Here is a 72,089-nt window from a genome sequence, read left to right on the forward strand (position 1 = left end):
ACAAAGGGCAGTACGAACAAAAGAGTGCAAAGGAAAAAAGTGGAAAGGAAATGAGCCCAAGGTTAGAGTAAAAAGGAAATGGGTTCAAAGGAAAGGAGTACAAGGGAAATGAGTTCAAAGTGACCACAAAGGAAATGGGCCCAAAGTAAAGTACTACAAAGGAAATGAGTCCAGAGTGATGGAGTACAAAGGATCAGTCGAAAGAATAGGAGTGCAGTACAAAGGAAATGGGCATAAAACAAGGAAGTACAAGAGAAATGGGAGAAAAGCGTGAGACTTTTTAGTACTGTACTTTGGAGGCCATTTCTTAGATGTTATGAAGTCCATTAAAATAAAAGCAAAGCAGAAAGTCATTTCGGAGAGAGAGAGAGAGAGAGAGAGAGAGAGAGAGAGAGAGAGAGAGAGAGAGGCCACCCTACCCTGCCCCGACCAAACCGGCCTTACCTTAACCTAGCCTGACCTAACTAAACCAAAATCAAACCAGCCCAAGCCAAAATTAACCTCGCTTTACCTGACCTAACCCCAAACTATATTCAACCCAATCTAACCAAACGAAACCAAAATTGACCTTCCCTGGCTTCACCTAACCAACCCATAAAAACCTAACCAAACCAAATTTAAACCTATCCAAACCTAACCTAGGCTTACCAAAGGTACCTTAACCAAGTCCAACCTAACCCAATCCAACGCAATGAGACGTTACCCAATCACGTCTAACTTAACCCAACTAAACCTAACCTAAACTAACCATGTCTAACGTTACCTTACGTTGCCAAACCAAACCTAAACTCAACTACCCCAACCTAACCTACCCTAACCTACCTCAACCATCATGGCCTGCACTGATGTGAACGCTGAAGCGAATTTTTGGTGTTGAGAGAGACTGGGAACAAAGAGAGGCAAGTGAAAAATCGAAAGAGAGAGAGAGAGAGAGAGAGAGAGAGAGAGGAAGTACAATATTAAAGAAGTAACTCAAGGTACCGCTCTCTCTCTCTCTCTCTCACTCTCTCTCTCTCTCCGAAATGATAGTAAAGCTGAGAAAGAGAAACCAGGAGGATTAAAGAGGGAAAGTAAACCAGGGTACAGTACCGTACTCTCTCTCTCTCTCTCTCTCTCTCTCTCTCTCTCTCTCTCTCTCTCTCTTTTCAATAAGCCAATAATCAACAAAGGAAGAAGTACCAGGGCAATCAGCGACCTTGCAAGTTGACCCGAGAGAGAGAGAGAAAGAGAGAGAGAGAAACTGGAAGTAGAGAACTAAAACAAAAACAACACACGCAGACTCGACTTAACTGTCTCCCTCTCAAAGGAGATGAAAGGAAATGTCTAATCTCTCTCTCTCTCTCTCTCCCTCTCTCTCTCTCTCTCTCTCTCGGCACTGAGCCAATCTCACTCACTACGCAACACCAATGCCTGTGTCGCATGACTAGAAGGCTACTTGTGGTAGTTGTGGTGGCTGTGGTAGGTGTGGTGTGGTGGTGGTTGTTGTGGTGGCTTGGTGATAGTGTGGTGCATACACTGATAAGAAGACACACTGAGAATACCACAGACATAGACAGACAAATGTAGACAGTGTGTGTGTGTGTGTGTGTGTGTGTGTGTGTGTGTGTGTGTGTGTGTGTGTGTGTGTGTGTGTGTGAGAGAGAGAGAGAGAGAGAGGGAGTCACGGTAAGTCAACCACCACTCCTACCACAACTACCACCATCACACAACCACCACAAGGTGAAAGTGAGCGAGTCGTGAGCGAGTGTGTGTAAGCAAACTCTACAAGGCTGACTTACAAAGATGCTGATAGGTAAATTGATATGGGAAGGCTAGTGAATATAGCTATCATACAGATCTTAGATGAACTGCAAAGAGAAACAGACAGAGACGGTAGATACATTGACTTCTAACATTCTTCTCTGTACGTTTTCTAGGGAATTTATATCCATTCTCTAGTACGAACACCAGAATTGCACGGAGTAGTCTAAATGTGGCCTTACTAATGTTAGATAAAATTGCAATATTACTTCAGATGTTCTAATGCTCACGCTTCGCGAAATAAATACTATGACCCTATTTGCTTTAGCTAATGCTCGCACTAATACGCTGTTGCCTTGGTCTGAGGTCTTTACTAACTGTAACTATTAGTTCTCTCTCGCATTCTGATTTAGCTACTAACTTCTTTGTTATATAAGTTGTATTCAGTTGGTGAATTAGTTTGCATAGATACACACAAACAACGATGGACAGATACATTGATAATTATATAGACAGGCAGACACTATAATAATCTGTTAGAGAGAGAGAGAGAGAGAGAGAGAGAGAGAGAGAGAGAGAGAGAGAGAGAGAGAGAGAGAGAGAGAGAGAGGCAACCGCATAAACCACACAGAAAACCTACCACACCACACTACCACACAGTCTTTGTACATAACACCACACGGCCAAAACACTATCATACCACCACACGAGTCTTCCTACCACACACCATACCACACCACCACACATCATCTCACACACACACACACACACACACACACACACACACACACACACACACACACACACGCCACCTACAACACCGTACACGACAATACGACAGAAGTGGGTCAGTTGGTTTTATTTGGAGTTACGCCAGAACTCAACTACGTGCTCTATTTCAAACACTTCCTTACTTTTACTTTTAATGTCCCTTCTCTATCTCTCTCTCTCTCTCTCTCTCTCTCTCTCTCACACACACACACACACACACACACACACACACACACACACACACACACACACACACACACACACACACACGACAGGACTCCACTTCATATATCTCAAAAACCCTTCCCTGTCTCATTTTTACCCTTCCATCCCCATTTCTTCTTTCCTCTCTCTTTCTCTCTCTCTCTCTCTCTCTCATAGGCTACAGCTGCGCACCTCCTACATGAGCTAAAACAGTCTCTTGCGTATCACACACACACACACACACACACACACACACACACACACACACACACACTTTAGAAACAATGATTGATTTACTGAGAGAGAGAGAGAGAGAGAGAGAGAGAGAGAGAGAGAGAGACAGAGACAGAGACAGACAGAGAGAGAGTGAGAGACAGAGAGAGAGTGAGAGACAGAGACAGACAGACAGACAGACAGACAGACAGACACAGACAGACAGACAATCAGAGGGGGGGAGGGGACTGGAGGATCGAGATACAGGGACAGGTATGGAGGGGAGCGTAAGAGAACGGGAGAAGGGTGGGGGAGAAGAGGGTGGACGGAGAGGGAAAGGAGGGGGGGGGGGTGAACAGGAGAGAGGAGAGAGTGGGAGTGGGGGAAGGGGGCGAGCGGGATGGGAAGAGGGAGGGTGGGAGTGGGGGAGGAAGAGGGGGGGGGAATTCCCAGACCGTGACGTCACAAAACAGCTGACAAGCGCCACGTGAGAGAGAAAGAGAGAGAGAGAGAGAGAGAGAGAAATTGTCTCCTCTCAAAAGGACTGCCGGTACTTTTCGAAGGGTTAAGGCCTTGCGTTCTGTGCTAGACTGATATAGATGGATACAGTTACCATCCCGGTATATAGTTAGAGAGAGAGAGAGAGAGAGAGGGAGAGAAACCTCCTCCCACCACCTTCTTCCTGCAGTCACCCTGCACACAACACTCACGTGGACCCCAACACACAACACACACGTGGACCCCAAGTGAGGTGTATTATTAGAAAACACAACCAACATCAACCACACACCAGGCTATTGTTTTTCCATCATTCATTGGTATTACTATTATTATTAATTTAGATACCGGCAACTATTAACATACTGTGCATAACTTATAAACGATGAAGCCTCCCTGGGACCCGCCCTGTTAGTCATGCCTAAGGATTTTCACATGCACGGTGCTTCACTCGAGGTGAAGGAGTTAGGCTAATGAAGGTTGTACCGGTATCAATCCCTTCCTGTTCGAAAAGACCCAGGAGAGTACGAGACACTGAATAAAATCGCCTGGATAAAGTCAGAACATCAGTCAGCATTGTATACGTTAATGGAGAGTGGTGGCCCAGTGGGCTAAGGCGCTCCAAGCAGGTGGGTCCATTGGGGTTTATTTTCAAGGGAAGATTGGGGCTTTAACTGTTCACATGACACAAGGAAGAACGAGGCTGAGGCGTGGTGGCCTTGTGGATTAAGGCCCTCCAAGTAGAAGGAATCCGTTGGGGTTTATTTTAAGGGAGCGACTATAGGGTTTAACTACTCACATAACATCACTTAAGGAAAGAGGCTGATCACTTTTGCCTTTAAGATCTGATGTAAACAGCCTAGCCTCTGGGCCTTACGCTCCAGATAGGGGCAAAAAAAAAAAAAAATGAGCAGAAAAAGAGATTAATGTCCAAAGGCAGCAAGAACAAAAAGCTGTGTCATGGTCCTGAACAAATTAAAGATAGCTCACAACGCAAATGCTTTCACACTACAAAGCCAGTGGACAATGAACTCTCCCTCCCCCCCCCTCTCTCTCTCTCGTGAATCAACAATGAATGAAAGCACCAGATTCTCTCTCTCTCTCTCTCTCTCTCTCTCTCTCTCTCTCTCTCTCTCTCTCTCTCTCTCTCACCTAGCGGCAATGACAACCACAATCCCTGACATCCTCTCAACCATCCAACATTCCTACCAACCCATTAACTGCAGCTACCATTTCCTACCCTACATACCAAAACTACCATCATCAACCACAACTAATATTCGATTAACCACTACTACCAACATTCAACTACCAACATTGATTAGCTAAATATATGACTACCAACCATTTCCTACCTACTAGCGTTCCATCAACCACAAATACCAACACCCTACAACAACTAGCTAAACCACCTAAACCACTACAACTTCTTTGCCACATCTATCACCATCCCTACCACCACAACTACCACCATCCCTAATACACCTACCACTATCACTACCACCACCATTACCACCATCTCGTGCAAAACCACCACCATGTATGCATATCCTCAAGCTTTCAATGTGATGTCTGATCGTTGTTAAATGTATGAAAGTCTCTCTCTCTCTCTCTCTCTCACACACACACACACAAACACGCAGATCCGACCCAGAGCTGACCCTGAACCGAGATGTCGAAGTTGGCCACTAAAACAATGCGCAAAGTGGCGTTCTCTCTCTCTCTCTCTCTCTCTCCTACCTTGTGACCCAGACTGACGCCATTGCTCCTACGTCCGCCATCCCTCACTCCCTCCCAATCCCCTGTCCTTTCAGGCAACATCTAAACTGTACTGTGTATAATAATAACAATAATGATAATAATAATAATAATAATAAAATAAAAAGTAAAATGACAATACCTAACGTTTGTGTGTGTGTGTGTGTGTAAAACGTCTGTGCACGTTGTGTACGTCTTGGAGAGAGAGAGAGAGAGAGAGAGAGAGAGAGAAATTCTGCTAATATTTATGTACATGTGCCTTATTTGTACAACTAAGCCTATCTTATCAACTACAGTACACAACATGAGGCTCTATCACTTTACAGTATGTTCGTGCTGCACAGAATACGGACCCCCCATCAAAGTGACTCAAGTTAACCCCACCAAACTTAACTAACCTAACTGATTTTATATATTTTACAGGAACGGTAAATTCTGTAGGACAATCTAATGTTTCATGCTATACCGGGACTCCTTTAAACTTGGTCCAAATTTTCCTCACTTCTTATTTAACGAAACACCGTGAAAAAAAAAAATACATTCTTTCCATAACACTTCCTAGTGACTACCATCAATTATAGTTAACTCCTCCTGGCATTTAAAAAAAAAAAAATCCTCCCTTCGCTGACGTCTTCATTTTGGCTCGTTAGACAAATATATTCAACTTGGGCTTCGTGGTGCAACAGTTAACCATTAAAAGAACCTAAAATACTCGCCTTAACCATAGCCTTGCCTGTAAATAACTAAACATACCTAGCAACAATTCTCTCTCTCTCTCTCTCTCTCTCTCTCTCTCTCTCTCTCTCTCTCTCTCTCTCTCTCTCTCTCTCATGCAACACAGGCTACGCCCCTCGATCCGCTACACGATGGTAACTAGTACTGAGAGAGAGAGAGAGAGAGAGAGAGAGAGAGAGAGAGAGAATTACTTGACAAACCGGAACCTCTAAAAATAGCTTCAGTTTCATTTGTTCACTTCCCGCGCTACGGTGGAAGTGACGTCATGAAGTTAAACCTACGCAACAGGGAATAGTAAAAGACGCCACATGTTCAACAAACACAACGGTGACCAAAAGACGTCAAGGAATCCAAGTCCACGGTGAATAAGTGACAAGTTCAACAGAGGCAACAGTGAGGAGACGTGACGTCGTGAAATTTAACAGAAGCTACCGTGACAAGTGACGTCACGAATTAAAAACACGCAATGATTAGGAGTAAGCGACGTCACAAATTTAAGACAACGGTGACAAGTGACATCACGAATTAAAAAGACACTACGGTGACCGGTAGCCTGTGACGTCACGAATTAAAGACGCAACAGGGACGAGTGACGTCATGTCATGATTTAAAAAACTGCAACGGCGACATCAATAAGTAGGCCTAGCTAAACGTCACAGATTACACAGCTTTCACACACACACACACACACACACACACACACACACACACACACACACACAGCAAAAGCAAATTAACTCGTAACATTTAGACTGCAGCTCTTCCAAGACCTATAATTTTCCATCGATCCATACCGAAAAGTTTGACGAAACGTTTGAAAGTGTTCTCAGGCAACGTTTCCTACAAAAACAAAAGTATTTTCCCAAAGTTTGACGAATACATAGATGAAAAATCGAACCATCTGAAATACACATTTGTAGAGATGTGATTTTCGACAGTTGTAAATTTTCTTCGGACAGAACTGGGAAGATAGATGTTTCTTTGAATGTTCGTATACCTCTCGTACGGTAAGTGGCTTCGGAAACTTAGTAATATCTCCTCCTTAGCGATTTGTTCTACCGGTACATTATTACACCTCAATATCCATTTATAAGTTACCCACGCAAATTATGTGGACAGCACAACGATATACCGTATCACAGAAGAGAATGTCAAGGAGTAATAGGCAAAACAAATCGCTAAAGAACAGGTATACCGAAGACTCCAATGCCATCTAGAATACTGGTCTATGCCTCGTATTCTAAACCTTTACCTCAGGGAGGCGACTTAACGGGGCAATCACATACTTTGACTAACAGCCGGAGGTGTTATAAACGAAATGGAATAACGAAGAAGCTTAAACTACTGGTAGCCTAATGAAATACGGTATGGTAAAGGTGCGGGCAAAAGACGCACTGGGTAATCTGACTGACGAAACATAGTGGGGAGAGCTGCATAATGGCATCAGGTGTTTGTGTACAAGCAATAATGAAGTCCTTTCGCCTCAATTTTACCGCTGGATTAATTGACAGACGTTTGTGACGTGGTGAACTCAGGTGCATATTATCATCGTTCATGTCTGAGCAATAATGTGTACCTTTGCCAACGACGTCTCTATCAAGCATCCATAAATTCAGCGATGGGAAAGAGGAAGGGGAAGAGGACGGGCTTTAGAATTTGAGGGCAAGATGCTACCACTTTTCCACCCGCCCCATTATAATTAGTCAGCCAGAAATGCCCTCGTTTTTGTGTGCCCAAACTAAGGCTGTGTGTGTGTGTGTGTGTGTGTGTGTGTGTGTGTGTGTGTGTGTGTGTGTGTGTGTGTGTGTGTGTGTGTGTGTGTGTGTGTGTGTGTGTGTGTGTGTGTGTGTGTGTGTGTGTGTGTGTGTGTGTGTGTGTGTGTGTGTGTGTGTGTGTGTGTGTGTGTGTAAATGACGTCACATAGTAAACAAGTATGAATCAAGCACTGGGCTGACATCCTATGTACTTCCCAATGATTCACTCACGAGGTCAACAGTGTCACACATGCGGACGTGAATCAACCTCTTACTCACTGATAAACGCTCTCTCTCTCTCTCTCTCTCTCTCTCTCTAAAGTTTCTTGACACTAAGTCGTATTCCAGATCACTTATGAAGATACCACTGCAAATATTTCCTAGCGACTTACCCTGCACATTACATTTCAGTATCTTCAACTACCGGGTATGTTACTGATTCAAACTGCAGGAACATCAATATTAATATGGTTAAAACAGCAGAGAGAAAATCACAATGGAATATGCAAGATAAATTCCAATGGAAGAGGTGCTATGAGGCCTTCTATGCGACTAACAATAAGGTCCACACACACACACACACACACACACACACACACACACACACACACACACACACACACAATAATGGCCCACGTATGAGTGACTCAATCTCTTACTCATGCCACACACTGATAAAAGACATCCACCTGGCTCTCACAAATATCACAGGATGGATTTCGAGATAAAGCTGGCTCTGTGGTTCCCCTTGAATTAAATAATCTAGTTTTTTCACCTAGGCTAAACTCGATGCAGATTTTCTTGCTACTGCACCTTATTTTCACATAGCTCAGAGGCAGAAAGAAACTTCTTCTAAACCAGCATCATATTCTAGTTTTAACCTATGCCTACAACTGGCCATTCAAAGTGAAGAGAGGTAATTTTAAGTGCACTGTAATTTAAAGTGAAAAAAGCAAAGTTTATTTGTGCCTGATTTTCGTGTGTGTTTTAGGCAACACCTAGGGGAGGTAACTGTGGTAATGTGGCCTTGCATCTCAGGGTAGTGGCACAATAACCCACCACACGTTCAGAGGCCTAAATAACAAGAGATGAGGACTACAGTCTGGCCATGTGGAGAGGATGGAAAATGAGAAATTGACTAGAAGAGTGTTGGTGAGTGAGGTGGCGGGAGGGAGGAGGAGTGGAAGACCAAGGATAAGATGAAAGGACGGAGTTAAGAGAGATATCTACGAGAGAGGGTGTGTGAGATGGAGTAATGGCAGTCAAATGGCAGAGGACACAGCGACCAGGAGGCAATTTGTCTGTGGCCACCCCTTATGGAATTAAGGCATCTGGCAATAAACAGATACATGGCACTACAGTTAAGTATCTTGTGACATTTGCCATCACCTTCAAGTCTATGAGGATCCCTAAAGCCATTCTTAATTCAACAATATATTTCTGCTTTCGCCTACGGCACATTAAATCTCCCTTGATCAGGACAACTCCAATCCATTCAGTAAAACCTACGAATAAGCATGTTAAAAAATAAATTGTGGATATTTTGAAAACAGAGGAGCATGAAATAATAATAACAATAATAATAATAATAAAAATAATAATAATATGAAGAACAATAATAGGCTAATAACAGCTGCAGTAGTAGTTCTAGTTGTGGTTGTAGTAGTAGTAGCAGTAATAGTAGTAGCCTAGGCTAGTGGGAGTAGTACAGTAGTAGTTGTATTCTAATTAATAATTACCATACCAGTAAAGATGGTGTGCAGTGCAAATGCCATACACAGGTGCAAACACACACACACACACACACACACACACACACACACACACACACACACAGTAAATACCTTACACATACGGTAAGTAAAACAAATTTTAAAAATATGCTAAAAAATAAACCTTCTACTGCAACAAACTACAGTACTAGGCTATGTTTGACCGGGATAGTCTTAACACCTAACATCATAATGACATACTGTATACAATTCCATTATCAAAAGAGACTGACTAGAAGTGCACGTGTGAAGTGGAGGAGGAGAGGAAATGGGGGAGACCAAGGATACAATGGGGGGATGGAGTGGAGATAAATGAGAGAGAAGGATGTGAGCTGGAGGGAAAGCATTCAAATGGCAGAGGACAGAATGACGTGGTGGCGATTTGTTTTTGGCCACCCCATACAGGAGGTGCCACGCAAATCATAGATACCGGTATACAAGTGAATGGTAATGTATAACAGCTAAATAAACTAATACGGTAAGGAAAATGTGCAATAAAGCCTCCTAAGCCACACTGGCTCGCTACTATCACATTACACACCACAATTCTTACAATCTTTACCTTTTGGTATGGACGACGATGATGATGATGTGTGACGTGGCTGCATGGGATGTCTATCTATCTCTATCTATAGCCCGACGCCCTAATCCCGCAAAGGGTGGCCGCAGACAAAACGCCTCCAAGTCACTCTTGTCACCCACCATTTGACTCCCCTCCCCCCAACTCACCCCCCCCTCCCTCATATACCTCTCAACTCCATCCCTCCACCTCATCCTCGGTCTACCCCTCCCTCTCCCTCCCTCCACCTCACCTACATACACCCTCTTAGTCAGTCTTATATTCTCCATTCTCTCCACATGTCCAAACCACCTCAGTGTATTTCTCCTAATCTTTTCAACCACATCCACATCTACCCCACAACGTTCCTTCACTTCTTCATTTGTTAACCTGTCCCTCCACGTCACTCCACATGCTCCTCTCAAGTAACTCATTTCCACTGCTCTCACTCTTGACTTGTTCCCCTCTTGCAAGGTCCACGCCTCGCTTCCATACGTCAGGGTATGGATCACAATACCATCATGCAGTGACTTCTTAACTTCCATACTCACCTCCCTATTTCTCATCACTGCTTTCAGTGTACCAACAACCTTTCTTCCCTGCTGTACCCTTTCACGTACTTCATCCCCCAAAGTTCCATCCTTACTCATCACACTACCCAAGTACTTGAATGCACTCACATTCTCCATATCCTCACCATCCAACCTCACTGCACACTCTGTGACTTCATTCCTCTCAAACACCATAACTTTACTTTTGTTTACATTAACTTTCAGCTTCCTCCTCCTACACACTGTCCCAAATTCATTCACCAAACCTTGCAACTCACATTCATCTTCACTCAACAATACTGTATCATCAGCAAACAGCAACACATGGGATGTGCTACCTATAATTCATTTATTCTAGCCTAATAAAGATTTGTAATGCCTTTCAGCTTCGTTAATGGCCAAGTGTTGTTAAACTGGAGAGTTATTTAACTAGTGCAGAAGAAACTTTATCAATACTTTATAATCACAGCAAACTGAATTTCATGTAACTGGGACTTAGCATTCTAGATGTCAGATTGGCCTACTTTTATCAAATAACAAATCAGCAAGTGTTTATTACAAGCAGGCCAAGGGAAAGGCACCCAGTGGTCTAGGTGGTATACCTGGATGCTTTTGGTCACCTTAGGACATGACTTAGATGCTGTCATTAATATATACCGTATACACAGTCACCCACTATGATCAGATAAGCTTACATTCATTACCACTCAAACAGCAGAAGGTTGTAGATCCAATAAGGAAAAGCTCAGAATTAGATAATGGTCACATAACTTTTTGACTTGCAGAGGCAAGGTAGGTCTGAACCCCACATAGATGAGGATCCATTAAGATAATATGTCTTTACAACCTTAGATAGGCTACCAGTATTCCCTACCACCTCCTCCCGATTCACCTTCCAAATTGTACACCTGCAGCTATATCCCATATATGTTATTCAAATCTTGCCATTTTTCAACACAATGTGTTTGAAAGTGCAATTAAAAATCAGTTTTACAGCATCAACTTAGTAAAAATGGCAAGACAATGGTAAATATCAATTTTAACATCTTTTCTAAGCCTATGGATGTTATTTCATTACTGAAAAATTCTCCAAAAAAGCTATACTTTAAGTAATGATATAATGCAAACAACAGAATGAGGAACTTTTACACCACAGGCCTGCACTTCAAGAATACAAAAGCCATGAATAACAAACAACTTTTCATAAGCCTAATGCATGATCCAAAATGATGCAATTTTCTTTACAAACCCGTCATATTTTTAATAATTCAAAATTGCAGAATTTGATATGAGACGGTTTTCAAGTTTCTCCACTAGCTCTAGGTCCAGAGATTTGAATATGAGGGAAAATATATATGAAACCGAGTTCCTGGTGTGGCCTTTCTTTCTTTTCTTACGAGGAAGTGGTAGACAAGGAGCCCTCATCAAAACCACAAAAATCTCGGCATCCTGGATAAATTTAAGCATTTGTGCTTTATTTCTTGCCATTCTGAATAGAAATATAGAAGCCTGGATGACTAGGGAGGGTCAGATGAGGGTGAAATAAGGCGAGCTTGAGTTGGCCTCAGCCTGGGCCACAAAACAGCTGATTCAGTCACCTAAAATGGCGTCCCTCTTCCAAACCTTCTCTCGCCTAACTACCCCATTTCTCACCCACTTGCAACCCATTTAAGCACCTCTAGACCTCCCCACAACCTTCCTACAGCTATTTCCATACTAAAAAATTGCTACTCACGGGATATAAGCGAGGAAATGTGGTAAATATCCCCGTGGTGGAGGTGTGGCGGGCGAGGAACTGATAACACAACACAACTGTGGTCACGTGACGCCGCTCAGCCCCGCCATTGGCCAACACCGCCATTTAAACCTTGACGACATACCTCCGTTTTCTCTCACGATAAAGAGGGGGAACATTTTTCTTGCTTGTACCGTGAACTAGCTTAAATAGACTCCAGATCATACATGGCAGGAATGCAACAATGTCGTCGCTACGGAAGGGTGGCGGAACTGGGAACCAGATCCCCTCATTAACTCTCATTTGTTTGGGGTTCCTAGCCTTTGGTTCCTTCTAACTCGCATTAAAAAAAAAAAAAAAAAATCAGACTGTTTTAAGTGTGCAGACTGTGATGTGAAAAGCACTTAGATATAAGGCCTAGTGTTCCACCCCACAAAATAAGGTTTCGCCCATCTTCCTTCCCTCATCTGTGGAGACCTGGTACGCCACTTAAATATAAGTGGACAAAAAAGTACCATCGCATCACTGCCAAATGCCAATCTTTGCTGAAACCTTTCTGCACTCTGCTTGTTCCTGGCTGTCCTACTGAACGCACCTTCTCTTGAGAGAGAGAGAGAGAGAGAGAGAGAGCACCCACACCACAACATAAATATATTTCAGCAGCACTTGGGTACAGGGGGCAATAAACTCATTGAACAATAGTGTGTGTGTGTGTGTGTGTGTGTGTGTGGAAGCAAATGATAACACAGCATAATATGTCAACAAAATATCCTATTACATTTTCCATGTCATATACTGTATGCAGAAACAGGTCAGTGATGGTGAAGGTGAAGGTGGAAACAAACGTCATGAGGCGCATAGCTATGGTGCTCATCGCCATAGTTTTGGCCTTTGAGCTGGTAATAATAATAATAATAATAATAATAATAATAATAATATCCTGGGATATAAGGCCACTACATCATGCAAGTTAGTGGATGCAAGGTCTAAAGAATAAAGAACTGTATTCTTTAGACCTTGGGTGGATGGACACCTGAGTCCTGTGACTTTGCTGGCCGCACTAGGATTTGAACCCTGACTCTAACGGGCAAGCAGCTTTATTGTCAGTGATGTTCCTATGTGCCACACATTATCACATGTCACCACTTGGGCACAAATCCCGAACATCAATGTTGAATGCTACAGTCATCTCACTCAGGACTGGTGTGATGGTTAACATGTCAATGTGTCTTGTGAACGACCAGTAAAGTCTGTTTTAATGAGATCTAAATCATCATATTCTTCTCTATCCCAGCCTAGGATTTAACTCATATCCTCTTGCAAATCACTTCCCTAACCACTTGGCCACCACCTACCCCAAAAGCATTGCTCCCGATCAGAGGGGTTTGTTGAAGCACCACTTTGTGACCATATGCATTTCCCATAAACAAAGGTTCTCAAGGGGTATCAAATGTGTGAACTTTCAACAGATGGCAGTCACTCTAACATGCAAGACTATATCAGCTGTAGAGAGAGAGACAGACAGAAAGAAATATCATCATCATCAGAAACCCCACCATTTCACCATCATGTCAATAAAACAGTCACTGAAGATGCCAGTACAATCTTTATTACTCAAAATTTCCAACATGAACATTTGATCAAGTTGCTTCCGTGACTGTGAGAACAAACACAAGGTGAAGACAAGACATTATAGGCAGTGAGGAAGTACAGAACACTGGTATAGTATGTATAATTTAACCTGACAATGATCTCTAACCCCTTTCACGTCAGTTGTGGTTGCATGCTGTCTGAATGGAGGGTTGATTTTACTATTAACCAAGGAGACTCATTCCTACATCATAATGAAAGCTTATGGAAATTCATACTAACCTGACAATGATCCCTAATCCCTTTAAAGTCGGTTGATGACCACATGTCAGACCATGTCAGACAGAGGAGTTGATTCAACTAGTAACCAAGGAGACTCATTCCCAGTTCTACCACGTGGAAACAAAACCATTACATTTCAGTATCAGGTGATTTTTATTCTAGACATAATGACTTGATTTTTTTTCTAACTTTTTTACTCCAAAAATAAAGAGCAATTTTTTTGCTAACTGACTTTTCTTCTAGACATGTTGAGCAATTCTCTTTTCTAACTTCACCTCTAATTATGGATCTGAAACAGTTTTAGCATATGACTGTCTTCACTTCCTGTTACATGTCCTCTCAGTGATGCTTAATGCATCTATCTATCTATCTATCTCAGCTCACACTTTTCCTATGATCTTAATCTCAACCAAGTTTAAGACTGCTTTTTTTTTATGCAAAGAAGAAGGAACCACAGGCAAGGAGCCTGCAAATTGTTCCCTCCAAGAAAAAACAAAAACAGATAACAGAGTGCCAAATTCAAGATCCGTTCATTTAGACAAGTATAATGTCAGAGTCCATGGCCAAGAATCTCAGCTCAATTTTCAGCACACACTTTTCCTATGATCCTATTCTCAACTGAGCTCAAAATCACATACAGATGAGCAGAATGTCCAAGATTACAGCCAAATTTTCTGTACTTCCTCCGCCCAAAACCCACTGAGCCTGGGGATGTCTTTTCATTTTATTCTTTCGATTTTCCAGTGAATATATTCAGCTCAAGATAGGCTTTTCAAGCACGAGAGGTTACACGTAGCCTTAATATACCCCTTTAACATAAGAGGTCGATTCTAAGCTGAAAGAAATTGTCTGGTAGCAAAACTAAATAACCGAACAAAAGACATTCCCAGATTCATGGGGATTAAATCACAAATAACTGTACACAGAGTCATGTAAAAAGGCATTCCTGATATTATAGTGTGAAGTGTGTCTTATTTCGCTGCTGGGATTACTCAGATCAATGAATGGTTGTATTATTAATGTGAAGAGCGCAATTTCTGATGATCATATAAAATGTCCTCTGCATCCACCTTGTCCTAATTTAACCTTCTTCATCAGTAATTAATTAATGTCAGCTCAAATAAATGTTAATGCAGTCATAACTGATGAATCAAAATCACCATCATCAGCAGAGAAGAAATTTGAATACAGTACAGTATACCAGTGATACTTAACCTTTATTAGTTTGAACCCCTTCAGTTGTCAGCATATCTTCTCACACCCCTTGTCAGAAATCAGTGTTACATATGCAGCTGAGAGAGCACAACAACACAGTAGCATCACACAGTGGTTTAACAGATTACAAAAATACAACCAACCATGGAGATACACTCATAAACTAAAAATTCTAAGTTAACAACTTTGTAACTGAACCACCACCCCAAAGAGTTCATGTATCCCCAGGTTAAGAACCACTACTGTATACAGTACTGATATGATTCACAGGAATACCTTGTTTCACAACTCTGTATGCAATACCTTTGAACAAGTGGGGTGATGGTTGTTGAGAAATTGGGTAAAAAAAAAAAATAAAAAAAAAAAAATAAATAAATAAAGTGCTACAAAAAATTGTTCACAGTACAACCTCACAGACTTTCTCTCTGATGTATCAACAAGTTCATTCAGCCCTTTGAAACTGGGTGAAACTCTTTTTTTGTTTACTGTTGCTGCTACCAGACTACATTAGGCTACTTGACTTAGGAAAGGCCTCTTGTACTGAAGAGGTTTCTTAGGGCTATATTTAACCCATCCAGTTCAAAGTCCATCCTAAGCTAACTACAAGTGTCAGGAGATAGCAATAATAAAATAAAAAAGTCAACCCCAGCCTCAGTGGGTTAACCCCTTCAGTACGATGATGTCTTTACTATTTCATTCTTGCTGCTGCTGGTTGATTTTATTCTGAAACCATTTCTAGAGAAGGGGCTGGTAGCAATATCCACTGACCCCTACAACAGAGACAACTGGAGGTTTATACTAAGCTTGGAAAAGACTACTCAACTGAAGGGGTTGTTAATACTTCACAATAACATCTTATTTTTTATTATTATTATTCTTGCTACGGCCAGATGATATTCAGCTTATGACATCAGTCGTAATGAATGGGGGAGAAACAATATCCCCTTCAGTATGTTGTAATGTCTTTTTATTATTCTTGCTAATGCGAGACTGTGGTTCATTTCTTAAGTGGCACAGACGGCTTCATAGCACTTCTTCCTTAGCATTTACTTTGCATATTACACGTCCCATTTATCCTGTACGTTATTTACTCTGTTTTGATAAACAAGTTTATCAGTCACATACATGAAGATAATAAGTTGGCTTTGTAGTGCTTCTTCCTCAGCAAGTAATCTGCATATTACACTTAACATTCTCCTATACATTACTTAAACTGTTTTAATATCAACATAGTTTGCATTGATAACATACATGAAGATAATAATGGGTAATGTGCAGAGTACACTGGTAAGGGTAAGGTTTGATTTATATTGCATATTACATGTAACAATCTCTTGCATGTCATTTATGTTCTTTTCATATCGTTATAGTCTTCATCAATAACATACAGGCAAATATTTAGGCATGATGTGCAGAATAAACCACTAAGAAAAAGTGGTACAAACTCTGAAAGCCACTAAGACTACAACCCTATTTTATTTAGCTGAAGAGACATGAAATAATAACTACTATACATAATAACATTTGCTCTGTACACGCGGGTCTAATGATCATAGCAACGAACTCTGGCAGTCATGACAGCTAGGGACCTCTGGTGCACAACTCTGATCAACTATGCAAATTTTATGAATAAATATAGACAGGTAGTTGTCATTTAAATATCTAAAATGCTTGCTGACTAATAATAAGCTACTTGTAAGTGAATGACTAACCAATGCACATACTGTTTCTTTTGTTCAAGAATGAAGGGTTTAAAAATAAAAAAAAAAGCATTTACCCATTCTGTGCTGTCATTACTGTATCGAGATAATTTAAGCCAAAGAAGAAGACTTGACATTCCTACATAACATATATTGTATTCACATAAATGATGCCATGCATCCTTGTAAGGAAATCCCATACTGAGGTTGGCCATGATACAGCTGAAGTTTTCAATGAACTGGAAACTACTGCTAACCAACGTAATCGAAAAAAACATCCACATGTGAATTCAAACCAACTGAGTAACAGAACTCAATAAAAAAAATATATATAAAATGAGAACTACCTGAATTAAAGGTCAAAGTGTCATCCACCGAGAGGTCCATAGCAGTGTGGATATGGATTTAAGAAGTTATGATATACTTCTACTAAGGGTTCCGTGATCACAATTGCCAGACGAAAGGTGATACGAGATGGGAGAAAGGCAAATCCAGTCATTTTGAGAGTCACTGCTTACAGATTACCACAGTCTTGTAACTGCTGATTTGGTTAGGTTAAGTGAGGTAATGGTAGACAAAATAAGATTCAGCAAGGTGAAGTACTGTATGTTTATGATAAAGCTATCACATTTGCTTACGTTAAATTACATTAGACAGGGTTAGGTTACTGTATGTTAGGTTGGGCATGGCTGAGTTATAATAAGGCAGGGCAAGAGGAATGGTAGGGTAGGGTATGGCTTGGTTAGCTTTGGTTAAATGAGGATGAGTATTTTAGGTCAGGATGGATCAGATAAGAAATACCCATGTCATGCTTGGCAGGGCTGGGTTAGAATGGATTACGTCAGAATTAATCATCACAAAACACCACTTGGTGCCTATTTTTGACACCTTAAAAAAAAAAAAATGTATAGACAACATTTGTAGTGGATAATGAGCCCGAATATCTCCTCATCTCGTACCATCGAGTGCCCAGCCTTCTCCCTCACTCTACATACAATAAAAAGGCACCTGGTAACGTAACTCCCCTCCCCTCCCACATACAGCTCTTTCCTGCTTTCATACTGCCCCCTCCCTCACACCCTGTCTCCCTCCCACCTTCACACTGCCTCCTCCATCACACTGCTTCCTCCCTCCCTCATATACTGCCTCCTTCCTTACACTGCACCCCCCCTCCCTCATTCTGATCCCTCCCTCATATTCTGTCTCCACCCTTACATTGTTCCTTCCCTTAATCATAACCCCTATCTCCCTCCATCACCCCCATCACTTCCTTCACCACACCCCTCCCTCCGTCCATCATATCCTTACCTCCCTCCAACAAATCTCCCTCCATCACACCCCTCCCTCCCTTCCTCCATCACACCCCTCCCTCCCTCCAGCACACCCTCCCTGCCTCCATCACACCTCTCCCTCCCTGCCTCCATCACATCCCTCCCTCCCTCCCTCCATCACACCCCTCCCTCCCTTAAGGCAAACAGGTCGGTCAGATTTCATTCTTCCTACCACTAGCCTTCAGTACAAAAGCACCTGCATCATACTCCTGACACCACCACATGACCATCCTCAGCTTAACCCCTTCAGTATGATAACTCCTTTCGTTAGTTTGTCCCATCAGACACATACGAGCTCGGGGCTAGGCAAAGCAGTCCCGACATTTAAGATGAAGGTGACCAGCATCACTTGCCACTAAGTAGCACTAGGTTAGTAATAATCTCCAACCACCACTAGAACATATACCCTTACAGGCTCAATCCACCTGGAGCTCCAAAACCCCCTAAACCACCAGAAATCATTTGGTAGTATGGTTACCACCCACAATAGTAAACGGTTCCCTGACTTACACGATTGCACATATTTTGTAATTAGGTACAGGGTCACCCAAAGACAGCACTACACTGAGTGAATGGATGGTTGATGCCAGAAGATTTTATTAAACTTGGGAGAGTCCTATTAGAGTGAGGGGGTTATGAAAGCTAGACTCAGTCCCTTAAAAGTGCCTTCTGTGGTATACAAATTGTCCAGTAGTGGCAAGAATAAAATTCAGAAAAGGCATCAACATACTGAAGGAGTTAATGAGTTCTCAGAGGATTAAATCTTCAGCATCTCTGTAAGACAACAGCTTTAAATGAGGAGTCCTGTATCACCTCCAACAACTTGCAATTCTCAAGCACAGACTCAGTAACAGTATTTTGAGAATCATGAGAATCACTTATTAACATCACATTTTGATCCTTCCTAAAACCACAGATATAAAAAACACACTCAGTTGTTATTCACAGATGACTGTATGCAATCTCTTCACTGATGTATTGCATTCTATATTACTCTGTCAAAACTTTCAACAATTTGAGGGAAGGCTGGTGAGTGATGCATACAAAAGCAACAATGAAAATTTTTTTGGTGAATATTAAGTTTCAGCCCGTATCTGGATTTTTTTTTTTTTAATGCTTTTTTACAATCTGAACAAAGTAGGGGAGGTTCTTCTCTGTAACTTTTTATTGAAAACATATTATAAATGTCACACCTTATTATGGGCTGGAATTTAGTAATACCAAATTTTTAAATACAGTATTTACAGTGTCTCAGGATGTGTGTTTTAAGTCTACTCTTGTGGCCTAGGTACCCATCATAAAAATCTGCAAAGCTGAAATCCATGATAAACAAAAATTTTGCCACTTAGGTGTCTGCAATGACCTGATCATATGCTTGTTAGTACAGCTCACTGGTCCCTTGTGTAGTGCATCATTCTCTTACACAGAAATGAATGGAACAACAAGCAAAACTGTGACACTTCCCACAGGTGACACCATCTGACTGTGACAAGAGGTTCGAGCCGAGCATGATGTCACTCCAGGTCGGTATAGTCAGTCTGTGTGTGTGTGTGTGTGTGTGTGTGTGTGTGTGTGTGTGTGTGTGTGTGTGTGTGTGTGTGTGTGTGTGTGTGTGTGTGTGTGTGTGTGCACTTTGGGTATGGTATGTTTTTTTAAGTGCATGTGTTTTGTGCATTGTGTCTGTAAATACAGTACTATTTTCTGGCATTTGTGTTAGGTATAGTATAAGGGAAAAGGCTGACTTTGATCATATGACCAGAAGCAATTACATCTTCATTGTGGTTTTTCAGTTCTTTAGGAGTGCATTTGTTGCAAGCTTACCTTTCAGTACCAGTTACTTGCACTAAACAAGGGATCACTGTAACTCTCACTCTTGGTGCAGTTTTAGACAATCACAAGGCAGCTGTACACTCACCATTATTACTTTCACCATTGTACAAAATACATACAATTCCATCACAGAGAAAGCACTGATTAATATCCCATTTTCCCACCACATAAAAAAAATAATACAGTCAATGATCACTTAATATCTAAGATGAGTGTAAGTATAATGTTACTCTAAGTTAAACAATTTTACCCCCTTCTATCTCAGTGACCTTCCATTTTAGCTTATCCTTGCTGCCACCACATGATATTACTTAACTCAGAAAAGACCTCTCTTGTTGAAGGGGTTTATTAACACTGTATCAGACCCCACCATCTCAAAAAGTCTATCCTAAGCTGAACAAAACCATCAGAAGGTGGGGAAAATAAAGTCACTCAATTCCATGGGTTAAGTACTGTAATACATATACTTCTGGTTCATTGTTGAGGGACTATAAGCATATTAAATTAAAAAAAAAAAATCCAGGAACTTCAACTGTTATCTATATCATTTATGAGATGGTATAAACAAAAGAACCTCCATGCATTTCTGTCCATACACAGTGATGATCCTCTTTCCATAACACACCGCCAGCCTTCATATGCTTTACACAACTTCAGTTCATCCACTTTAACTTGGCAGAGATTGTCATAATTTTGTAGTTTATTTCACATGGCTCAGAGGCAGAATAAATAATGCTATAGCTCTATGTATTTTCTTTTGCTGTCTACAGTACATGGCCTGCATCACATTCCAGATTATTCTATCATAACAGATCAGCAGCCAAGATGGAGGGAGGGCAATATTTAGGCCAAGTCAAAGTGGAGCGAATATAACTTGTTCTTCTCCTTGGTTCTCAGTTTACTTCTCCCAAACATTGAACCCTTTCAAAAACCCTCCCTCATATACTCTTCTACACTGCCCATCCCTTATGTTCTCAGGCTCATAAGTAGTATAGGACACTTTATAGCACCTCCTACTTAGCAATTTATTTTGCATAATATTCCTTAACACTGTGCTGTATGTTACTCTACTCTGACAAAGATTAATTCTGCATCAGTAACATACAAATGGATAATGAGGTGTAGTGTGCAGAATAAATACTACGAAAGAGGTATTATTTCCAAAGCCACATACAACACAACCCCTAAGTCTAACTTTAGTTCTCCCACCATATTTCCAAAGCCACATACAGCACAACCCCTCAGTCTAACTTTGATTCTCTCACCTCTATACTTGTTTCTCTTGCTCATTCTTGGTCTAACTCTGCTTCTTCCAGCAATCTTTTCTGTACTTTGTCTAATTATCCCTACCTTGCTTTTCTCCCTCCTTGTCTGTTGTATCTCTCTACCTTATTCTTAGACTTCTTACCTCCCCCACTCCACTACTCTGTTCCTCCAACTACTTTTCAGTGCACATCTTTTTCTCCACCCAAATTCTACTCTCATACCCCCTCACACTTAATCATTTTTTTTTTTACAAACAATTCCTACTATTGTCAATGTACATCAGTAAAACACACTAACAGGTTCACACATAGAGCAAACACAACCATTCAACACAAAAACATCACTGTACAACACAGTGTCTGAGAAACGAGATATGCTTACGTTAGACTTAAGACTAAATGTGTGTGTTGTTGCATCAGACTTAAGACTAAGTGTGTATGTTGTTAGTATCAACTGGTTAGCAACATCAAATTTAAGACTTTGGGCAGGTTTCACCACTGCTTTGAAACTGACCCTTAGTGACTGTACAGCCAGCATCACTAAGATGATGCATGAGTTAGGACTTAATGTGTTATTAGAGATCAACATCAGACTTAAGATTTAATGTATGTACAGCAAACATCATCGGCAACATTACGCAGAACTTACCATATTTAATGTGTATAAGGTTAATGCCAGACTAAAAACCAACTAGAGCTGGGACTTGGTGCTGTAAATCCATATAATTTAGTTCTTTTTTAAGGAAAACCATTCCTGTAGGCAAATTCAAGTAAAATCTGCTGCTGAAATATGATCTGTGAGGTTAATTCTGGTGCACTTGTCATGTTGCAATAATGAAAAGGCAAAAGTTGGGGGGAGGGGAAATGGGTGAAAATACAGTAATGACTTTCCTGAAACCTGGAAATAGCCTCCCAATTTAGTACAGTAATCCAGTCCAATCCCAGCTCTACAACTGACGCATGACTTACGACTTAATGTGTAGAGAGCTTAAGCTGATGAGATGTAAAGCTTAAATTGACGAGATATGAAGCTTAAGTTAATGAGACAAGGCAGAACATGAGCAAAACAAGAGATGTGTGTCGGACTCAAGATTAAGCATGTGTGTTAACAAGAGTCACTGATGACTTAAGACTAAATGTGTTACTTGAGGTACTGAGGCAAGGCAGAGAAGGTCGTGGTGGGATGGTATTTCAAGGGCCTGTTGTAAACAAAGAGAGGATGCTTTCTGCCACTGTGATGAGTCTGTCATCCAGTGAACCACTGTACAAAGCTAAGCTTTTCAAATCAAATGTCTGGTTTTAAACCACATGAATGTCCTAGTAATGCTTGAAATCAGTTAGGCACACAAGTCACAAAAGTAAAACTGCATCTATAATGACTCAGAAGGTGACATGCACCATAATGATGGGAGTTTCCACCATTCATTACAAACCCATACAAGCTCCATGTGGCTGGAGCACCTTGACCCACCAGACCATCAGGAGTCCCTAAAGCAACCATATACCTATATAAAAAAAACTCAAGATTTTACGAAGGCTCACTTGGCAAGAGACACAGCACAGGGGAAGAAACAATCCAATTTCTGTTTACTATCGTCTCTGTTCCCGAAGAACCTAAAATACCAGCACATTTGACAAAGATGAAAATAAGGCCCTGCTGGGACAAGGAACCAGACTGATGCAGCTTTAAGAGACCCCCTGACACCTCTTCCTTGGTGATTTATCCTGCATATGATGCATTAATTATCTCCTGTATTTTGTTGCCTTCAGTTAAAAAATGTAAGCCTGCAATAACAGCATACTATACAGAACATACAGGATACCTTATGCCTTAACCACTTGCATCAGGGTGATGCAATTTCTTTCATTTTTGTTGTGTTTATAAAGGTTATAACATGCTTGACTGCATCAGTTTAGGTCACCTAATGGTGGATCTCCACCCTGCTCAATATTTAGCATTCTCTGTTGTACACAATGACAGGACAGCCTCCTGGGGTGCAACTCCCGGGTTCATGCTACCCACTATTGGGTGGAAGCGACAGCCTGAACCTACACCCTCTAGCACAGATCCGAACTCCAGACTCATCCCAGCCCAGTCATGCTGATGGAGTCTGCACCATGCTTCCCCTCAAATACCCCACTAGGTGGTGGGTGCAAAGTTTTCCAGCCACATGTCCTTGCTGGTGCTAACCCCTGCATTGTACAGCAGTAGGGGACAATATGAGGTGTGAATAAAGCATGTAGTGTGGTGTACAGCAGACATTAAGAGTACTGTGTCTGGGAGAGAATGCTGGCCTAATCTCCATGTTGGTGACCCTCTGAAAAAGGTCAGCAAACGGGGCCTGAAGTAATTCTTTTCTGGTAAGGATAAAATTATTTATTAAGCATTTAGTGCTACATACCTTACCTTCAATGAAAAAACAGTAATGAATCTGTGACTGACATGCATATCATGTTCCATGATGCATTTCCATACAGCTAAAGACCTTGTCATGGCATCAGACAGACACTTCTTGGAGTCCCTCAAGCCATCATAAACGGAGCTGGTGGCTTAGTATCCCAGGACCTTAGAGATATCAACAGTGTCATCACATCTATGCTGAATGTGTGAATGGATGAATCTGGATACGACCCTTTACAGAAATACACTGAGGCACAAGGCTGGACTGCTTAGTGAGAAAAGCAAGGTGGAAGAGTTAGTCACCAGGGAATTAGTGACTGAAGAATGTCACTAGAAGACTATCTCCTCTGCCACAGTGCTCCATGCTTCCACAGGGATGTGCTACCAAATGATTTTATTCCACCTCCTCAGATCAAAACCTCTAACCTAAGCTGAATAAGATGACAAGATCAAAATTTAAAAACATCCCTGAATTCAGTCAGCTAATATTTTCTTGACAATTATTTATATCACCTAAATGTTCAGAGTCCATTAAAATAAAAAAACATACAAGAGAATATTATCATACCATATGCAGAAATAAACTACAAAAGAAGAGGTGACAGGGAGCTTCGAATCTCAAAAGATTTTAACTAAAACGTATGAGGGCAGAAACAACAAAAAGAACAACAGTTAACCTCTTCCATATGACAAAGAATTTCATTTAACTCTATAAGGTGTTTAACCTGACAAAGGTCTCTAACACATTTCACCTCAGTTGACAGCCGAGTGTGGTTACACCGGACTGTAGCAGACTCATTCCAAACCCACAAGGTTCATCATATATTATGCAACCATGACTTGGTATTCAATTATTGCATGTGGCCCAGTTCCCTCTGATGAAAACAAACCAGGTGATTTTATGCAAACAATATAAGATTTCCGAGACTTACGATAAACCTCAATAATATTCTAGTCAACTCTACTCTTCAAAAAACTGCATAGGATTTCCATGCCTTACACTAAACCTTAATACGGTTTTGTTGCCTGTACATTTAAAACTATCATGTAAGTTTTCTGTCATACACAAAATTATGATACAATATACACTTTTTTCTCAACTGTGCATTTCAGAAACTTCTTGGAATTTCCATACTTTATGCTAAACCTTGATTTTTTTTTTCCAGTAAGCTTTCTGTGACATACACAATACCTGTTCTATACTCTTTTGTTCCTCAGGTGTACATTTCTGACAATAAAGGATTTCCGTGACTTATGCTAAACCTTACGCTACTTCTTATGCCTTACATTATTTCTTATGCTACACCTTATGGAGGGATCAGTGAGGTTAACTGCCTTAGCCTAAACAAACTCTTGATTCTAAGTTTTCAATAATTTGCTTTATCGGAAGCACTCGGTTGGGACCCATGTTGACTCGTATGTGTGTGTGTATGAGTGTGTTTTTGTGTGAAAAAAAAAAATAGTATAAATGTATGACCGTAACAGTAATCCCTTTGTGATGTATCAGTAATATATGATAACTGTATTTATTTGGGTCTGATTGTGTAAATGTGTAGCCTATCACAGTGTATGTTAACTTCAGTACAAACATGTTATAAACTGCTCCTTCCTATACACTCAAATGTGCATAAGTGAATACCAAGTGATAAGCTGTTTGCACATGCCTACTACATACATACCAGTGCTATGTGCAAAACAATCCATACGTAGTAACCCCTTGAGTATCATGATTTTTTTTTTTTTTTTTTTTTAATGTTACTGCCAAACAATATTATTCAAACAGGGGTAGACAGCCTGGGTTTTTTATTGCTCTCTGGACCCTATATCTGCCCATCCTAAGATGGGAAAGGAGGCTGAGACAATGATGATGATGATGATGGACAGACATCTTGTAGTATTGGAAACATTCTCCATTATAACTCAGTTACAGTTACATTCTAAAGTAGCTATCACCTGACAGTTTTATTCAGTTGATCCCCTTGAATCTGAGTGATGTCTACTTTAGTTTATTCCTTACTCCTCTAAAGATGATTTGGCACTGACAAGGAGCATATATGTGGTGACGCTGTGCACCTCGAGTGGAGCAGTTGTGGCATCCACGTGGGAGTGAAACCTCACATTTCCCAACACCTCACCATGGGAAAGGACCCTGGTCCGACCCTGCTGAGGTGTTGCCTAACACAAGGGGGCATGGGATTCCTACATGGTCTGTATACTGCACTGTACCCATAGAATGACCCCACAGAAGCAGTTCCGTACAGGTGGTCGACAGGTCTGCTCAGCCAGACAGGTGGATTAAGCAACAACAACCACATGATTTTATTCAGAACAGGGAAGACCTCTCAAACTAAAGGAATCAATGAAGTCTACATCTACTGGAAAAAAAACAAAGTCTCAAGCTGAATAAAATTGTCTGATAGTACAAAGACTTAGAATAACACAAAAGTCACTAGAATGAAGTTAATCATTTATAAATGTATTTTACCACTGCATCGAATGTTTTTATTTACCTTCAGGGAGACTTTTCATAGTGAACGGATTACAGTGTATCATCATCATCATCATCCTGACTTTTCCCACCAAAGGATATGGTGAGGTAGGGCCACAGAGCATGAAAAAAAAAACTGACAAAGGAAGAACTAATCAACAGAGTGGTCAATAAAATGGGCCATACTCTCATTCACTCAGCCTATGGAATCCTGACTCTACTGACACATCATCATCCAGACCTCCTTTCCCACCCTACAGTAGGGGTGAGGAGCAGCAGTGTCCAGACAGCCCAAGTTGCCCAGTCCAATGGTCCACGCTTCCATTCACTCATCATTCAAGCCTCCAGAATCCTGGCTCTGTCTGATACACCAAAAAAATTCACCACATTCTGCAGCTGCACATAAACGTATCCAATAGAGTCAATCCGGATGCTGTCACATTAAAAAGGGATGCCAAATCCCAGATCATGCACTTCTCACAACATTCATCCAGTCAGCTGACACAATGACATCAAAAGTATGCACCCAAATTAAAGCCACACCCACACCAAATGCTTGCTGGTACGAGTGGGAATTCTGCATCATTGTAACCATTAGAAGTTTTTGCTTGCACCCACCCGCATCCAGTGGGGCTGCTTCAATAGATGACAAAAATGCACAACTCATGCCTGCAGCTGTCCGCATCAGCCAGCTTTTGGCGTAAATGTGACCTCAGGGAGTTAAAGGGGACCTCTAATAGTGAGGGAGTAAATGTTTAACTACAATAAAAGACATAAAAAGGACTATATCAGCCTCCTATGGCAACATAAGTACTGTCCCAAGATTGAGACTAATGTGTTTTCCTTTATCACCTTGGGTTCACACTTTCTGTCTCTTTCCTTTCTCTCTTCTCTTGTACATCATCATCAATCCTTAGTCATTGGTCATTAACCCCCATCTCCCTCTCCCCCACTCCCCCTCACCCTCCCTCACCTCTTTCTCTCCTTCCCTCCCTTTAATCTCGTTCCCTCTCTTCATTCCTTTCCTTCAACTCCTTTCCTACCTCGTTTTCCTATTTTTCTCCTTCATCTCTGTCCCTATACTCATTTATATATTTACTTATTTTTTTTTTTATCGAGGTGAAGATGTACTTGACAGTTGGTGGTGATTGGCTGAATGAAACATTACTTTATAATCTCTTTACCCATTAGCATTATTAACTGACAACATATATCTGAGGGGAAGGTTGGGTTAGTAAATGTTATTCGGATATATTGCATTCAGCCAATCATCACCAACCTGTCAAGTGCATTTTTGCCTCATTAAAAAAAACTGAGTTGTTCCTTCTCATTTATCTCTTTTCCTCCTCCCCCTCCTTACCTCTCCATTTCATTCCTCCACCTCATCACTGGTCTCCCCCTCCCCCCTCATCCCTCGTCCCCTCCCTTGCTGCCTTTCACACACACTCTCCAAGTCAATCTCTCATTCTCCACTCTCTCTACATGGCCAAACATCTCTGGATACTTTGCCCAACACTTTCCAGCTCTAGATCATTACTGGACATACATATACTACATTTAATAACCTGGCATAAAGCTCTTAATATGGTAATGATAGTAATAATAATACTACTACACTGTGATATGCTATAAACAAACATAATATTACTAAATAATTATGATATGTTGCTGCATAAACATACTGCATTCATAAGCTGCCATCATCATCATCATCACACAATTTCCTATTATTGATGGTGGTAGGTGGGGGCACTCACTATCCACTCACTCAGTGTGGTGTTGCTCTTGGGTGGCTGCCCTTTCCTTTCTTCCTTCCTTCCTCTTATGTAATTCTTTCTACATCCTTCTGTCAACTGGTGACTACTCTGAGTGATAAGCCAAGTGGTTTCCTGTACACCAGGGAACCATTTACTATGCTGGGTGGTAACCATATAACCAAATTAATGGCATCTAGTGGGTTAGTGGGTAATTAAGGTGTTCCAACCAGACTGAGCCTGTGTCGGTTCACATTTGTTTTTTTGTTTTTTTTATGAATACATGCTAGGGCTGTTTCATACAGGAATGGTGTATTGGTATTAGCGGAGGTATATTTACGACATGTCGGAGGATCTTCTGGTAGATCGGTAAAGTCTGCATTACGTGAAATTCAAATCCTTAAACTGTTCCCTGTCCCAGTGGGGATTTGAACTTGGGTCCGGTAGAACCGCAGGCCATCTCTCTACTGACTGAGCCACCGCCTCATCATCATTATCACTTTATTGCTAACGTAACACCACTCAGGAATGAGTGAGGCTGGTCACTTTCATCCTAAATGACAGGACCAACTTGGCTAGCCACGGGCTCCTATGCTCCTCATGGGACAACAAAGATTTAGATGACGTATGTATACATGTATGTATGTAAAATGAAGTAAGATCCATTATGTGGAAAGGAAGTGGAAAGTAGAGTGACACAAGGATGGAAAGTAACTGGTGCTATGAAGGTCTTGATAAGAAAGAGAGGCTTGAGTGTTGCAGCAGCACGAGACTTACATGACGGAGTGTTAATGCCAACTTTAACATATGGGTGCGAGACTATGGTGTGGCATGAAAATGAAAAATCAAGAGTAACAGCAGTGGAGATGGGACTGCTGAGGAATGCAAGTGGAGAACAGAAAGTGGATAGGATACGGAATAATGTGATTCGTGAAAGATGCTATCTATCTATCTATCCATTGCCAGACGCCTTCTTCCTTTATACGGGGTGGCCACAAGCAAATTGCCTCCACGTCACCCTGTTCCCCGCCATTTCACTGCCCTGCTCCCAATTCACACACCCCTCTCTCATATACCTCTCCACTCCAAGCCTCCATCTCATCCTTGGCCTTCCCTCCCTCTCTCCCCCTCCACGTCACTCACATACACTCTCCTCATCAGTCTCTCACTCTCTATCCTCTCCACATGGCCAAACCACTTCAGTGTGTTTCTCCTAATGCTTCCTAACATATCCACATCCACACCATAAAGCTCCTTCACCTCCTCATTTGTCAGTCTGTCTCTCTATGTGACTCCACAGGCTCCTCTCAAGCAACTAATTTCCACTGCTCTCACTCTTGACTTGTGTCCCTCCAACAAAAATCTGTGGACAACAGAATTGAAGAGAGTGTACTGAGATGGTATGGCCATGTGGAGAGAATGGATGACAACAAAGTGGTGAAAAAGGTATATCTGAGAGAATTTGAAGGAGGGAGGATGTGATGTATGCCAAGAAGAAGATGGGGGAATATGGTGGATGAGTGTATGAGGAAAAGAGGTATGGAAGTTGACGAGAAGGGACTGACAAGAGATCGAGCTGGCTGGATGAATTTTAAGCTAAGATGCATATGACCAGGGATGCGGCACCATTTTTTAATGTGACACATCCTTCACACTTTCACCTTTTTTCCACTGTCATTTTTGCATTTCCACATCTCTTTCCAGAATAACTTCCTATTTTTAGAGTACTGTAATTTGCATTCATTTTTCTTCCTGGATCATCTTTTACCTCCTTCTTCCTCTCCATTAGTCTCTTTACAAGCTTCTTGATCTCAATATATTCATTTCTTATTTCAACTGAACCCATGTCCTGTATCCACTCTAGCCACTTCTTCCTCTTTTCCTCCACTGCTCTCTTAACCTCTTCAACCCACCTTGCCACACCTTTCTTTTTTCTTGTTATTCTTGCCACACCACACACCACTTTAGCATTCCTAACTAAGCCATCCCTATATGCATTTCACAGGCGGTCCAGATCCATTTCATTCTACTTCACTGATTCTAACTCCTCCCATAATTTGGCCCTGTATTCATCAGCTATTTCTTTGATCCTCAGCTTCTCGACTTTCAGTCTTTCTCCCTGACCGCTCCTCTCTCTCTTGGTCAACCTCACTCTCAGCTTGATCTTGCATACGACAATCATATGCTCTGACAAAGTTCCACATCTTCCTCACACTGCCCTTGTATCAGTAATACTAAAATCATTAAAAAGATACTCAACATGCCATATGAGGAACTACAAAAGAAAATACAGTATTATTATCATCATCATCATCCCACAGCTATCAAGTGCAATAGGTATCCTATAATATGGAAAGAAAAGCATAAAGGTAGGTAAACTACTGCATCATCATCATCATCATCATCATCATCAACTTCATTATTCTATTCCTGTCTATCATATGGCATGGATTAAAAAAAAAAAAAGAAGAAGAAGAAGAAGTCGTAGAAATGGTATGAGAACGAACAATCCTCATCATTAGCATCTTCATCATCTCCATCTACAGTGTTTGCTTTCACCTGACAAAAATCCCTAACTTCTTTTAGCTCAGCTGATGACCAATGTGTAGGCAGATTGAAGGGTTGATCTGGCTAGTAACTAAGGAAACTCACTGCTAAAATGCTACTCATCAAATTTCATGCAAACACAACTTGTATTTGTACACAAGTTATGGGAATTGCCCAGTTCTGTCACATGAAAACAAACAAACTGTGCTACACAGAGTAGGATATGAGAAAGAGAGAGAGAGAGAGAGAGAGACTAGAACTTTCAACATAGTGGCCAGTATGATGAAATTATACAGTATTATTATATGACTATATCAACAGAGCACAGTAAATAAAAAAGCCTGCAATTATTTTTCAATAAGTTACTAAAAAAAACATATAACTCCTCCTCTCCCTTTTTACTAAACAAAAGCAGCATTAAAATCATTACTGGCTACAACAAAAACTGTACAAACATATATTTAAGAAATGAAACATTTTAATCTATCACCATATTCATCTTCATCATAATACCAGGTGGAGAGCTTACCAAAACATGAAAAGGGGAGCATAAATATAAGGGAATATCATCATCATCATAGTCATTATCATCATCATTACCACCCTATACGTCACTAATAAATGGGATGTGGAGGATAGGAATGCACTAAAGATAAATATCATCATCATCACTATTCATCATCATCATCATCATCATCATCACTGCCACCCAAAATCTCACTCCAGAAATAAGCAGAGCATAAAAGCAAAAGAACATCATATTACAGATTTAATGTAATAACCAACTGAGAATATTAAATGAGGAACTACAGTGCATCAGTATTAAAATGTTACAAAATTACACACAGGTTTAAATAGGCAGCATCAACAAACATGTATATTAGCTGCTTCTATAAACTAAGATTACTTATCATAACTGACTCAGATTGCCAAATAAGGAACTACAGTATAGGTTAGTACTTCACAACTACAATATTACAGAATTATAAACATGCCACATAAACTAACTTCAAAGATTACAGCATTACAGAATTATATATAAATGGGCTGCATAAACTAACATTCATATAAACTGCTTTTGTAAACCATTATTGTACATATGCTCATATAATTATACAGAGCATGTAAATTAGTACTGTACATAAGCTCGTAAAATGTACCGTATGTAAAATACAGACTGGGTGAGGGGAAAAAACATCTGAGCAGTAAGTGTACAATTTGATGGAAGGTCCAGAATTAAATGATTCCCACTGAAACAGTACAATACTTTGATTTGGTGTAAAACTGATATAAAGCAAACTCCTTTAGCCCCTGCTTCACGTTAAACTCACATTCTACCGTACAGTAGGAACTCCTTAAGTCAGACTAATTGGGGCTTAAGCCTGTCTGACTTAACTGCAAATCTGACTTATCTGTGATCACCACATCCTTAGGAGGACTTAGACCCTTTCTGTTGTTATAAAATCTGCTGGAAAAAAAAAAAAAAAAAAAAAAAAACACTTCCTAGGAGGTATTTTGAGAAGATTTTGATTTTCCTTTACTGAAAGGTTACATACTGTACAAATGGGAAAAAAATTTAAAAGAAAATATAGTACAGTAAAACCTAGCCAAGTACTGTGTCCTACTTAAGTGAGTTTCGGATTTATACAAGTCCGAATTAAGGAGATCTTACTGTACTGACTTAACTCATCTCTTCAATATAATGACGTCTCTTTTAACCCTATCAGTTCATGGATGTCTGTTTTATTTTATTCCTGCTACCTCTGTATGATTTTATTCAGCCTTGGAGAGAATTTCTAAACTGGAGGAGTTAGATACAGCCTACTGTACATTAACCCCTTCACTACGAGAGGTTTGTCCTAAGCTGAATAAAATCATCTGGAGGTAATAAGGGTTAATGAGGAAATGACATCAATGAACTGATGGGGTTCATTACTTATCAATACATATCCTTGTTTCAGTATATAATATTTCACAATTTAGTATGGTAGAAATTAAATAAAAGTATCATCACCATCATCATCATCATCTTTTCTCACCTAAAAATGGGGTGAAAAAATAAAAAATATGAGCTATTCATTCTGATCTGAAACTAATCACACTCTAAACCGAACTCTTTGGTATTTGTTCACAAGGGGCATGTCCCTACCAGCTATCACTTTGGTCCCTTTCATTATCACACAGCATCATTATCATCATTATAATTGCAGTAACTCTTGCATCATTCTTAGCATTACCATTATCTTCGTCATCGATTATTATTTCTATCACTATTTCCACCACCATCAAAGGCACCTTCATTCTTATCATCATAAGTATCATCACCACCAGTCATCATCATCATCACCACCACAGCCACCATCATCATTATCATCACTATCTTAGCTCATTTTCCCACTTCCAAACAGCTTCAAAAACAAGAAAAGGATGATCGCAAAGCCAGGACAATACAAAGTGTTCAGAGCAACTCCATGCCATGCAATCACTACTTATTCAATCTTAAGTTCTCGTCTTCTCTTCTCCAATTCCATAAACCCTTCCAGCATGACTATGGCTTTCTTGCTATCTGCAAATTAATTTACTCAATTTGGTAAAACCTCTCCTCATTAGTCTCTCACTCTCCATCCTCTCCACATGGCCAAACCACCTCAATGTATTCCTCCTAATGCTTTCTTTGCTATCTCCAAATTAATTTACTAAATTTGGGAAAACCTCTCCTCGTTAGTCTCTCACTCTTCATCCTCTTCCCATGGCCAAGCCACCTCAATGCATTCCTCCTAACGCTTTCTATCGCATCCATACCACAACGTTCCTTCACTTCCTCACTTGTCAATCTGTTTCCATGTAACTCCGCAAGCTCCTCTCAAATAACTCATTTCTACTGCTCTCACTCTTGACCTGTGTCCTTCCAACAAGGTCCAAGTTTCACTTCCACATGTTAGAGTTGGTATCACACTACTATTGTGTAGTGACTTTCTACTTCCATGCTCACCTCCCTATTTCTTATCACTGCTTTCAAAGAACCTGCAACCTTTCTTCCTTGTTGTACCCTTTCAAGCACTTCACCCTCCAAACTTCCATCCTTACTCATCACACTACCCAAGTATTTAAGTGCACTCACATTTTCCATTTTCTCATCATCCAACCTCACTGTACATTGCCTTCATTTATCTCGAAGGAAATAGCAAGAATAAAATAACAAAAGATGTCATGATACCTGTGTATTTATCTATAGATAGAGACCTTAATCTGGAAGGGGGTGGCCACGAACAGATTGCCTCCATGTCACCCTGTCCTCTGCCATCAGGCTGCTTTCTCTTCAGCTCACCTCAGCTCATAAAGAAGGGGTTCATAAGTAAAGTTAACATCAGCAAAACCACTTAAACAGTCAATGGTGGGAAACAAAATGATGAATGAAAAGCCATGAGCCAAGCACTGATCCTTAATCCTAATAAATTTTATGTTAAACTTTGATTATCTGATATTGCTAGACTATGGGATGTATTTTTGGAGGTTTAAGAGACTCCCCACAACCTCTTCCTTAATAGTTAATGTTTACATATAGCACATTAACATTCTCTTGTACTCAGTATGTTAATTATCATATACAGTACATGGTTGTGTGGAATGTTAGAGACATGACTAAGGAGAGTAAGAGGGCAGAAGTGGTGAATGTGTTTAAGAGTGCTCGGTATGCTATGGTGATACTGTGTGAAACTAATATAAAAGGGTATAAAATGGAGGAGTGGGAGGGTATGAAATGTGTAGGGTCGGGTATGAATGCATGTGGAAGAAGCAAAGAGGGATTTGTTATTTATACGGTTTATATATTAAGCTCATGCTGGTGACTGACAACCTTCCCTTGGTGGCACAGACATAGGTTTCTCCACTGCCTGCTTCTATATATATGTCCCTCATTTCCCTCCCTGTCCCCACAAAAGGAGGATGGTGGACCACTGGAGAAAAGTACAGTAACTTCTGTGTGCAGTCCACTGGATCCAGGCTCAGAAGAGCCAGGGGCCACAAGAGCAAAAGCAAACATGTCCTGAGACTGCAGAGCTTAGGAACAATCTTCATGACTCTTTCAGCCTGGGTATGTTTTTTAAATTAAAACACTAATACTAGAGGAATGTATTCAGCATTGATAAGGAGTCTCTGGGATTCTGAAGTTAACATGTACTGTAATATGCAAAATAAACCACTAAGGAAGAGGAGTCAAGAAGCATCCAAAGCCAACAAAAATACTGTAATGCCCAAGGGAGCCCAAGGAAGTGGTGCTAAATACAAAGAACCATGGCAAACAAAGACTAGACTGCTTCCACCTTTGTAGTGCATCCATCATCCACTCAAACACTGTAAGCATTAATAACTTCAGTGATTTATATGCATGGCTGATCACAAGCCCTGGTGCTGGATAAGGACATGTTCATGCAGTAGCCAGATTGTTCCACTGCCCAACCATACAAATGTCCATCAACTCCCTCCCTATCCCCTGAAGACTGCATGAGGGGGACTACTTCAGCCTGCATACCACTGGGTTCAGATTCATATGAGTCTGAGGCCACAACTAAATAAACACAAGCATTACTGTCATATCCATGTGGGGGGAAAAGAAAGAGAGAGAGAGAGAGAGAGAGAGAGGGGGGGGGGGAGCAACTCATCATTCCTTTGGGTACCCTGAAGATCCCATGGCTGGACTACCACAATCCATATCACTAAGCTATAAGAGATGATCCTAACACCCCAGCAGTGTTTTACATCATAGAAAAACCTATGGAAAGCACCCAATAACATTCCTCAAGATATCCTGGCCCTTATATCTGTTCTTGGTGAAAACAGAATGACCCTTAACTGTGGTATGTTACTGCATAGCTTCTTCAAGAAGTGCTGTATTATATATATATTTTTTTAACCATAACCTGCCCCAGATTTTTATTCTTTGCAGATTATTTCATGTACAACATTAGAAGAAAAGGGCAATACTACAGCTTTACATCCTTTCCATAGAACTTCTTCTTCACATATTATTGTTAATCTATCACAACAAATTAGCACAGATGATGGAAAGATGGCAATTTTGGGCCAGGTTAAATTAAACATACTGGAATGTGTGCCAATTACATGATTTCAGAGTTACCAATAGCTGTATGGGTGAAAGATGCACTAAAATGACTGAAGGTTGTCTTGCCTGTGTTAACCATTATTCATATACGTAATATTTTCATCATCACAAACATAAGCCTTCAGTCTCTCACTATCCCCACACTACACTTCAATACTGTGATTTTTAAATACCTATGATACACCACTTCTACCAACTTCTCCTACCACAGAAGCTTTTTATTAGAGGTCGTGTGTGTGTGTGTGTGTGTGTGTGTGTGTGTGTGTGTGTGTGTGTGTGTGTGTGTGTGTGTGTGTGTGTGTGTGTGTGTGTGTGTGTAAAAGGGGGTGGAAGAGGAGAAGGTATAAAACAAGAGGCTGTATTACTGTGGTCTCAGGTAGCTTCATATCACCTCTTCCATAGCAATTTATTTTACATACCACCTGTTCCAAAAATTTACATTATTTATTGTAAATTTTAGCACTACTTCATTTGAAGTTTATTTTACACATTTCACAATTCTATGTAATATCTTTTTGTTATCCATAATTTATCCGAATAATTCACAAAAGAATATTTGCACTGTATACAAGAAGCAATCTGGCAAGGAAAAGTTGATAGGGAGGATCATAAGCTTATAGTAATACACACCTTCATAAAGTACTTGTATTTATATCAAAATATGGCTCCCTTTCCCTTCCTGTATGAAGATTATACCAAAACTATTCAAGTAATTTATAATGTTTTTGAATGAATAGGTCTGGATGTTAGGCTGTACTGAATTAAGCTGGGCTAGGTATGTTGGGCTGGATTGTTTGGTTAATTGAGTTTAGTTCAGTTCAGTTTACACTAATTTAACTGACAAAGGCTCCTTTCTCTCTTCATGCCTTCCCCTACCACCCTCCCACCCACACACACACAAGACTCCACATCCCCATGACTATTTACCTAATGAGTCTTGGTCCCTGATTACGTCTTGCTTACGTTACAACATGGATGGAATGACATGCATCAACAACACACCTCACACCTGAACCCCACCCCACCTAACACACACCAACATTACTTTCCCCCTACATGCTACACTGCTAATTTTACACCCTTCAGTGAAATGACATCCTTAAAATTATTTCATGCTAAAGATGACATCACTTTAAGAAGCAGTCTCTATAATTTTTGGGGGGATGCTAATTTCATGTTTAATTTTGCAAGTACCATACATTCAGCTCAGAAGACATCACTTATACTGAACATGCAAAAAGCAGGCTCCATTCACTCTTTCAGTGCAAGTTTTAATCATCATCATAATTTCATACTTTTTTCTTGCTAGCAAGCATCAAGCAATTATATCCATAAGCTCCCTCACACTAAAAGGGAAGGAAGCAATATCCATTCACCCATTCAGTGACACAATCCTTTGTATTTTAATGTTAATGGCATAAAGGCTTTAACCCTTTCTATCCTCTGATGTAATCTTTATTCTTTCTATTCCAGATGGTTTTACTCATCTTGGCACACTTTTTGAACTGTAGGGGTTACTTACAGCTTCAGTGACCCCGTCACTGCTGAAGTTCCTACCCAAGTTGAATGAAATCATTTGCTGTTGTTTTTGTTGCTTAACCTCTGTCTGGCTGAGCAAACCCATCAATTACAGGTAAGCAAGTACTTCTGTGGGGCCATCCTACAAGTACAGTACATTATGTTCACCATGTTGGGAACCAGCACACCTTGTGGCAGACCGCACCTCACCAGGGTCAGACCAGGGTCCTTCCCCATGGGGAGATGCAGGGAAATATGAGGAAATTTGGGTCCTGGGTGGTCATTGCAGCTGCTCCATCCAGAGTCACAGTGCCACCATGTGTAGGCTCCTCATCAGTGCCTGTAAATAGAAAGAATAAAACATGAAAACACATCAGACTGAAGGGATCACCACAGCTCATGAGAGATCCCTCATATTAAAGGGGCTAACAAGCAAACGATGCAAACAAAAATGTGTGTGTGTGTGTGTGTGTGTGTGTGTGTGTGTGTGTGTGTGTGTGTGTGTGTGTGTGTGTGTGAAAAACTGATCAATGATATAACAAAGTCCCTCAATTTGATTCTACCGAGACTGATAACTTTCCCACCCCCCTCCAGCCCCCACGCTACATTTTCTACGATGGCAGGTGGAGAGGGGAGGGGAAATCATTTTTATTTGTCTATGAGTGAAATGGGTTTATCACATTATGCATTTCTTCAAGCTATAGAGCATTTGTTCTGACCTGATGAAGATCTCTAACCTTTTTTTGCTCAGTTTATGGCCAAGCATAGTCAGGCTGGAGGGTCAGTTTAACTAGTAACCACGAAGACTCATTCCTGCCTCGTAACTTAAATAAGGCTCATCAAGTTTCATGCAACCACAAATTTGTATCTGCCATGTGGGAGTGGCACAGTTCCATCAGGTGAAAACAAATCTACTATAGTCTTTACTTAAACTAATAAAGACGCATAGGACAGTATTCCTGTGGGCTATGGAGGCTCCCTGGCACCCATTCCTCAACCCTTTATTTCTGTGTCTGTCCATCATCCAGTCTTTTATTGCCCCACCTGGAGGATAGGGGCCCAGGGCTAGGTGACTTGATCCATACTCTTTCTTTTTTGCATATGGCACAGATACTTGGATTCAGCCATGGAGAGATGTCAAAACTGAAGGGGTCAGATGCAGTCTTCAATAACTCTTTCAATTTGATACATCTTTCCAGACATGAATAAATGTCCCCTAGAAAATAAGCAAAATAAAGCAAAACAAAAGGAACTCAATGGACTACAAAAAACAACAACAACAATGCAGTTCATGTGGAATACAGAAAATAAATTACACAAGTCTTCAACACAATGGCATGTCTCTCATTTTCATAAAGTTATCACCAAATGATTTTATATAATATAGGTTAAAATCTCTACCTGTGAAGCGGCTGATGAAGATTATACCCTGAGCTTTTTACTGGGGAGTAGGAACAAATTTTGAAATGGGGTGGCCAGGCTTAATTACATGTTAAACTGAGAGGATCCTGGGGAATGCTCTTGGTACTTTGGCATCACCAGGCATATTTCAGGGGAGGCCAGACACATTTCAGGGATAGCCAGGCATATTTTAGGGGCAGCTAGGTATATTTCAGGCATGGCCATGGATATTTCAGGGGTGACGAGCCATATTTCAAGGGTAGCCATGGATATTTCAGGGGTGATCCGGCACATTTCACACATTTCAGGGGTGGCCAGCATCAACCTGCTCACCCCTCTGGCTAGACCACTAACCCTTGAACTCAAACTCTTTCCTAAGTTGAATAAAATCATCGGCAGACAACTAAACCACAGATGACTAAGTAAAGGGGTCAAGGAAGAGGTGCCAGGGAGTCTGGTTAGATCACAAGACTACAGCCCTTATATTAATTACACTACTTCCCCCTTCCTAAAGCTACTGTTTTCTACTCTACAGAGGCATTTGATAAATAACTCATATAACTTATCTACAAGTGTATCTAAAGTATCACATACTCTCAATGACCACCTCACTCCATGATGTATTCTTTTTATAATTCCTTCCTGCCACCTTCCAATGATTTTATTCAGTTTGGGAGAGACTTTTAAAACTGGTGGAAATAGATATAGCCTTAATTAGGCAGTGAAGAGGGATACCTTCATGTGGTGGCATTAAAATAACGAGGCGGTTCAACAGCCTGGCTGTACAAATGTCCCTCAACTGCTTCTTCATCCCTCAAAAAGGAGGAAGGCAAACTGCAAGAAAAGGGCAACTTCAGCCTGCAGTCCACTGGGTTGACATCCACAAAAACCTGCTGCAACAACAATAACAACAACAGCTACAGGTCCCTCCTAACTTAAATAGAAATCTTTCAGTGATGGCAAGAATAGAATTTAAAATACATCCCTGGACTGCAGGGGATGATAACATTTTTTTTTTTCCACTATAATAACAACAGGTGTCTAAAAACTTACTGATGATTCTCCGTGGGAAGTGTGGTAAGGTCCCGTTATTTCGGCCTAATGATATTTCAGCATTATGGTGTTTCCAAAATTCCCAGCATTCCAAACTTTTTGGTTACACAACCCATTATTTTGATCTTATGATACAGTACAGTGCTTCAGTGTCTCCAAAATTTCTAGTATTCCCAAACTATTCACTGACAGAAGTTTCAGCATTCTGATCTTTCTGGTGTTCTGAAGTTCCAACCTGCTGAACTTTCAAGCATTTCAAGTTTTTCAGTGTTTCAAAATGTACAACATGTCCGTATCTCCAGCATTCAAGCATTTCAAAGCAGCCTCCAAGAAGCTTAATGTTTCAGTATTTTTCACCTCTCAAAGTTCCTGCATTAAAAAATATATGGCTTCAAAACAGTTAATTGCAATACTGTAATTTCATACTTACATACCATATATATAAAAAAATCCATCTATCATCATCCATACACACTAGCCATTCATCTGTATTCATTAAAATGGTTGGAGGTCATGAAAGCTAAATATTGTATCTGAAAATATCATTTCAACACAATGATTATTGTATCTGAAAATATCATTTCATTACAACACAATGATTAAAAAAAAAAAAAACTACAAACCATTCCAACATTCCCAGGGATGCTTGGAAGCTGATGAATATTAAGTTCTTGTAATTCCAATCACTGACTACAATGGTGGAATATCAGCCATAAACAGATATGGTAATGTCTAATCTTCTGAAAAAACACTTCAACATTCTGGCCATTAAAAAATCAGTGATATATTGTAACATCTTTCCAATATCTTAACATCCAACTACATTTCATTAATTTCATCATGGTGGAGATTTTCATCCATCTGCAGCGTACTTCTCATAGCCTGAAGGCCAAATAATGCAACACTAGGGCTCTATATTCTTTTCATGGCACTGCTTTGTGATTGGCACCGTATTATTATCTCTTGCTACAGGTCAGCATGTATAGATGAAGATGGCAATTTTCTTACCTAATTATAGGGCACAGAATATAGGTACAAGATAACAGGACCTTACCATCATTTGAGTACACTAGCATCGAGCAGCAGCATCCTTGGGGTTTATTATCACATCTACCTTGTGAATCTGGCAGTGGTGGTGGCCTGTGGGGTACAAACGTGACAATGGCTGATGATGTAAACAAACGACGTGCCTTGGCATCAATTATTCTGCTAGCTAGGCTCAGCGTGACTTCAATCCTTCGGTATCCTTACTGAAGCCTGCAGGATCTTGCTTTGCTGTGGACAAGAGATGCATCATCATCATCATCATCATATCTGTTACAATTATTATTATTATTATTATTATTATTGTAATTACTATTATTATTATTATTATTGTTATTATTATTATTATTATTACATGACCTCCTCATAAATCAGCTTTTTTCTATTCTTCTTCTTCTTCTTTTTTTTTTTTTTTTAAGTCTACTGTAAACCAATGAAAAATTTCCTAAAAGAGTTCCATTGGTACCTATATTGCTGATCTGCCATTTGCTCCCAATTCACAGTAGCAATTGTAATAATTTGTAGTAATTTTTGACTTATTCACAGCAGCCAATGGCAAAAAAGGAATAGGACCTTAAATTAGTATGGTGCCCTAACCTGAGGGAGTCAATGGGCTGACCATGGCCCATATTCTCAGTGATTAAGAAGGCTCCCTCACAACTCTTCCTTACCAGTATACATTCTACACTTCTTATGGGGCAACGTTGGATTGGATGATGATGATGATGATGATGATCTTTTTATTTGAATATTTATTGCTAATTTTCAGTATTTCTGTAGGCACGAGGGGACTTATCACTTGACCCTTACCCTGCAGAGACTCACATCCTTAAAGGTCTCCCACTACAGTGTACCTTAAGCTTCACTTGACAGGGAAGAGCACGCCTTTCCAATACCAGTACATGGCTCACTGTGTGCTCAAACTCAGATCTCCTGACTGCTGTATCAACTGCATCACCAGGAATGAAGATGACTTGAAATACATTCTTGACATATAGTGAGAGTAACCCAATTTACTTTACACTCAAAATGGAGAGAGAACCATATTACCTTACATTCAACATCTCATATTATAAGGCCTACCACCACCAACAGCTGACATTGTTGTGTCTTCATGCTGGACAATGATTTGTGTCGAAGAGAAGAAAAGAGAAGAAGGGAGATTACAAAGGAAAAGAAAGGAAGTGGAGAAAGGAATGGGGGAAAGATGGGCAAAGGGGGATGAAAAAACCATTTGTGAATCTATCTACAGCCAGACACCTTAACTGTTTGCTTACCTTATATTCAATATCTGATTCTATAAGGCCTACCACCACCACCATCTGATATTGTCGTGCCTTCATGCTGGACAGAGGCTTGCGCAGTAGTCTGATGGCGGACGGCGCTGTGTGAGTGTTAAGCAGTGGCGTCACCTGGTTGGGGGAGTGGGAAGGGTCCAGCACCAGCAGCCTAACACCACCAGCACTGGCAATACCACCTCCTTCACTCAGCTGTTCTACTCCAATGATGGTTCGACTGTGACCTGTAAAAGTTGGATACCTCAGCTCCCCTTCTGTTACTGATTCCCTTCAACCTCTCTCATATTCACCAGTGTTGCATCTCTTTCCATTCACTATTACTATTTAAATGATCACTGTAGTTCTAATGTGTCTGACTGCATCCCTCCTCAATTACAGAAGTGTTGTGACGCTCTAGCAACATTCTCTCATCCCTGTTGTTTTATGGTGGCCCCAGTTTCATCCAGATATGAACCCAGGGGGCTGCAGGTTGAAGCTGCCCAGCTCCTGCAGCCTACCATCCTCCTTCCGGGGAACTGGAGGGGAACTGAGAGATGTTTTTATAATTGGGCAGCTCTTCCCTTCCCCCTCCCCCACTTACATCAATGCCATTATATGAAGGTATTCCTGTGACAGAAAGTGAAGTGAAAGATGGGAAAGGCCTGACATATTTAACTTCAAGTACAAGCACTCATGTACCGAGATGTGGGAGTTGTGTTGTTCATGAATTATGAATAGTTATGGACACAGACAGACCATGAATGTATTAATTTATGATGCATAAACTGAACATCAAGCTGAAGACCAGAAGTGATAATGAAAATCATATTATTGTTGTTGTTAATATAGCCCCAGGCTCATCTGGTCACGCCAAGGGACCAATGAGTGAAGCTGCCCTTCTCCTGCAATCCACAATCCTCCTCTTTATGAATAAAGAGGGAGCTGAGGGATGTTTGTGACACAGCAGCAGAGTTCCCCAGTTATAATGATGCCACATATAAAGGTGCCTCTCTCTAGAACCACATCTGAGGATGGGAGGGGCATGAGAGGCAAATAAGATGGATGGAACTGCAGCAAAAATCTTGTGGAATGAAAGCTACTGGAATAGTACATATTGTGATGCTCCAAGTATATGGCAGGGTTGAAGTCTGCTGGCTGTGAGAATTAGTTAAGCTTGAACAGTGGGAGGAGTAGTACAAACCCTGGTGCTGAAGTTCAGTGACAGAAAAAGCCAATGCTACAGCTCTATAGCCATTCCACACCAAGTCTTCAAGATCAGCATCATATTCTTGAATTCATTTCTAGTTACAGGTCAGCATTCAAGATGGAGAAATGGCAATTTTAAGTCAATTTAAAGTGAACACAATATAATACATACCTTGGTGTTGCAGATATATGGGAGGCTTGAAGTTTGCCGTCTGTGAGAAATAGTCCAGGCACCATCGGAACAGCTCAGGATGGGTGCCATCACTGCCAGTGGGGCGGTGGCAGTCAATGAGCTGGCATCTGTGGGTTTGTGAGATGGTATGGTAGTATCCTATCTTTCTCTCCTTCATGTTCGTAAATATAAACAACAAAACATAGCCACACTTACTTGATTCTGAAAGATGACAAAAGAGTGACAACTTCAGTGGCGCCAATCCATTTCCGAGTGTTGGTCAGTTTCCCACCCAGCTGCTCACATCCCTGTTGTGTATTATCATTTATTATTGTTGTTTTTACTACTACTGTACTACTACCACTACAACTATTGCTACTACTACTATTATCATTATCATCATCCTGACCACCTTCCCCACCTATGGATGGGGTGAGATAGTGTCCAGAAAGCAAGAAATGAGAAAAATACCTGATGTCATGTTTGCCTATATATATATATCAAAAATCAAAATTCTGATGATCAGTTTCAATTCAAGTTTTCAAACATAGCCATAGGGTCCAACAGGTGAATTCTGAGTTTCGTATGGACTGATGTTTCCTGTGGGGGTGTTTTAGGGAACAATGATGACAATGATGATCATGATGATTATGATTAGGATGACAATGATGATCATGATGATGTTTTGGGCACCACCAGTGATGGATGCAGAAGTTAAGCTAAAAACAGCCTCCCTCCCCCCCCAGCCTACCTGCAGGTCAAATCCGCTCCTCCATGCCTGTTCAATGAGTTTTTGTATCTGTGATATGGATGGCATGGAGGTGTTGGGCTCAGAGAAAAGGCGTTGGTAGTAACCTGTGTGGTGACGCAGTGAACTCAGCAGCATCTGGATGTTCCTGAAAAAGGCAAGTACTAAGGAAAGAGTGGTGAGAATAGCTGAATTTATTGATCATTTTTTTCATTCATTGCCAGACACCATGTATCCCAAACAGGGTGGCCAAGGGCTTAGAGTTAACTGTTTTACAGGGAGGGGCACTAATCCTCCACCAATCCCACTTGACACGTAGGGATGCCAACAGCATCTGGTGTTCCCAGGCGGTCACCCATCCAAGTACTAACCAGACCCAACGTTGCTTAACTTCGCTGATCGGACGGGAAGCGGTGTACTAAACGCTGAATTTATTGATCATTTTGTCTTTATTGTTCAATAAGGAGCACAGGAGTCCAGCGGCCCAGGGACACAGGGATATGCTACTTATCCTTTCATTTACAATGGGTTACCTAGATTTTAGATGATCCACCTCTCCCCTACTGTGCTCACAGACAAAAATACAATACAGTAATGAAATAATTTTTTATAAAACCATGTACTGGTACTACAACTTTTTATGAAAATTTTCTTTAAGACTGATCGTAATTTTTTCCCTTATTTAAAAGATTCCAAATAAGTTACATATATTTAGAATTGTTTCATTATAAGCCTGAAACCCTCAGCTAAATATTTAGTGTTAAGAAGAAATTACAAAAAATTATCAAATCACTACGAACTAAAGTTGTTTGTCCTGACTCATGCAAAAAGACAGATGTTGATGGATGAAGGATGAATTATGAAAGATTATCTCTTGTCTTCCTATTGGCTGTTGAATTGCAGCTGTCTTAACCAACAAGTTCCACCTGCAAAGAAGGGAGCATGGCCTACTGTAATTTCTTACTGGAACAAACTACAGCCAGTAAGACAAATTAGTTAAGTAAGGAATTAGGACACTACAGCAGTGAGGTATGACAGTGCGGCAGTGACTGAGGTGAGACAGTGCAGCAGTAAGTGAGGTGAGACAGTGCACCAGCGCGGCATGAGAGTGCAGTAGGGGTGAGGTATGAGTGTAATACCTGTATCCACATCCCCATCCCCTGTCACCGTATGTTGATGCATAGTGGTCAACAGTGGTGCACGTGTGTGTGGCGGCAACGCTGCTGCTGTTGCTGCTCACTGCACGGATGGCACTCACCAGACCTGTAAGTTAACACAATGATATACATAAATACACAGCATCATCATTCTTGTCACTACTACTGATACAAATACCTGTATAAAACTGGGGTAGTGGAAAACTTACCGAGTTTCCTCCTTCTGAGTTACTGTTGTGTGGACTGTTAAGGTCTACTAAGGAGCATACCAGTAGCTAAGATTTAATAAATGGAGTAGGAATGGGATAGCCAAGTCTAATTATGAGTGACACAAGAACTCTTTATGGGACTCTGGGGGTATTTCCCTCCTTAAAAATACATCCAAAGCTTAAATCATGTGGCAGTAACTATAATAAAATAAGAAAAACACTCTCAGGTTGACAGGATTGAGGGATGGACATATGTACTTATGTATTTTATTTATGTTATAGCCAGAACCCCACAACCACCAGTATGTTAACAGACATTTTTCTACCTCTATGTGACTCCGAGGTCTCTCCTTGGCTGAATAAAATAATCTGGCAATTGAAGAAATTATAAGATACAGTAAGACTAAAATCATCATACTGAATATGTTAACTAACCCTTAGTACAGGAGTAGCCATCATCAACCCCGTTCTTCTCGGCAATCTTCAGCTCAATCTGCCGTTCATAATAGTCTGCAACAGTCATTTCACCAGCATACACAGCACGTTGCATGTTGCTTAACGACTGCTGCGAGAAGTTACCCTCATTGTCCATCCCATATTGGGCCTGCAGAGAGAAAACAGTATATTATCAGCATCACCATCATTATCAGCAACAGCAGCACCATATTTCTTAGCATTATTAGCAGGTGTTACATTCATCATCATCATCACCACCAACACCACCACCACCATTACTTTAATTTTCTTCATCAGTCTGCATATCTATCTATCTACCATCATCAGTTTATTATTCTTCCAATAAACACCAATATAGTTTTTACTTTCTTTCTAGCCATTTATTCCACAGTAAATACCAGAAAGATTGCCTTTGTGCTTCAAAAATGCCAGTGAGATACCTACTAAGGTATCTATGTAAATATCCGTCACCTCTCTCACTCTCCCACCTATCGACAAGTACAGGTAACCACGTACACAGATCCTCATTTTGCATGGCTAATGTATTCGTATAAATTGTCGCACAGATTACTGAGAACCACTGTCATTTGGCTAATGTGGATGAAGGAATCCCCAAATTTTCCCAAAGCTCCTATTTTGGTCCTCTTGGAAATTGTATCGTTACTCCCAACAGACACATGCATAAAAACACCAATCATCCTAAGGTATAGGAAATAATGAATGAATAATAATATAATAGTAATAAGTGGCCAATACATGGAATCTTAGCTCCCCAACTGGTGGAATTTCAACTCGTTTCTAACCCCCTACAGGTTGATGCTGGGCCTCAAAGACCAAAAAGTCACTCCCCGGAATCATCAGAAACGGGTAATTTGAATGTTGGTAAGGAAGAATTGAATGTTGGTCAGTTATTTTGCCGTGGAAAACATGTTAGCTACCATGAAAAATGGGTTAGAGTAGAGGCCGATAGTCTCACGGAAAATGTGATTCGTGCAAAAGGAACCCATGCAAAATGAGGGTCTACTGTATTAGTGCTGTACAGTATTATGGCTTTTTCTTTTCCTGAAAACTTATGATCTTCTTAACTGTACTGTGATGGAGGATTACGGAGTTTAGTGGGTACAACTGTTCTGATGCACTACTACTTCATGAACTAACTGTTATGTTGTTATTTGAAGGTTTAAGCACCAGATAATTTTTAAAAGAACAGGGCTTTATAAAACAATAGGTCAACCATTATTACTGTATTATATTCTCTATCTATCTGTCTCTTCTTTTCTAAGATAAATATCCTCACCCTTAACAGAGAAAACTCCTGCTGCTCTCTCATGCGCTGTACTTCTTTTTCTTGCTTCTCCAAGTCTGTCACAAGTCGTCGCTCCCATCCCCCTTCCTCAGGCGTAACTGTAAACATAATAAGGATCTTTAGTATTAGTGCTTAAGTAGTTGAATGTGAGGGTGTGGTGCTGGATACCCCAGTTTATTGCAGTAAAGATATATGATGGATACTACAGTGTGATTTTTCTAACCCAGCAAAGATCCTAAATACTTCCAGTTCAGTTGATGGTGAAGAAGGGTCAATGAATGCCAAAAACATGGCTTACCAAGGAGGCTTACAGCAAGTAATTTAGTAAAAGATGTAAATAACATACAAGGCAATACCAACATGTACTGTACTATACAATGAAAATAGATATCGGAGACATGCAAGGTGGCCTCGTGAGCCCAGGTAAAAACTTCTTTGTGCCTAACTGACCAAAAACTCTTACAGACGATCACATACCAGTGAAAGGTTTGAGTGTGATGTGTGAGTCTACGTACCAATGGAAGGTTTGCGTGTGAAGTGTGAGTCTATGTGGTCTGCCAAGTCAGTGTGTGTGGTGAAGCCAGTCCTGCTACACACTGGGCAGCTGCTGACATCACTGCCCTCACTCTCTGCTGGTGTAACCACCTCAGACTGCAAATTATAAGGACAGTGTTACTCTGACTACATATACAGTATATATCTTACAGGCCAAAATGTTGCTCTTTCCTTCCATCCTTCCTTCTTATTAATATCCTATGCTTGAGAGATAGCAAGCGATGTCTTCATTATCTGTCAGTGTCGAAACATCAGACCGCAAAATATAAGGGCTAATGTGTTGTTCTTCCCTTCTACTGCTACCTTTTATTAACAGCCTATGCCTGAGAGACAGCTGTTGACATCACTGTGCTCACTCTTTCCCAGCATCAATATCTCACACTGCAAGACATAGGGATATGGTTACACGGATTACACAGACTACCATACACAGATCTTAGTCTCTTGCATGCAGTGACATATTTTCTTCAGTATATCCTTCTTACATTTTCATAATTTTCTTGAGTTCAATGGAAAAATTTCATACTAGATGAATTAGATATAACTTTAATTAACTCCCTCCATGCTAAACATCAATTAAAGTCACAGAATAAACAGCAGGAATAAAATAAGAAATACAAAACCAGACTGGCAAGTCCCCAGTGAGGTGGTCTACACGTAACCTCCTGGATGCATATTACCCACTTTGCACTTTACTTGGGCTTATGATAATATTTTTTTTTTTTAGCTATCCCTCATGCTTATAATGAGAAAAACTGTGATTTCTTTAAAAAATCTACTATGAATGGTTGTTGGATAATTATTTATATAACTCCAACACATGATCTAAAGGAGCAGATGATCAGCTATAACATCTAACACTACTCAGTATTTCCTTACACCTTTTTTTCTGGCATTAGATAAAAAACAATACAGAAAATGGTGTGTATGGATGGTGGTGTGTGTGGTGGTGTACAGTATCAGTATATGGTGTTTGTAGTGTAGAACAATACCTTTGCAGGGCTAAGAATGTCACGGTGGTCAATGTTGACGTGCAGCTGTATATCCGGGCTGGCGTCAAACTGGCGTGCACACAGCGGGCAAGTGAGTGGGTCCTGTGATGGGGTGAGGGCAGGGAAGGATGGGGATGTGAGGTCAAAGTGCGCCCTGTTAACGTGTTCCTCGAGTCGACCAGGTGACGCCTCCTTTAGGCCGCAGATGGGACATGCCCCGGCCCAGTCCAAGGCATCCCCCTGGGGGCTGTGGCCTCCATGGCCCGCCGCCACCTGGTTCAGGTTGAGGGACAGCTGTGCCCGGTTTGGGGAACCTTGACCGGCCCCGCCCTGCCCAGGCCCCAGGTTGGCATTGTAACCATCATCCACAGTGATGACCGGCAAACGGCGATTGTCCAGCCCCAGGTCCCCCTGAAAGTCCATGCCCCTTTTTAAGTCTCCCACACGATCCCTGCCCCGCCCCAGGTCCCCCCCACGGTCTCCACCCCGTGCCCCGCTGCGGGGTGGGGCCACGTGCTCAGGGTATCCATTGGTGACCAGGAAAAATGGGTCTGGTGGGCTGGGATCCCGAGGGCTGAGATAGTCCAGGTGGGCTGCATCAACATGGGCGGCCAAGGCAGGTGACGTGGCAGCCGGCAGGTCACAGAATGGGCACGTGGTGGCCGACTCAAGGTGACTCTGCAACACGTGGTCCCTCAGCCCAGCATCATCAAGGCTCTCAACACCACACACCTCACAGCAGTACAAAGCTTCTATGTCTTTACCAGCCATTATACCACCTGAAACAAAACGAAGGACAACTGCAGTCACAATGCTTTTACCTCACATTATTGGGCCACTCACACTAACTGAATACCAACTTTTTATAGCATGAAATTCAGTAAAGTAAGGGTTGTTAAAAAGTAAGAACTGTTCAAGTCCCTACCAGAAGTAACACACATTCCTCTGCTTCACGGACAAAATGTGAAAAACTAATGATAATTTGTTAAACACACATCAGTAACTTATAATGAGAAGCAAAGTATTCACTATCACAACCAATGCCTGCCTGACTCGCTCTCTTTGTCACTTCCCTTCCTCTTCCTTCTATCTCGCCAATACTGTATACAGTACATTTCTACCCCATTTTCCATGTCAAATGGCCTTCCTCTTCCAACACTTCCCTCAATCACACTCTCAAAGACACTCCTGTTTCTCTATTATTAATGCTATCCACAGTACAACACACCATAATAACCAAAACTATTACTACAGCTACTACAACTACAATCAACATTATACCAGGAACCACAATTACCAGACTACAACCACTATCACAACACCACCACAGCTACCACATCACCACAACCAGTCACCACACCATCACAACTACCAGATCACCACAACCAGTCACAACACCTGAACCATACCTACCACATCCACACACCACCTCCACAACTACCACAACCATTCACCACCTACACAAGCACCACAACACGCCTAATATCGCAACACTACCACAACTTCCACCAAGACTACCACAACCATACACCACCACCACAACCACTATCACAACACCATCACAACTACCGCACCAGCACTACTTCCTCCACAACTACATCCACTACCACCACAACCATACAACAATGAACAAGGTACGAAATCTGGGTGATGGGAATAGGGAAAAAAAAAAATCAATGTGCAGCCAAAGAGTCTTACAACATGCACGAGAGAGAGAGAGAGAGAGAGAGAGAGAGAGAGAGAGAGAAAGAGACAGAGAGAGAGAGAGAAAGAGAAAGAGAGAGAGAGAGAGAGAGAGGTTACTGAACTTTTACTGTCTGGCTTACTCATTGCTGATGTCACACACACACACACACACACACACACACACACACACACACACAAATTTGTACAAACACTCACCCACCCACCCATCCACACACACACACACAAACACAGGCTTGCATGTGGAATGGTTATTAGGTTTATTGATTTACCTATGGTGGTCAATTATTAACTGTGTGTGTGTGTGTGTGGAGAGAGAGAGAGAGAGAGAGATAATGTATGAGTACACTATAGCACTAATGCATGGGCAATGAGAAATACTTGAGTTAAGGCAACACATCTTTTAAATACAGTATTTACTCTCATCATCTCAAACTGATTTAACTTAGGAATGATCATTAATACTGGTACATAATGATGAGATTAATGATGGTTATGTTTTCCCATAGGACTTGCAAAGTTATTTACTGTATTAAACTGATTAAAAGCCTCCAAAGAAGCAGGAATCAAATATGAACTACATCAGAGTGAAGTGGCACAGAGACAGTGTGACAAATAAAGCTAAATAAAACCACTGGGCATTGGCATGAATACAGTGGTGGTGGTGGTGGTGGTAGTTGCAACCCATGGCCCATATGACCATGAACCCAGTGGACTGCAGGCTAAAATTGCTCTTCCGCAATCCACCACCCTCCTTTCAGGGGATAGAAAAAGAACTGGGAGGAAAGGGGGATATCTGTATAACTGAGCAGTTCCTCAACTTCTCATACGAGTGTCACCACATGAAGGCACCCCTCTCCAGCACTGCAGGAATGCATAAAACAGATACCCATTAGCCAAGAATGGTGCACTACTAGGGTACAAAGTGAATGGAAAAAGCTCTGAGACTTGGTATCCATCCTGATATCTTGATTATTCTCATTATCCACAAAAGGGAAAGTGATTGCCTATCTATCTATTGTCAAACACTTTAATCCCATAAAAAGGCAGCCACAAACATATCACCTTCGCATCATCCTGTCCTCCGCCATTTGGCTGCTCCCCCTCCAGCTCACACACCTTTCTCTCATATATCCCCCATCTCATCTTAGTTCTCACTTCCATCTCACTCACATACACTCTTCTAGTTAGTCTCTCATCCTCCATCCTCTCCACATGGCCAAACCATCTCAAATTACATATTCTCTCAACACTTTCGATCACATCCATATCAACACCACAATGCTCCTTTACTTCCTAAAGAATGTAAATCATATTTAAAACTGCAATGCACTCACAGTGGGACAGGCAGCCCACAGAGATCTGAGAGTAACACTGCAACAATATCTGAACCTTTGAGTACAGTGGCAGGTATGTTACTGTTACTATCTTGTGGTGATCTAAGTTAGCTTATAGGAAACTTTTGGAACTGGGGATGTTACTTTACAGATTCCATTAACTTCTTTAGGGATGCCTTCACATGGTGCCTGATACAAATGTTGCTACTCCCTCTCTATGCCATGAAAGGGGGAAGGTGGACTGTAATCAAAGGGTAGCTGAGTGCTGCAGTCCACCATTTTCATGTTCAAATGAGGCTGGGGCTACAATAACCACAACTTCTCAAGTAATAACAAGAATAAAAAAGTAGCATCACCCAACTAACAAAAGTCAACCTCTTCAGTTCGGTATTGTACAGTTGGCTGCATACAAACCTGGGACAGAGCCTGTGTGAGGCAGAGGTCCTGCAACAATTTCCAGTGGCCACACATCACAGTTACCACAACTGTCACTTCAATTTAATATCTGACAAATCTATTCCTTCACTTTCACCCCTTCAATTCAGATTATTTCAGTCAGACCAGGAAGCTTTTTAAAACTGGTGGGGTTATGTATAGCCTTCATTAACTCTTTTCCTACTGTGGTTCTCTTCTAAGCTTATTAATATCGACTCCCTTATTAAATCTTCTGGAAGTAGGAAGAATAAAATACAAAAAGGTGTCACCAGATTCAAAGGACTGACATCACCAACAAACACATGAATACATCAGGTAGTCAAATGTAGCAACCAAATTTCAGACCTCTGCAACACACTTAAGCTGTACCAGGTTTCTCTGTGGCCAACTATACCATTCTAATTTATCCTTGCATCCAACAAATGCTTCTTGTGGTTCCCAACTCCTGAATTGTACTGCATAATATTCCCCTCAATAAAGACAGAAAAAAGTGCATCTGACTTCTCATACTTACCTACCACATTGAGATAAATCAACTGACAAAAGAACTATCAGCATCACTCAACTCCACAGTAACAGCAACTGCAGTATCTACAGATACCCTACGTCAGAGAATCTGGTAACTGACCAAATCTAAAATTCTTATTCAACTTAGGAAGTTAGGAAGGATTTCTGGTTGTGAAAGGAGTTAAAATTAATTACAGTTACAGCAGGTCTCACTCCTCGAGTTTCAAAAGCCTATCCTGATTTTAAAGAAATATATACAGTGTCAGTAATAATAATATGAAGACAGCAAGAATAGATTTTTTTTTTTTTTTTTTTTCTTGAACTGAAGAAGTTGACCTTTTGAGTAAGATTAATACTTTATTACTTTATAAACCAAGATTAATATTTTTTCTTACAGACCAACACAAGCTATAGCGATCCATGGTCATTAAACCTTTATATTCGCTGACATAAATCATAATTTTATTCTTAGTATCTCCTGGAAAGTTTACTCAGCCCCTTAGAGACTTCTGAACTGAAAGGGTTGGATACAGCCTTCACTAACTCCTTCAGTACCGGGGCATTCTTCTAAGTTAAACTGAATAATTTGCAAAAAAGGAAGAATATGAGAGAAAAATATCAGTCATCACATTAAAAAAGTTAAATGTAATGTCACTGGCAGGACTTGGTATGTCCCAGTTTGCAATATCCTGTTTTACTGACTGTCCAGTTTTAACACCCTGTCTTGGAAAGTCAACTGTACACTAAAAATGAGGGAACAAGAGATAGGAAATAATAGATATAATGATAAAGCAAGCCTGCATTATCTGTGGTGGCGGGGTTCATTCTGCTAGGTATTAATGGCAGTTCTCCTTTTACACTGTTTATTTCTAGATCTTACTCATTCAATATACACCTGCTATACACTAAGTAATAACAGTTGGCTTTTTTTTACATTCCATTCTTTTTGCTGTCAGGGTTCCATCACAGCCATATGGACCTAGGGCCCGGTCCAAACATTTACAGTAAAAGCTGCACCTTCCCCTGAGTGGCATTATGTGAGCAATAAGCCCCAACTATCCTTTGGATATAAGCCTTTATGAGCCATATTCAGTTACAGTGTCATAAGCCACAAACCACCAAGCATCGTTTGGGTATACCGGTACTGTTAACCACCCAACAGAAACATACTGTATGGTTTCTGGGATAACAAGAAATCATTTGGTTTGTCACTCAGTGTAGAGTCACCTTAAAGTACATCAAATCTGTGAACAGTGAGTGTCTCCCCTACCAAAAAAAAAAACATGACTTTCACGACTATCTGCCAGTTTCCTCAACAAAAAGCAGAAGTTATAACGGAAAAACTTATAAAATATCGTTATCATTTCACTCCAATGTACATTCAGATTATTTTAGTCAGCTTAGGACAGACATTTTGTACTGGATGTGTCAGACAGAACTTTCATTAACTCCTTGATGGCTACAGTTTCTTCTTAAGTTGAATATAATTGTCCTGTGGTGGCTTAAGTAAAATGAAAAGTACATCAACAAATTCAAGGGGTTAAAACATCCCTGATCTATAATGATGAATGCCTGAACAATATGCAGGCCGGAAGGATGATTGATTTTTTTTTTTTTTTTTTTAGGCACTCTGAAGATAGTTTACCTACACAAAGGTGTCACTATTAGGCTAATCAGTGATGCATTCAAAAAATCTCATAACTTTTTTCCATACAACTGGTATTGTACACTGGGGAAAACTGGTAAAACAGCTTTATTGATAAAAAGCAATGGAGCTTTAATGGTGGTTTTATATGCAATTAGGCTAATTGTGGACTTGATTCCTTCATTACGATGACTGTTTTACTCTTGCTACTTCCAGGTCATTTTCTTCAGCTTGCAAGAGACCCCTAGTGGATAAGAAGTTAGTGCGAGATATAATATAATCCTTACAGTTCAAAGTCTAGCATATGGTACATGAAACTAAAAAAAATAGCAAGAACAGAGTAAGAAAAATATTATCAGTATAACAAGGTATATGAGAGAGGGGGGTGTGAGTTGGGAGCAGGGCAGTGAAATGGCGGGGGACAGGGCGACTTGGAGGCGATTTGTTTGTGGCCACCCCAAACGGGATTGAGGCGTCTGGCAATAGATAGGTTAACCCCTTCAATCCAATTATCGTGTCTTTTTACATTTTAATCTAGAAATTTCCACACAACTTTTAATAGCTTAAAACTCTTAAAATTTATGGAGTTAAATACAGTCTTCAATAACTCCTCCATTGCCCAGAATTCATTTTAGCCTAATACCGGTACTTACATCAATGAATAAAGAGAGGAGAGAGAGAGAGATCATCCCAATGATTAGGTTAATGACTAAATGGAATGTAAAAATAGACAGTTTAGTGCAAGGAGTTTTTTTGTGCATGAATTTTTGTTTCTAGATCCTACCCGCTGCACGTTACTAGTTAAATTAGCTATCTATCTATCTATCTATTGCCAGACGCCTCAATCCCGTTTGGGGTGGCCACAAACAAATCGCCTCCAAGTCAAATTCTTAATGCCCTGGAACTATAAATACTCTTTTTACATCTACTTGGCCTAAAAGTGACACCTCTCCTTCTGGGATGCTTAGTTGTAACAAATGACATCAGTAAATATTGTAGTAGAATAAGATGACAGTCATTAAGAAGTGCCATGGAAGGGTTGTGGAGCTGTAGCATTATCTTTTTGTGCCAATGAGCTATGTGACATAAGCTGAAAAAGGATGAAACTCTAGGCCACATTAAAATGACAATGTATAATTGAAACTGATGGAAATTGGCAGCTTATTCCCAATTCCTTCCCAAGTTCCTGTTCCTTGCTTTCATATACAGTGCTTGATTCATAACTGCTTTTCTAATCAAGATTATTTCTTTTCCTTTCCCTTCCCTTACTCATGATTACATTTGGCTATAGAATGCATGTAAGAATTTTTCATAAATAACTTCTCTTCCTTTCCATTTCCTTATTCCTGATCATGTCTGGCTTGAGAAGACAAGTCAATCGAATGTGGTGGTGGGGACTGAACAGGATAATGAGGGAATGGTATGGAGCGAATACGGTGCAGGAGAAGCTAAGGCAAGTCAGGCGAGGGAAAGGCAGGCCAGACAGGGAAGGACGTGTCAGACAAGTGTAAGACAAACAAGGAAGGTCAAAGTAGGCCAGCAGGTTCTCAGTCTTGACTCAACGTGACCGGGAAGAGTTCACACGTCTTGTTACTCTCCCCGACTTTTTGCATTCACGGCTTATTTTCGCCACTTTACCTCAACGACCGGTCATCTGAACTCACCTGGGGCCAGCAGCAACGGTCACTAACTTCAGTCAAAGTCAGGGATGTGAAAAATGATGAGAAATACCGGTATCACCTCCACCATTGATTTTTGACGAGCCATCAGCTGATTTGAACTTCCCATTTTCTGTTTACTTGGCTTCGGAGGATACGGCAACGGCATGTCTCGGAATGTTTATTTAATTATGTACATTAGTTTCCAATCAGAACGCATTATTATTTCTGAGATATAGTTGTTTATTTTAAAACTTTTCCCTGAACATAACACAATCAGTGCTACACTCTGTAATCAAGACTGAAATAAATGAATCTTGTCAACCTCAAGACACCTTTCACTGACCATAAAGAACTAATTAAATTCAGTTATTCTTGTTCAGATAGCCGATTTTGCATAACATTCAATACTTCCAGAAAAAGTCCCGAATTCGTTGGAATGCAAAGTTCAGACAACGTTGCCAAAATTGCAACTTATCTCCACCATTGGTTATACTTCAACGAGAGGCGGAAAAACAATGACAGCACGTCTGCCGGCAACCAGTGGTGGTCAGAATCCAGGTAAATGGGTGGCTGGGGAGGGATATGATGAATATATAAATTAAGGTTGGGTTGGTGGAACTAATTTTCTGCTCATATATTTTCTACACAAGCCTTGACTCTCTCTCTCTCTCTCTCTCTCTCTCTCTCTATTTCCCGCTAAATAAAAATCATTTCACAGACCCGTTTGTGACTGCCGCTCATAAATATAATGGTATTATTATTATTATTATTATTGTTATTATTATCATCATCATTAGTAGTAGTAACAGTAGTAGTGGCTATGCTGTAGCGGTTTGAGAACTTTTCAGGGTATTTCGTACACTGGATTTGGCAAAGCTGCATACTTGGCGCCAAGAAGTGTCAACATAAACAAACCGAGCGGTCAAGGGGCAGTGAATTTGGAAATTAATGAGTTTTACATTTACCCTGGACAGAAAGACGAGAAGAAAAGTTGCCTAAGGGAAATAATTGAAGATGTTGGTGTCTGATCTACGGAAGGAGTTCTACGATGTGATTAAGGGAAAGGTAATGTTAATATGAAAGCAACTTGCCAAATTTAACTCGGGCTTTTAACTTTTCTCTCAGGTGAATAAGATTTCATGGCTTTAGCTAGGATAGAATACTAGAGTTGTCTCGACCAGGGTAGGGTGAACAGTTGTAGTATTAACATGTATGCCTCACAGATTTGTTTAAAAAAAAAAATGATATTTGCCAAGCAGAAATAGGTCATGAGAGTTGTCACGGCTGTGAGTGTTAATGTGAAACCAAGTTGCCAAATTCACTGAAACAGTTGAAATAATGTTTATGAAAAATTTTGTCCATGATCTGAGTACAAGAGGTGCAGCTGGGAGGCTGTATCCAGTGTTTGGGCATTCCTTTTGAAAACTGTAATTGTGATATATTTATATACAGCCTAGCTTATATCCTCCAATACCGGTTTGTATATGTGTGTGTGTGTGTGTGTTTATGAGAGGGATTTTTCTGCTTGGGAAAAGATGTAGAGCCATAGTTTTGTGTTATCTTGCCTTTGAGCTCTAAAGGGCAAAACTCTCTGCCTTAAAATAAATGAACTGTATAGCCTGATGATCACAGTGATCAGTTTAAAAACTTGCAGAAATATTTAAGTTTTTAAATGATAAAGTCTAGTCAGATTTACACATAAGCAGTGGGAAAAATGGCTGCCTGCCATAGTGGAGCCTCAGGTCATTTCAACCCCAAGATCAGTCCACCACCAGTTATTTTGTCCCAAAATTAAACTAGCCTAGCCTAATTTAATCTAACCTAGCCTAGCCTGAATTACTGTAATTAACATACTGTAATTAATGCATTCTGACCATAGCCACAAGAACTTGAGCCCTGCAGGATACCATTGTTGGTGAAGATAATCCAACCTAACTGCTCTCAGGATCATATGTCATTTCTGCAGCATTTTAATGTCATAAATACATTACATACGGTACTTGTTAAATGTGCAATAAAGGCAGGAGTGCAGATTTTCATCTAGCAATGATAAAAAACCTCCATAGCCAAGTGTGCGATACTCAAGGTATCACTGTAGTCTACATGGCTTGATTAATTCCGTGCAATGTTCCACAGCGTGTTTTGGTCGTGGTTCACTGTGATGTTGACGCCATCTGTGCCAGCAAGATTCTACAGTCACTATTCAGAGCAGACCACATATTGTACACTGTTATACCCATACAGGTTAGTTAGTGCTGAGAGAGAGACCAGCCAGGTTTACTGTATGTGTACAGTTATTTGATGATGATGATGATGTACTGTAGTCTTCATACATTTGTGTTTTCCTACTTTTGGATCCTACGTTTCCCCCTTTTGGTGTTGGTGGTTAGATAAGGATGATGATGTTATATTCCAGTATGTTATGCATTTATGTTTCCAATTTCTTGCCTCTGGATCCCACCTTTACCATTCATAACGTAGGAAGTTGGTTAAGGTTGACAATGATTCCCTACCCAATTTGACTCCTGGCAGCCTCGCTTCAGCCTTGTTTCAACATACTGTAGAGCTGCACCAAGATGAAGTATGTGTGCTACCCATCAGCTGTGGGGTGGGAAGATGCATAGGATGGTGATGATGATGATGATGATGTACTGTAGTGTCTTCTGCATACGTGTTTTCCTTTTATTACTTTGGCTCCTACCATTTCCCTTTATGATGTGGGATTTTGGGTAAGGATGATGATGATGATGATGATACCTCACCCCATTTGACTCCCGGCAGACTCGCTCCGACCTTGTGTCAGCATATGAGCAGCACCGCGATCAAATGCATCATGTGCTTCTCATCAATTGTGGTGGCTGCCTTGACCTGGTGGATGTCCTCAGCCCTCCGGAGGATGCCATCATATATGTAGCAGACAACCACCGGCCGCTTGATGTCTGCAATATTTACAGTGGAGACCAGGTACAGTGCCCTTAATCTAACCTCTCATGGATCCTGTACCTCTTTCAGCTCAGTTGATGACCAAGTTTAGTTGAACTGGAGGGTTGATTTACCTAGTACCAAATGAGCACTCATTTCTGCCTCATAACTAAGGCTTATTATATTATATGTAACCACAACTTAGTGTTCAAGTTATGTGAGTGGCCCAGTTCTTTCTTGTGAAAACAAACTGACAGTAGGCACCACTGACTCTGATGTCTGCAATATAGTATTTGCAGGGAGGACCAGGTAAGGGTGGTAAATGGGTGAGGGTCTAAGGGTCCAAATCAGACTAAAACTTCTGTGCCGTTATGCTAAACACAATTACATTGGTGCTGGAGAGGGATGCCTTCACAGAATGGCAAAAGTATAACTGGAGAGTTCAGATGCCCATTTACACAAATGTTCATCGTATCACTTTCTCCCCAGAGGAAGATGGTGGACTGAAGGAGAAAGGCGACTTCATCCTGCAGTTTGCCAGGTTCATGTTCAGGTGAACCTGGGGCTGCAGGAGCAACAATAATTTCAGTACAGTAATTTCTTTCACTACACCATAGATGTGATCCTAAAAACTATAATATTAAGTGAAAAATAGCTGTAATAGAAGGCTGTTTTCCAGCGAGAAAGAGTGTTTTGAAAAATATTTGAAAAACTATGGTTAGAGTACCAAATATTATATATAACTTTGTGTTTGGGTGTGTATGAACATTCATTCATTCATTCATTGCCAGACGCCATGTATCCCAGACGGGGTGGCCAATGGCTTAGAGTTAATTGTTTTACAGGGAGGGGCACTAATCCTCCACCAACCCCACTTGACATGTAGGGAACATATTAAATGTTAATGTCTGTTTGCAGTTTAACTTAGCCGTGGTTCTGACAGATTCCTTCCCTCACCCTGGGCTTGATCCCATGACCTACTGATATTGTTTTGATCAAACTGATATATTTTATTGGAAGCAACCCAGATAAAGCAACCAAAACTAAAACAGAAAAAAGGAAGAATGTCGCAACTTCATCATAAGGATAAGCAGATATTTGCCATTACAGTACTGCGCTGAGGGAGGATAGAAAATATGCTGTATATAAACAACATCCTAGCTGTGAATGGTATCGGTGGTAGTCTAGTGCCAAAGTGATTGTGAAGGTGGCGGCTGGATTACCTTTGATCGTTATCCAAACATAGTAGCCGCGTGATGGCAAAGTGATAGTAAAGATGGTAGCAGGATTATATTTTACCATTGTCCAAGCATCAGCTGGGTTATTGTGTTCTCTGTCCTACATCCACTCCTCAGATGGCAGTGATTAAGAGTGACTCAGGTGGGTTCATACTGCATCTAAGTAGTGACTGACAAGATCCTCGCTTGGGACGAGTCTGTAGTGTGGTATGCAGAAGAGTCTCATAGTGGCTTATGCCTACTGACCTTAAGGCACTAATCAACTACAAGAAGGATCCCATGCATGGGGAATTTTTTCCTTGGAGGGCATGACAGAGCCAGGCAGTTTGAGTGGACAAGGCTTATGGAGAATCTTGTGCTAGGAGGTTTGGCATGACAGAACCAGGCAGTTTGAATATAGAAGCTCAATGGGAATCTTGTGACAGAAGGTAGTAATGACCCAGTACCCAGCAGAGGGAATTATGTGTCATTGAATACAGATAACCAGCTTATGCCAGTTGCAATGGCAGCAGAATGTTTGTGTGCCAAGAGCTGTCTCACACACTTTCTTGCCAACAATAGGAGCTACCTAACATGGGTCAATCCACCTGCTGCAGTACTTTTTTTTTTCCCTCTCCATGAAGCTATCAAGCCTTACAAAACAGATATCTGAATTTGGCAGCTGCAAGAGGCTTACATGAAGGAGTATAAGTGACTGCCTTTGTGTAAGGGTATGAATCTTTGATGTGATATGAAAATGACAACTCAAGAATAAGAGCAGTGACAGTAGGGTTGTGTGAAGTGCAGAGAATGTATAGGGTAAGGAATTATGTGACTCATGAAAGATGTGGAGTAAGGAAGTCTGTAGACACCAGAGTCGAAGACAGTGTGCCTTAGGAGGCATGATGATTTGGAGAGAATGGATGTGGTTAAGATGGTGAAAAGGAGTGCGTTTGAAGGTAGGAGGAGGCATTGCAGTTCTTAAAGGGGAATAGATATGGTAATGTGTATGTGAGTGTGAGGAAGTGAGTTATTCTTATTGTAATTTACTTTGGCTTGACAAGCAAAAAGGTAACAGAAAAAAAAAATATTTAAGACATATTTGCATATTTGTCCTCCAGGTAATTTTCTTTGTAACAAAGTTACTTTTCATCTAATAGCAAAATTAAAAAGGGTTACTTTAATGGAGACTTAGATACAGTATAGTATCATTGTTCTAAGTCGACAGAGATCCCTAACTCTTTTCAGCACAGTTGGTTAATTGTAGTCAGATTGGAGGGTCACTTTCTCTAATACCCAAGAAGGCTCAGTTACCTCATAACTATGGCTTGAATGGAATATCATGCAGCATGCAACCAAGGCCTAGTATTCGAGGTTAAGGAGTGGCCAAAGGTCTGTCAGGTAAAAAGTAATGGACTCTTGTAACTAAGGATACTTATTCCTGCCACGTAACTAGGGTTCATAATGTTAATGCAATCACAGCATAGCATTTGAAGCTTAGGAGTGGCCCAGTTCCATCAGGTGAAAACAAACTGACTATAGTTACAATTTTTGTCCACCAGGTACGAGTCCTGAGTCAGCTGGGGGAGGATGAGGAAGTGCCAGCCTTTGAGGATGTCTTCAGGGAGGAGGAGGTGAGAGAGAGAGAGAGAGAGATTTAAAAGGCCATTTTCCCTCCATGTGAAATTTCATTGTATTTGATAATGTTCACACAGTTCAGCAATGTGTTTTACATTTTGGTGGAACTTATCAAGCTTCCCTTTCTCATGCCTCTTTGTAAGACAAGAATCTGATGTTTGAAACTAAGCATTCTATCTTTATTAAGACATTTCCTTTTCCTCAGTGGCCTCTCACCACTTATCCTTTTGTAGCCAATTTCTTTATACCAAAGACCCAAACATATTACAACTCTGTATGATGTTGATATAAGATTGTAGCCTGTTTCATTCTTGTGTTTCAGTTATGGCTCATTCCTTAACTTATAATGGTGATAGGTGCTGGTGGCCATTATCTCTTGGAGTGCTGCATACTTCTTTCTCCTTTATCATTCTATCTCTGTATCTGCCTTTGCTTCTCCTACTTCTCCCTTTCCTTCCTATCATTTTCTGTTACTCATCATTCCAGTTCAGGTTGCCCTACACTGACAGACAAGCCAGTTGGTTTCCTGTAACCCAGGAACCATTAACAACACTGGGTGATAACTATGATAATCAGGTAATGGGTTGCCCCATAGCTGTGCCACTGCACAAACCAGACAGTGATCAGGTGACTTGCTTTGTAGAGCTCGGGTGAAGATGAAGGCAGCGATGATGAGGAGGGGAGCAAGAGACGTCGTTTTGATGAGGAGGCATTGGAGCGACGACGGGCCAGGCGACAGTGGCACCAGCAACGCCACAAGATTATCTTTGACTACACACAGTTCTCTTACTTTGGCAGCTCGGTGGGTGGATGGTTATAAGGCAGTAAGAGGTTTATCACCGTCATGATCATCATAATAATCATCCTTATCCACCTCCTGTTCATCATCATCATCATCATCCTTATCCACCTTCTGTTCATCGTCATCATTATCATCATCTTTATCCACCTCCTCTATTCATCATCATCATCCTTATCCACCTCCTCCAGTTCATCATCATCATCATCATCCTTATCCACCTCTTGTTCATCATCATCATCATCATCATCATCATCATCATTTTTTTACCTGCAAGTGGGGTGAGGTAGGGTCCATAAAGTAAGGAAAAGGAAAGAATGGTAATTGGAGAACTAATCAACACCAAGTCCAGTGAAGTGGGCCACACACCCATTCATCCACCTTCCAAACCCATTAATAGTTTTCAAAATTTTCTTTACAGACTGCAGTGCTGATGTTTGACTTAGCGTGGAAACTATCAAAGGACAGCAACGAACTTCTCTGGTGAGTTAGAGAGAGAGAGAAACGGTTGGTGGAGGAGACTGAGACTATATTCCAGGAAAGGAGAGAAAGAAAAAAGTGGGGGATGGAAATGAGAGAAGGAAGGACACTAGTTCAACAGATATTTGACAGTACCCTCCTAGGTTGCATTTGTGTGTGTGTGTGTGTGTGTAATTCACCGGGTCGGTCAGGATCATGTGATGGTTGTGATCTTCAGCATTTTACCCTCCCGGAAGAGAGCTGAGAGCTCATATAGTGTGATCTAAGGGCAAAACCTTGACCTTCACACATGCACACATGCATCCTCTTGCTCATGGAGGACAGAGACCATCCCCTTCATCAGTGAAACTTTTTGCAACCCAAGCAAGGCGCAAACCCCTGTCTTAACAGATCCTAAGCAAGAGCGTTACCACTGAGCCGGCGAGCAGTGTGTGTGTGTGTGTGTGTGTGTGTGTGTGTGTGTGCGTGAGAGAGGATGAGAAAGTAGGCAGATTAAAAAGTGAGAGGGTAAGGAAGAAATCTGGTAAAGAGGGAATGAAAGAAAAAGGAAATATACGAACATAAGAAGAAGAATGCAAAGTGATGGCCAGTGAAACCAGTTCTATAAATATAAGTGGTCCCCAAGGCTGAGAGAGAGAGAGAGGGAAGGGGTTAGGAATGCACATGAAGATATAAAAGTCCCACAAGCTCATTTGATGACCACTTATTATCCTTTGTTTTATACATAGCCATTTTTCTACCTCTCATCTTTATTTTTTTTTTTCTCTCTCTCTCTCTCTCTCTCTCTCTCCATTCCCCCTCCTTCCCTCTTTCTCTGTTCCTTTTTTCTTTTTCTTTCCACTGATATAGGGTTGCTTGGTGCGTTGTGTCTATGGTGGTGTATAGGGGTCATGTATAGAGTCCTTTTATGTAGGCCTATGTAGAGTGTTGTATATCGGGGGTTGTATATGGAGTGTTGTATATCGGGGGTTGTATATGGAGTGTTGTATATCAGGGGTTGTATATGGAGTGTTGTATATCAGGGGTTGTATATGGAGTGTTGTATATTGGGGGTTGTGGAAGTAGACAGACATACACACAGACATAGAGAGGGAGAGAGAGAGTTAGGGTCTGTGGGATTATTGAAACATTTTGTAATGTTTTTAGTACAAATGTAAGACTTTATACAGTTACTTTGGCCCACAAGAAACAGTTTTGGGATAAGCATCCAAGGAGGGTGACCAATTTTCAAATTAACCTCCCACAGAAAAAAAATACCTCTCAAAACTTATTTATTACTTGAGCTGGGGACTTGGTTTTGATGTTTTATCCATTTTTGCTGACACACAAAAAGCCATTTTCAAGATCAGAGTCCAGCTGTAGTCCATTGCTGACAGTTTTGGCAGCCGTATTCTATATGGCCCCCAGTGATATCAGTTAATTCTCATAACCTTATTATTTGAGATGGAGACATATTCTTGGTGTCTGTACCCCTTTTTTCAGACATCTAGAACCCATCTCTACAATTTTACCCACGGACAGTTGGGTGGGGGTGTATTGTTTTCTTTCCTGTGTGTGTGTGTGTGTGTGTGTGTGTGTGTGTGTGTGTGTGTGTGTGTGTGTGTGTGTGTGTGTGTGTCCATTCATGAACATTATACTGTAACTCAGAGCAGTTATATTCAACTTGGCCCTGACTTAATGGACAGATTAAGGGCCAGGCATGAATAAAACCTGAGCGAAATGTGTTAATGTCCAGGACAGTACAGTCACATCTCTCATCATCTCTCAGTTTACTGACTTATCTGTCTTTCTACCAGTTTATTTGTTTCTGAATGGTGGAGCAGAGCATCGTTAGCATGATGGAGGGGTAGGTAAATGAGCCTTCCAAATCAAAGTCTAGTTTGTTAACAACTGGGACTCTGAAGATTTGTCTGTCTATCCATGTGTCTGTGTTTCTCTCTCGCTCTTACTGGACTCTCTACAGGTGGGGCATTGTTGGAGTGACGGAGGGTCAGGTAAACGAGCGTGCTGAGTCTGAACGAAGTGTGCTAACAACAGGGACGCTACAGGGTCATGTATCTCGCCTCAACCACCAGGCGCAGGACACACACCCTCTTGACTCACTCCGCATCACCTTCCAGAAAGAGTATCCTTTTAGAGTGCCAGTGTTGTTCTCTTTATTGTTGTTGCTGTTATTATTAATATTATTATCATCATTATTCATTGTTGTTATTATGATGATGATAGCAGTGTGGAAAACAGTCAGAAGCTGGGAAACCTGCAAGGAATATCTCTTCCTAGGTGGTGACCCTGACAGAATTATCTTCAACATACATTATTCTCACATACCTCCCTCACTCTCAAACACTCCTCATCCCCCTCTTTGTCTCTTAATAGTAGACTGCTTCACTTTTCTTCCAAAACAAAGAAGGGATGCTACTTACAAGATTACAACTCCTCACTTTCACAGACTTTTTTTTTTTTTACCCTGTCTGTATGCAGTCACTGAATACAGTATGTTCATATTATCTCACTGTACTGGTACCGGGTACTTCTTTTTATCCATGCATTAATTCTTCATGTCAGATCTTATTGTTCTTCTATTCCAAAATATTCATAAGCTTCTCTGTTGCTTTCATAATACAATTTGTTTATGCCTGCAGCTCCTCTGAAAAAAGTTAATTTCTACAGCTTAAAACCTCACTCACACCTCAGGTTTCAGTTCTGTATGAGTGTCAGCAGGAACACACTCTCACACAGCATCCTCTTCATGATTTCCTTAGCCAGCATGCCCTCCATCAGACTAAAGCTTGCCCTGTACCGCCACTGGAGCCTTGTGGAGAGCATGCGTCACTCCATATACACATCCACGACACTGAAACTCTGGACTCTGCGTGGTGAAAAGAGGTTGCAGGAACTACTAGCAGAAATGGGGTGAGTGGGTCACTGGAACTTGATAATGTTAACTAATATTGTCAAGCTTAATTGTCTCATTGTTGGAACAAGTCTTGCAATTTTTTTCAACTAAGTCTAGATGAGTATATTTAGCTGAGAATGACCCATAAGAGCCTGAATGCTAATATTACCCAAATTATCTATTATATCTAGCTGAGAATGAGCAGTAAGAGCCTGAGTGTTAATATTCCCCAAATCATCTTTTGTATCTAGATGAGAATGAGCCATAAGAGTCTGTGCTAATATTCCCCAGATCATCCTACCTCATGATGCTGGAGAGGGACACCTTCATGTGGTAGCATTGATATAGCAGAGCTGTTCTGTCTAGTTATACAAATGTCCCTCAGCTCTCCCTGTCCACCAGTAGGAAGATGGTGGACTGCAGGAAAAGGGCAGCTTAACCATGAAGTCCACTGTGTTCATATCCAGATGAACCTAGGGCCATAGCAACAATGAGGTATGCTTCACAGGCTTCCATTGGTCCAGTGTCGCCAGCTATACAGTGGGATGGATGTGAGTCTCCGACAGGCCCTCCATTCCCTGCTTGAGGAGAAAGCAGAGAAATACGGGCTCCCAGACCTCCTCTACCCCTCCTTTGTGGCGGGGCGGGGCTTCCGGGGCGGGATGGGTGCAGGGGACTATGTGTTTGCTGCCTTAGCGCTGATGGAATCGCCCCACAAGGATGTGACACCAACGGCAGCTTCTTTGGAGGTGGCCGACTGTTTGAGTGTGTAAGTATTGGTGAGTGGAGAGAGAGAGAAGGGGGGAGAGTATACAGCTATAAGTACTGGTATTGTATATTCATATTTAACTTGTATATTAGAGAAACAGAGAAAGTATTTACACTTCAGTACATTCTTACTCAGTTCATGCGTGTGTGAGAGAGTGAGAGGAAGCAGGGATTCCATCCATCAGTATCTTTGTTTTCTCTCACCCAGGGGTCGAGAGGATGTATTAGAACGAGGGATCGAGGCTAGCAAACGACAACTTTCGGCAGTGTATCGGCAAGTGCAGACATTCCTAGACATGAATCAAGTTATATCAGCTGGACCATTTCTGTATGCTACTGTTTTGCAGGTTAGAGAGAGAGAAAACCTTCTTTAACAATTATCAAGTATATCAAATGTTCTACTGTTCTTCATAAATCTGAAGAACAGTAGAACAGAAATAGCCCTGCTTATATCATTTGATCTGTAGATAGATAGATATAGATCAAATGATATAAGCAGGACTATTTCTGTTCTACTGTTCTTCAGATTTATGTGTGGTGAGAGGATGCCAAAGATTTTGCAGATACCTGTATTGCCACTTAGGGAAGAGTGGTTAGTCACTCTTGCCTTAAATTTCTGGACTGAGTTGGCTAGCCCCAGACTTGGTGCTCCTCTTGTCTTGCAGCAACCCATATATCTCCCTCCCAGGGCACCCTCCCTGTGCATGGTTCCTCTCTGTGCCACACATCTCTACTTTCCTTATGGTGGTAGGTGGTGGCAACCATCATCCACTCCCTTGATGTAATGCTGCCCACTGCTTATCTTTATCATTTTATCATTCTTTTTTTGTGTCTGTCTTCCTCTTGCCCACTTTTCCCATTCCATCCTGTCTCCTTCTGTTACTCTTCTTTCTACTTCAGGTGGCTCTACACTGAATGGCAGGCCTAATGGTTTCCTTTGACCAAGGAACCCAAGAAACCATTCACAATGCTGGGTGGTAACCATATAGCCAAATAACAGGGTGATGAGGAGCCTGTGGTGCCTCTGCTAACTGGGTGGAGACAGCGCAAATGCAGCAGCCATCCAGGAACCAAACTTTCATACTTTTCCCTGCACTTCACTGTAGCAAGGTGCTGTCAGCTGCATGGGAAAATGGTTCACCACGTAGGACAACCCTGCAAGGGTGGTTTTTTGCTTGTGGTTGATAGGTTTGCCCAGCCAGACAGACCAGGGTTAATCAACAACAGCAACAACTATCCTTGTTTTATTCTTGTAGTCTAATCTATAGCCATAAGAGTTGCCCAACATGAACCAGCTGTTCTACTGTAATTATTCTCTGCTCTTAATTTCCAGTTCGTTTGATGTCTTGTCATCTTCTAGCAAAAATATTACATCTCCCCCCCTCCCCCCAGGGTGCCCCTGATGCCTGGTTCTTCTCCGCACCACATTGCCTTACCGTGTTGGCCCAGTTCACCCTGCGAGCACACGTGTCCATCTCACGAGGCCGCAAGTCCGCATCCCTTCCATTAGTCCTCACCACCCCGGATGTGCGCTCAGAACAACCAGACTTCTGCCTTGTGTGTGGAATTCCACCCACCTCGGAGGACTCCAGACGAAAGTTAGTATGGCAGCTAGATTGATTTTACTAAGCCGTTTCCTCTACCAAGATTGGTATGTTTTTGTCTCAGTTTGCTTGTCTGCAGTCTTTCTGCATTGTGAAAAAACTACTGGCTATAACTGCACCAGATTTCAAGTTATGGTTGAGAACCATCAGAGACAGGAACAAGTGATTCAATTTGGAGCAAAGTAAAAGGTCAAAGATTGCGGTCAGAAGGGGGAAACAGTGCTGCCTTGTGGAAGGTATTTGCACTCTGGTGGCTATAGATATTGCTGCCACTGGACTGATGAATACGAAGAGTTTAAGTAATGAAAGTAGTAGAGTACAAAGTTCAATATGCGGTGCAGTGGAAAGTTGAGCAGCACGGAGGAGGAAAGTGGTCAGTGCTATGAAGGCCTTAATATGAGACAGAACTCTGAGTATGGAGAGGAAAGTTGCAAATAATAATAATGATGATGATAATGTTGGTAGAGTCTGATTTTTGTGTGTGTTTTTTGTATTTTCACAGTTTCTTTGGTAAGGCGTTTGAACAGGCAGCTGAAAAGACTGGCTCGAGGGCACAGCTGGAGTTCTTTGATACCAATAGTAAGTTGAGAGAGAGAGAGTATTAATGTTCTGTTGTATGCCGGTTAATGGCCTATAATTTTAAGTCTTCATTTTTGTCCTGTCAGTATTTTTTATTTTAATTAGCTACTTGGAGGCGTGACAGAGTGACTTGGAGGCGTTTTGTCTGCGGCCACCCTTTGCGGGATTAGGGCATCGGGCTATAGATAGATAGATAGATAGAGATACTTTTTTTTTCCTTTTTTTCTGGAGAGGTGCACTTTCATGTGATGGCACTAACATAGCTGTGTGGTGGAGCAACCAGGAGGATGGGCTGCAGGAGAAGGACAAATTCAACCTGCAGTCCACTGGGTTCACATTCAGCTGAACCTTGGACCACAGTTACTACTACAACTACTACTATTTCCACTACCACCACTAATACTACTGCTGCTGCTACAACTACTACATTGTTTTTTATTTTTTTTGGGGGGGGAGGGGCTAATATCAGGTACTGTAATTATTTTCCATTGCAGTTTTTCTTCCAGTGTTTTTAATATTTTCTTTCTTTCATGCTAATACGAGATTATTTTAAATTTTTTTTTGTTCTCACAGTATTAACTCATTGTTCTGTAATTATTGTTCTTCTCTCTGCAGTTATCCGGCTGAGTGTTGAAGATCGGAGCAAGTTCTTCGATGCATTGATATCCCTGCTGAGCTAGTCGGGTGAACGAGGGGGGGGTGCAGACTCATTAAAAGGTGAAGAGAAGGAGAGTGAATTGAGTGAGAAAAAATGGCAAGAGAAATGAGAGACAGACTGAGAGAAATGAGAGAGAGAGAATTTTGCATCACCTCCTGTGTGATAATGGTTTTTATATCTTTTCATAACCTGTCAGAAATAATATAATTTCCTTTATTTTCTACTTGCTGCCATGAGATGATTTTTTAGTTCAGGAATAAATACTGTACAATTTTTTTTTTCCCCACCTTAAAATTGTCAACATTTTCGGAAAAAATGTATTACTCTCCAGAGAATAATGACATTTAAGTTTTGTGCTAATGATTGGATTTTTAGTTGATGAAGTATTCCCTTTTTTTTTTTTTTTTTAATGAAGTCAACTATAATTTACAGAGAAATTTAATAATCACTGGACCATGGAATTTATAGTTTTACTTTCTTCTTTTTACCATGGAATGATTTTTAGTTCAGGAATTGGTACAGAAGTTCTTTTGTATCCTCTTCATACTTTTGCCTTTTCATTCACAATATTTAAATGTCTTCTGATAACGTCTTTGAGTATATACAGTATTCACATAATGCTACTGTGAAGCCATTTTGTGTTGATATGTAAATTTTTATATCACCCATTATTATTATTGTTATTATCATCATTATTATTATTATTATTATTATTATTTATTATTATTATTAAGTCCATGATAATTTTTCAGAAAAATTGTAATAATCACAGAAGCAGTGTGTCTTCTTTTCATATTTTGCCACTGTGAGATTATTTGTGTTGAGGCATTAATGCAGAAAGTCCTGTTAATATATTATCCTTTATTACATCATTTTTTATTAGAGTATTTAGTCCACAAATATACGCAGGAAAATATGTAAGAATTTCTAGATGATAACATATTATTTCCTTCTTCCTCCCATATGGTGATTTTAGTTGAGGGATAGAGTTTATTTACTTATTTATTTTTCAACATTATTTTTTGCTGGTGGGTCTACATAATTTACAGATAATTAGTATTAATCTCTGGAGCATAGGATTCCATGTTCTGTTTTCATCATGCTACCTTGAGGCAATTTTAGTTGGTGTTACATTATGATCCAAGGCTCAGTTGGACATGAGCCTAGTAGACTGTAGGCTGAAGCTGACCTGTTTCAGCCCACCATCATCATTTTGGGAGGCAGGGATGGAGTTTAGAGACGTTTGTATGGCCAGACAACTTATATTATACTTCATACCAGTTAATCTGACCAGGCATGTATGGCAACACTGTTCACACTGAGATTCTGATTGGCTGGAGGTGTTTGTTCGATTTTGTTGTTGCTGGAACAGTGTTGCCATACATGCCTGGCCAGATTAATTGGTATGAGGTATAGTGTCACCACAGAAATACTGTATAGTATGTGGTATGGTCCTTTTTGCCAAATGACACTGGCAGTAATCATGTGTAATTTAGGCAGTTGAGCTTCTCAGCCTTGGTGGTGCCTCTCTCCCCAGCATCACAGTTTTATGCTCATTTTACTCTAATTTGGGCCAAAATTTCCATCTCTCCACCTTGAATTCTGATGTGTAATGGGAGATTAACACCAGATTATGATACAGTACTAGTTATTAAGTAGTGTTACGGAAAGGATATAGAACTATAGTACAGTATTCTTATTCTGGCACTGAGCTATCTGAAATAAGCTGTGAAAGGTTGAAAATCTGGGTCAAGTTTGAGTAAAAGGAGTATAATCAAGGAATTAATGAAACATACTGGTGGTGCATCAGCTTAAGGTACACTGCTATCACTACAGACGGTGATACTAGGGAGAGACACATTCATGTGGTGGCACTGATATGACCAGGCAATGGAGCTGCCGTGTTATGCAGCTGTCCCTCAGTCTCCTTCCTGTCTCCTGAAAGGAGGATGGTGGACTGCAGAAGGAGGACAGCTTTCGCCCTGCAGTCCACCAGATTCACGTTTAGATGAGCCTGGGGTTGCAACTACTTACTACTAATAGCACCACCACACTCACTCCCTCCTTCTTTATACTGTACTTGGTTAGCTTGAGGAAGGGCTGGTGCTAGCTCACATTCCCCTTCAGGTCTGGTTCTGCGTGGCAGTCATACAGATTGATACAGAATGTGTGTGTGTGTGTGCATAAATTTTCATTAAGTTGACAGTCCACTTATCTGTACTGTACATTTTATAAGGTAAAGTATGAATGAAAATAAATCCTATAATTAAAAGCATTTTTGTGCATTATTACATGAGCAGTACAAAATAATTCATGGGAAATAAAGCATA

At 40.8% G+C, this 72,089-nt stretch overlaps 3 protein-coding genes and 1 pseudogene across 4 annotated transcripts in view; 1 reads left to right on the top strand and 3 right to left on the bottom strand.

Annotated features, from left to right (window-relative positions):
- drn (zinc finger AN1-type doctor no) overlaps window positions 1-12,358 on the bottom strand; it is a 72,447-nt gene extending 60,089 nt beyond the window's left edge. For both annotated transcript variants that reach the window (XM_080278175.1, XM_080278172.1), the window contains exon 1: window positions 12,291-12,358. The gene's annotated coding sequence lies outside the window, so the exon portion shown is untranslated. The remainder of the gene's footprint in view (window positions 1-12,290) is intronic.
- Window positions 12,359-41,017: 28,659 nt separating this feature from the next.
- On the bottom strand, window positions 41,018-49,680 carry LOC145407162 (zinc finger-containing ubiquitin peptidase 1-like). Its single transcript, XM_080278186.1, has 11 exons — window positions 49,402-49,680; window positions 48,910-49,320; window positions 47,878-48,013; window positions 47,354-47,460; window positions 46,036-46,204; window positions 45,374-45,497; window positions 44,238-44,382; window positions 43,703-43,794; window positions 43,487-43,614; window positions 42,109-42,353; window positions 41,018-41,062 (listed from the first exon to the last, which is right to left on the bottom strand). The coding sequence occupies exons 1-11, from the start codon at window positions 49,678-49,680 to the stop codon at window positions 41,018-41,020; spliced, it is 1,881 nt and encodes a 626-aa protein (XP_080134312.1).
- On the bottom strand, window positions 44,557-44,673 carry LOC145407304 (5S ribosomal RNA; annotated as a pseudogene).
- Window positions 49,681-57,136: 7,456 nt separating the features above from the next.
- Window positions 57,137-69,788, top strand: Cdc45 (cell division cycle protein 45). Its single transcript, XM_080278169.1, has 13 exons — window positions 57,137-57,263; window positions 58,335-58,442; window positions 58,980-59,162; window positions 61,900-61,971; window positions 62,619-62,777; window positions 63,196-63,257; window positions 65,218-65,379; window positions 66,036-66,167; window positions 66,659-66,919; window positions 67,127-67,265; window positions 68,311-68,516; window positions 69,025-69,101; window positions 69,717-69,788. Exons 1-13 carry the CDS (start codon window positions 57,213-57,215, stop codon window positions 69,779-69,781), a joined length of 1,677 nt encoding a protein of 558 aa, XP_080134295.1. The 5' UTR covers window positions 57,137-57,212; the 3' UTR covers window positions 69,782-69,788.
- Window positions 69,789-72,089: the final 2,301 nt, after the last annotated feature.

Source organism: Coenobita brevimanus, chromosome 72 (assembly GCF_032717465.1).
Source record: "Coenobita brevimanus isolate Jiangsu-jjx chromosome 72, ASM3271746v2, whole genome shotgun sequence".
Classification (NCBI taxonomy): Eukaryota; Metazoa; Arthropoda; class Malacostraca; order Decapoda; family Coenobitidae; genus Coenobita; species Coenobita brevimanus.

Bases quoted from the DNA above. Each gene is read 5' to 3' on its own strand.
- Cdc45 (XM_080278169.1), top strand. From the start codon at position 57,213: ATGTTGGTGTCTGATCTACGGAAGGAGTTCTACGATGTGATTAAGGGA. The intron at 61,972-62,618 runs GTGAGAGAGAGA...CTTGCTTTGTAG, and splicing joins ATGTCTTCAGGGAGGAGGAG to AGCTCGGGTGAAGATGAAGG. The intron at 68,517-69,024 runs GTTAGTATGGCA...GTATTTTCACAG, and splicing joins TCGGAGGACTCCAGACGAAA to TTTCTTTGGTAAGGCGTTTG.
- LOC145407162 (XM_080278186.1), bottom strand. From the start codon at position 49,680: ATGGCTGGTAAAGACATAGAAGCTTTGTACTGCTGTGAGGTGTGTGGT. The intron at 43,615-43,702 runs GTAAGTGTGGCT...ACAAACCCACAG, and splicing joins TTGTCATCTTTCAGAATCAA to ATGCCAGCTCATTGACTGCC. The intron at 41,063-42,108 runs GTAAGCAAACAG...TCTTGTCCACAG, and splicing joins AATCAGATATTGAATATAAG to CAAAGCAAGATCCTGCAGGC.